The following is a 70,537-nucleotide window of genomic DNA, read 5'->3' on the forward strand; positions in this document are numbered from 1 at the left end:
TAATCTGTTTGAAGTCTTTCAGTCAGGGTTTAGAATGCATCATAGCACAGAGACAGCACTGGTTCGAGTCACGAATGACCTTCTTATGGCCTCAGATAAGGGATTAGTGTCCATACTGGTTCTACTGGACCTCAGTGCTGCTTTTGACACTGTAGATCATGGCATTTTACTGCACAGGTTAGAGCATGTTGTTGGGATTAAAGGGACAGCTCTACGTTGGTTTAAATCGTATTTATCCGTCAGGTTCCAGTTTGTTCATGTACATAACTCACGTATAAAGCCCAAAACGGCTTAGCTCTGAATTATTTGCAAGACCTGATAGTGCCTTATGTTCCTGGCAGAGCTATCCATTCTCAGAGTGCAGGTTTACTCGTAGTTCCTAGAGCAGTGATTCTTAACCATAGGGCCGCGGCCCACACTTGGGCCGCGAGCGCCATCTAGTGGGCCGCAAAAAAAAATCAGTTTTGTACGTTTGGGCCGCGGGGGCCGCGGGACTGCATAGCAACTCCCGACCAAATGAGGAGAAGACACTCAGCTAGCTGTACGTGTAATAGTAAGAGAAATGGTGTGTATTTACAGAGTAAATCCTTCATTTTGCACAGAGTACGTTTAGATCCGCCAGGATCAGGGATCGATTAATTGGGTCTGCGCCCAGAGCGAGCGAACTCAGCGTGATCATTTATCCTGACGCGTCCCCGCGGCCGGGGAGGTCGGTGCCGCTCGGGCAGCGGGCTCCGTCGTTACTGGTGAAGGATTGTACATGTAGATGCGTGGGCTGTCATGTCTGCTGGACTGGACTGTTCGGGCTTTCCCAAAAGCATCGGAAATTGACTCGGCTGCAGCGCGACCTGAGAGCTGCGGGCTCGTGCCGTCGCAGCGCTTATCAGTTCCCCCGGTCTCAAAACCAGTGTCTCATACGTTCAGAGACCGTGGCGTTCAAAGTGCGAAAGTGAAACGCCACTGAAACAAAACACAAAGTTTTTCATACAACATATCCACTCAAGTCTGAACTGAAGTCACAGAAAATAAACTGAGTTGACCATCTTAAAACAGCCCATGTTTGGGTCCACATACAGCTGTGAGGCAGCTTTCTCCACAATGAACATAATTAAAACTAAATATCGTTCCAGGCTCAACAATGAACACTTTCTCATGTGTATGAGAACCTGACACCATTCAGCCCAGATTTAAAGTCCTGACAGGATAAATTAGAGCTCAGTTCTCTCACTGAACAACAGAAAGTGGGGGCATAAGATTATAAGAGGGGAAGAAAGAAAAACTGCAAAACTGTTCAATTGTTAAGATGTGTTTATATTCATTTATTATAACAATGTGTTGAGACAATTAACAAAGAAAAGAGGAAATTCAAACTGCTGGTAGAGAAATAAAATAAGATAGCATTTGAAAAATAAAATAAAATCTATTTTATTTTTAAGAGAAAAAAATATGTGTAATTCAAGTTACACATGTTAATGGGCAAATATGTACTTTTTTTTTAATATAACAGTCAGATGCAGATGTTGATACAACTATGAGGCTACTTGAATATATATATACACACACACACACACACACACACACACACACATATATATATATATATACACATACATACACACACACACACACACACACACACACACACACACACACACACACACACACACACACACACATATTATATATATATATATATATATATATATATATATATATATATATATATATATATATATGATGTTCTGGACCTTCACTTGAGTAAATTTTCTCTAAATGGACCTCTCAAAGTTTTAGTTGAATACCCCTGCTATACAGTGTTAATATTTAATGGGCCCCGGGCCACTCTGTACTGAAAAAATTGGGCCCCAAGGTCAGAAAGGTTAAGAACCCCTGTCCTAGAGTATCCAAAGTCTGCCTTCGGCAGGAGGGTCCCCCCCTTATGATCCAGGTCCTGCTCAAGGTTTCTTTCCTCCTAAAGGGGAGTTTTTCTTGCCACTGTTTGGCTTAAGGCTTTTCTCCCACTATGGGAGTTTTTACCTGCCATTGTTTATGTAATAATTGCTCGGGGGTCATGTTCTGGTCTCTGTAAAGCGCCTAAAGACAACTTTGTTGTATTAGACGCTATACAAATAAAATTGAATTGAATTGAATGTGAGCCACCGCTAATGTTATATATTTTCTAACACACACGCAGGTGGAGGTTTTTCTTGAGGTTAAATCTTTATATACTGTCTTGACTGTGTGGGAAAGGTAAATCAAATAACACTCACCCTAGAGAGACAGTGGTGTTGTTAACAGGGACCCAGTGGCGGCTTGTCAATAGCGGGCGCTAGGACGACGCCCCCATTAAAATTACAGGGGGGGGGGGGGGTAAAAAATATATAGACACAGTACACATAAATTACATAATAAAAAGTAATTATCACATCTGTGCACTCATAAAATGTGGCTGACTTTTAATTTTTCAAGCCTTCCCATCCCATACTGGGTTTATTCAGAGTTGTTTTTTGTGCAGACTGAAATACATAGGTTTCAATGGCGAGGGGCGCCGGCCAAATGAGTGTGTATTGTATGTTCTTAAACTTTTCTTCCATGTGACTTCATGCTGGTCTCTAATTGGTGACTCAAAGACTCTCCTCCGGGCGCAGCTCTCTGCGCCCGTGGCCAATCAGCGTGTTTTCTGTCATTCTTAATCCAATCTGATTGATTCATGAGCTGTCAATCAAAGTCACACGCCCCTGACAGTGACCGCTGACTCGCATACAAACGGAGTCACAACGACAAAACAGCAGACAATGGCAGCAGAAAAAGTAAACTTGGTTGTTTCGTTAAAACATAATAATTTCACGAGGCGTTCGCCGGAGGAAAAGAAGCAAATTAAGGAGCCTGGACCGGACCAACCAGACCTAAAAATCCAGCAGCAGGCAAGTGAAAATCTTAATAAACAAAGTTTGAAAAAAGACAGGTAGAGTTTATAGTTGTGTTGTAATCCCCACTCGCCAGTGCCCCCCTCCCAAAATTTTTTATCACCAGCCGCCACTGCAGGGACCAGAACCAAGGTGGTCTGGTCCAGGACAACCCTGCTGTCCTCCAGCAGCCGTCTGATGTGGCTGTACACGCTCACAATGGACTGAGGGATGGGCACGGTTCTCCCCTTGGTGTCCTTTGGCCTGTTGCGTGCAGCTTGCTCAAACTCTTTTGCGAGTCTGAGGCAAATGCACTCACTGAGCCTGTTTACTTCAGGGTCCAGGGCTGCTTGGCCGTGAGTCATGTAGTCTGTGGCAGAGAAAGATGATATGATCTGGACTGTGAACAAGGCTGTAAGGTCATGAAGAACCAGGTGACAATGTCAACAGGGATTGCAATAAAATAACTTGCACTTGAATGCTTTTCACAATGACTGTGTGCTGTATTTCTTATTCATTGATTTGTATTGAATCAGAATGATAGCAGATGGTGGTCCAGCACCTCTCTGCCACCACCTGCTGTCCAGGAGCAGAACCACTGGACATCCTCCTGACGCACTGCCCTTCTTCTTTGCCTTCTGGGTTGTTGTCCCACAGATGAGATGCTGTTTCAGTTATCAAGAGAGTTAATAATAATTAATAAAGTAGATTATCAAATTGAATTATCAAAATGACTAAATCAAAACGGGGCACCACGTGATGTAATCAGGAAAATGATTGTTACAGCAAAATCAAAATGAGCATCAAAATAATTTTGTGGCTGTTCCTTTTCTTAGTTGTGTATGCGAGTCATGTTTTCTTCTTGCAGGGTTTGCTGTTCCTAAAGCGATGCCTTCTCCACCTCCAGGAATGGGAACAAAGTGACCATGCTTTGCTGAGTCAATTTTTGATTTAAAGTGTCTTGTAAGTATTTGACCCCCTTGAACTTTGGGTCCCACTTGTTGTTCTTTCTTCACAAAGAAAATGCAGTTTTATATCTTTATGTTTGAAGCCTGAAATTTGGCAAAAGGTCACAAAGTTGAAGCCGCTGTCTGCGTTGCCATCCGGTCTAATTGCACGTGGCATGGTTAGGGCGCCACCATCTTTAAAGGAGCTTGAGGCTGGATTTATGACAAAAATTCGTATACTTCGTATACGTTTTAAGTTTTCTAGTAATAATGTCAGATGAAGCGTTCCAAACCAAAAAGAATGATTCCTCTAGTGTATCTCTCCGTTGCCTTGAACAGGCTGTTGCTGCAAAATGTGCTGCAATTCGGGCCCAAATTTCCCGCGCTGTCCTGTGGATGTGACGTCACATGACGCTGCATGCTCGTTCTCCCCGTTCTCCCGTGCCGGCTTCCCTGTTGGCTGCAGTACCCCCAACGGCCGTCGTGGTGAAGGGTGGCGCTAGAGTCTCATTTCTTAAAAGGAGCCTCATGCTCCTTTAAGATACCAAAGAGCCCCGCCATCTTTAAAAGTTTGAAAATGTTTGGGGAAAAAAAAAATAAATAAAAAAATAAAAAAAATGTTTGAACCGTACATGACCGTTGGATTGTGTTTATTATTGTTTTGATTTATTTTACATTCCATGTATTTAACTTTCATTTCTATTTTTCTTGTTGTTGTTTTTCTTGTTAGTTAATGGTTTTATGTTTATCGTAGTGTGTCATCAGGATTTATTGTGGGTATTGCTTTACATCTGCTTTGGTACCCGTATGTAAATAAATTCTGATTGATTTTAAGAAGTTGTTTGTGTTGCTTTACACATATTCTTGTCACAATGACTGTTTGACGGAGCCAGTGCCGAACTCTTTAAGAGCCTTCAACATTATTCACCAGGAATAATAGAACCTTCTTGTTATTCTGGTGGATTATCCCTAATTTCTGAGACTAATTCCTGCTGTGAAAGTTATAATATTTTCCTGGAAACAGGTGGTGCCCCACGAGGATTATTATCATTTTGATAATTCAATTTGATAAATAGTGGACTTTATTAATTATTAATAATTGTAAATAAAATTATTAGTAACCCCCTGATAACTGATCAGCTAAGCTACCTGTGTTGCACAACAGTGCACACACACACACACACACACACACACACACACACACACACACACACACACACACACACACACACACACACACACACACACACACACACACACACACACACACACACACACACACACACACACACACACACACACACACACACACACACACACACACACACACACACACACACACACACACACACACACACACACACACACACACACACACACACACACACACACACACACACCCTTTAATTCAACATGAAACTGTTTAGTTTTTTAAACTTATGAAGTTTTATTTTGGGGTAATTTCTAAAGTCACAGTTTGAGTTTTTGGCCCCAGATTTTTTTAACTTCATAAAAAACAAATTGTCTTTTTCTCAGAATTCCTTAATAACATCTAAAAAACAGACTTTCAGCTGAAATCACAATACAATAAAATATTCAACAAAACAGTTCATAAAAAATAAAGTAACATTATTTCTGCACATAGACGATTTCAAATGTTCAAAAACAAAAAAATCTGAAACTTGAACAAAACATTGAAATCCGTCGCTGTGACAGAAGAACCTGCCAGCTTTCTTCCCGTTTCATGTCCAGAGTCAGGATTTCCGGTGCCGGCGCTTAAAAATAATGAAGCTAAAGCTCTTTTCTATGGAGGATATTTTTGTGCCAAAATTAAATAAATAAATACATAATTAATTAATTAATTAAATGTATCATTAATCAATTAAAATGAGAATGAAATATGTCAATAGAATACATTTTAAGTAAAAACATATTTAATTATTTCAGTATTTAATTAATTAATGACACATTTAATTAATTAATGACATATTTCATTCTCATTTTAATTAATTAATTAATTAATTACACATTTAATTAATGATATATTTCATTCCTATTTTAATTAATTAATGATGTATTTATTTATTTAATTTCGGCACAAAAAATCCTCCATACCTTTCATTGTTCAGTCCGTCGCTCCTTTCTTCCCGTTAACCGTTAAGCCAAAAAGTTGGGATTCCCGGTCCTGGTACCGGTCCTTAGCTAGTGTCCCATCTCAGCTAGTGTTTCATTTATAACCATTAAGTCCAGAGTTGGGATTCCCGGTCCCGGTTCTTAAAAATAATGACGTTAAAGGAGCTAAAGCTCTTTTTATCGTCCAGTCCGCGGCTCTACCGCTCCGCCGCTGCGGCGTCGGAAGCTTTCTTCCCGTTTCATTTTTAACCAGTGTTTAAAGTCCAGAGTCTATGGAGGATTTTTTGTGCCAAAATTAAATAAATACATAATTAATTAATTCAATGTGTCATTAATTAATCAAAATGTGAATGAAATATGTAATTAATTAATCAAAATTGGAATTAAATATGTAATTAATTAATTAAATGTCATTAATTAATTAAATGTGTCATCAATTATTTAAAATACAATTGATTTTATTAAAAACATGTTTAATTATTTCAGTATTGAATTAATTACATTTAATTAATGAATGATATATTTATTTCCATTTTAATTAATTAATGACACATTTAATTAATGAATGATATATTTCATTCCCATTGTAATTAATTAACGACGTATTTATTTATTTAATTTTGCCACAAAAAAATCCTCCATACTTTTCATCTTTCAGTCCACTCAGCTAGCGTCCCAGCTCAGCTAGCGTCCCAGCTCAGCTAGCGTCCCAGCTCAGCTAGCGTCCATGCTCAGCTAGCGTCCCTGCTCAGCTAGCGTCCCTGCTCAGCTAGCACCAGCGTGCACCAGCATGTGCGCCGCCAGGCAGGACTTGAACAGGAACATCTTGCTGCAGAAGCTGCAGCTCAGGGGCTTGTGGCAGGTGGAGGGGGGCCTGCCGGGGCCCTTGGGCCCCCCCTGGTCCCCCCCGGGCCCCTCCGGGTGGCCTAGCAGGTGCAGCCGCAGCTGCGTCCGGGACCCAAAGGCCCGCCGGCAGACCCGGCAGCGGTGGGCCCGGTCCCGGTCCCGGGCGTGGACCCGCTGGTGGTTCTTCAGCACCGACTTTTCAGGGAACGACTTGCCGCAGATGTTGCACTCGTGCGGCCGCTGGCCCGAGTGCCGCGCCATGTGGCCGCGGAAGCCCGCCGCCGTCAGGAAGGCCTTGCCGCAGACGCCGCAGGTGAGGGTCTGCCGGCGCGCCTGCAGGTGCGACTGCAGGTGCAGGCGCAGCTGCTCCGCCGACGGTGCCCGCAGGCCACAGACGCCACAGAGGAGCCCCGCCCCCTCTCCACGGGGCCCCACCCCCTCGTCTAGGTGGCTCCAGGCGTGTTTGATTAGCATGTTCATGGAGCCGCGCAGGCACCGGCAGACCCTGCAGGCCAGCAGGTCCCGGTTCTGGTCCTGGTTCTGGTCCTGGTTCTGGTCCTGGGGGGGGCCCGCGGCCGGGCGCTGCACCGCCACCTCCCTCCTCCTCTTCCTCTTCCTTTTCTCCGGCTTCTTCGGGACTTCTTCGCTGCGCCGGGACTCCGGGTCCACCCAGTCCGAGTCGCTGCCCTGGTCCTGGACCCCGTCTATGTCCTGGTCCTGGTCCTGGTCCTGGACCCCGTTCTGGTCCTGGACCCCGTCCTGGTCTGGGTCCTGGTCCCGGGTCTGTGGGGTTCTGCTGCCGTGGCAACCAGAGAAGAGACAAGCGAACCTGTTAGAGACGTTAAACAAACAATAGGGTTGAACAATTTTTGAAAATAATCTAATTGCGATTTTTTTCCTCAATATTGCGATTTAATATGCGATTATTTTTTCAAGGTTCTGTTCTCATGTATTTTTCAAGTACACAAGCAATAAATCTGTGGCTTTAACACGTCTACACACGTCTGTACACAAGTGTTATGGGTCGTTCTCTCTGAACCCAATCGCACGACACCAAACCTGGTTAAACTTTAGCCAAAACGAGGCGTAGTTTAATAGACACAGAAAAACTCCCACAGGGAACAAAAAAACCTTCCTCACAGGAAACTCAGAACTTCTTCACAAATAACTCAAAAATCACAGAGAAAAAAACACCAGCAAACTAACAAACAAACCAACAAAGCTCAGAGTTAACAAAACGAACCCGCAATGAACAACTCGCAGCCCCGCTCTTTAACCTCTCCTTTGATGAGCTGACGGACTGCAGGTGGTTTAAGGCTGATTTATGGTTCCGCGTTACACCAACGCAGAGACTACGCCGTAGGGTACGCGGTACGCGCACCGTATGGCGCGAATCGACGCAAGCCTACGCCGTAACCTACACCGTAACCTACGCCGTAGGCTTGCGTCGATTTAACGCGGAACCATAAATCAGGCTTCACAGCGCGACTCCACTGCCCGCCGGCGCACCCAGCTCCTCGCCATGCAGACTCCGCGCTCATATATTTAATACATTTATAAAGCCCATATATTTATAAAGCCCTGCCTGGCCGAGCCCTAACACTGAGGCCATGGTAGATTTAGGTTACACGCGGACACGCGGCACTGTTGACTTTTTTTCCTTGCCGGCAACGTGACCAGATCACGTGACTGGACAAATCGCAGCCTTTGCGGTTAGAAAATCTTGTTTTATCACATCGCCATATTATCGCAAATGCAATTAATTGTTCAGCCCTAATAAACAAACACGTTAACGTTGGTCAAAGAAACAAACACGTTAACGTGGGTCAAAGAAACATAAACAAACACGTTAACGTAGGTCAAAGAAACATAAACAAACACGCTAACGTTAGTCAAAGAAACAAACACCTTAACATGGATCAAAGAAACAAACACGTTAACGTTAGTCAAAGAAACAAACACGTTAACGTTAGTCAAAGAAACAAACACGTTAACGTTAGTCAAAGAAACAAACATGTTAACGTTAGTCAAAGAAACAAACACATTAACGTTAGTCAAAGAAACAAACACGTTAACGTGGATCAAAGAAACAAACACGTTAACGTGGGTCAAAGAAACAAACACGCTAACGTTAGTCAAAGAAACAAACACGTTAACGTTAGTCAAAGAAACAAACACGTTAACGTTAGTCAAAGAAACAAACACGCTAACGTTAGTCAAAGAAACAAACACGCTAACGTGGGTCAAAGAAACAAACACATTAACGTGGGTCAAAGAAACAAACATGTTAACATTAGTCAAAGAAACAAACACGCTGACGTTAGTCAAAGAAACAAACACATTAACGTGGGTCAAAGAAACAAACATGTTAACATTAGTCAAAGAAACAAACACGTTAACGTGGGTCAAAGAAACAAACACGCTAACGTTAGTCAAAGAAACAAACACGTTAACGTTAGTCATAGAAACAAACACGTTAACGTTAGTCAAAGAAACAAACACGTTAACGTTAGTCAAAGAAACAAACATGTTAACATTAGTCAAAGAAACAAACACGTTAACGTAGGTCAAAGAAACAAACACGCTAACGTTAGTCAAAGAAACAAACACATTAACGTGGGTCAAAGAAACAAACATGTTAACATTAGTCAAAGAAACAAACATGTTAACATTAGTCAAAGAAACAAACATGTTAACATTAGTCAAAGAAACAAACATGTTAACATTAGTCAAAGAAACAAACACGCTGACGTTAGTCAAAGAAACAAACACATTAACGTGGGTCAAAGAAACAAACATGTTAACATTAGTCAAAGAAACAAACACGCTGACGTTAGTCAAAGAAACAAACACGTTAACGTTAGTCAAAGAAACAAACACGTTAACGTTAGTCAAAGAAACAAACACGTTAACGTTAGTCAAAGAAACAAACACGTTAACATTAGTCAAAGAAACAAACACGTTAACGTTAGTCAAAGAAACAAACACGTCAACGTTAGTCAAAGAAACAAACACGTTAACGTGGGTCAAAGAAACAAACACGTTAACGTGGGTCAAAGAAACAAACACGTTAACGTGGGTCAAAGAAACAAACACATTAACGTGGATCAAAGAAACAAACATGTTAACGTGGGTCAAAGAAACAAACATGTTAACGTGGGTCAAAGAAACAAAAGCGTTAACGTAGGTCAAAGAAACATGAACAAACAAGCTAACGTTATTCAAAGAAACGAACGCGTTAACATGGGTCAAAGAAACAAACATGTTAACGTAAGTCAAAGAAACAAACACGCTAACGTGGGTAAAACCAACGCTGGGAGATAAACACCCCCCCCCCCCCTCGTCTACTTACGGCGTAGAGACCCGGCTCTCGTCGCTGGAGTGGTGCTTCATGGTGTCGGTCTGGACTCCGCCCTCTTTGGTGTGGGCTCCGCCCTCTTTGGTCTGGGCTCCGCCTTCTTTGGTCTGGACTCCGCCCTCTTCCTGCAGGTGGAAACCAACGTTAGAATGATGGTTATTTTAGGAGCAATTTTTTAGCAGCAAAATAAATAAATAAATAAATGCTGGCAAGTCCAGTCTGGGAGGCGGGTTTATGACCCGGTTCAGGACTGATGCTGCAGGAGTTGCTTCTCTAATATCATGGCTGATGTTGTAGCCTCTTCCCTTTGTGTTAATACCAACAGGAACCTCTCCCCCCCAGGTCAGGGCGTCTACAGGTTTGACCGAGGTGAATTCAAGACTTTCTAACACCATTTACAAACTAAATTTAAGACCAAAAAGACACTAAGAAATCCAGCGCTGAGGTTGAGGTTGCCAGATCTGACAAGTTCCAGCCCAAACGTGGCGTAAAACCCAGCCCAGATCATACACATCTATGTTAAATTTGTAAATTATTCAATGTGTAATAGATTCCAAGTCATACGCAGATAAGCTTCACATCACCACTAAATATCTAAAAAAAAGTTCAGGCTCCAAACAAAGACTATAAGGCCGCGTTCAGACTGCAGGCAAATATCCGATTTTTAGCCCATCCAGATTGAAACTGGATGACTCTTTTGAAGTCTGAACAGTCCCAAACCGCATGATATCCGATTTTTGCAAACCAGATCAAAACCACCTCCAGGAGGTAGTTTCATATCCGATCCATATCTCATTTGGGCAGATGCGTCTCAGTCTGAACAGTCCAAACACTCAGATCGGATATGACTGTCCCAGACGCTCCAAACCACCCGCCCATTTCCAGTTGTGGAGCTCCTCATCCTTTCACAGAGAGCATGTACAATCTCTGATGTCACGTCAAAAACTATTATTTGTAGTTTGAGTGTTGCAAATTCACATTACAAATCATGTTGATTTGATGTTGATCATGACCGCATTTCCACGTAGGTGCGGGTCGCCGCGTACCCTACGCCGTAGGCTCTGCGTCGGTGTAACGCGGAACCATAAATCAGCCTTCAGTCGCGCTGTGAGCCTGAACCTGCAGCCCGTCAGCCCCTCTCCTCCTAGGAGGAGAGGTTATGGAGCGGGGCTGCCAGTTATTAATTGCTGGTTCGTTTTGTTAACTCTGAGCTTTGTTGGTTGGTTTGTGAGTTTGCTGGTGGTTTTGTTCTGAACACTTTTCTCTGTTTCTCATTTTGCTGGGACGCCGGGTCCCTCCGCCGAGACACAACTTTTGCTGTATGCGTTCATTTTTATGTCTAAAAATGATGCGCAGTGCCGACCCAATCAGAAACGGTAGGCTACAGATATTTTGGGATTTTTTATATATATAAAAGAAATACATGACTTCACACAATACACGCGCTGGGTGACGCCTCCGCTCCGACGTCGTTGCTACGGCAACCCGTCAGATCAGTCAATGATGTGGCGCAGTCTGAACAGAGCCATATCCGATATGGACACTTGCTAAAAACAGTGTGGACAGTCAGCCCTGAAAATCGGATATGAGAAGGAATCAGATATATATCAGCCTGCAGTCTGAACGCGGCCATAAATTGAGCAGAAATTAAATTGAGCAGATTAAAGCAAAGAAAATATCAGAGTTTATTGTGTACGTTTCTACTTTTCTCTGCCGTAATGGAAACTTTTTTGTTAATAATTTCTCCTAAATATTTAGTAAAAACCAGGAAAAGCGGCCCAGATTTTATCAACCCATCCAGTCCTTTATGTTTCAGTCCAATTAGGCTGAAACCTGCCCAACCTGGCAACCCTGACGGAGGCATCTAACAACTGGAAACAGGTTTATTTCTCCTCAAAACGAAAACTTTTTAATTACAACTGGATAGATTCCCTCTAAAATTAAGATCTAAAAAATTAAGACCCTTGGAATTAAGACATTTAAAAGCCTTATTTTAGGAAAAGGTCCCACCTTGAGCCGGATGTAGAACACGGCGTCCAGCTGGGGGGGGTCTTCAGGCTGGGGGGGGTCCTCCACCTTGGGCTTTCTCTGCAGCACAAGAGAGTCGAAATGTCGAGAAAAAAGTTGAAATGTTGAGAAAAAAGTTGAAATGTCGAGAAAAAAGTCGAAACGTTGCGATTAATGTTGAAGTACAATTTCGAGAAAAAAGTCGAAATGTTGAGAAAAAAGGCAAAATTTTGACTTTATTCTTGAAATTTTATTTCAACATTAACCTCCACTTTTTTCTCAACATTTCGACTTTTTTTCTCGACACCTTTTTTTTATTGAACACAATTAATAAACAAGAAAACACATTTATACAAGCTGCGAGTAGAGGAAATACAATATAAGAAAATAGAACCTTTTTTTGGCCCTCCTTGAAGCGCCACCTTACTGTGGTGGAGGGGTTTGTGTTGCCCGAGTGATCCTAGAAACTATGTTGTCGGGGGCATTACGCCCCTGGTAGGGTCTCCCATGGCAAACAGGTCCTAGGTGACGGGCCAGACTAAGAGCGGTTCATAAGCTAATCATGGTAAACAGAAAATCAAGGACCGTAATGTCGCCCGGATCGGCGTCACCGGGGCCCCTCCCTGGAGCCAGGCCTGGGGTTGGGGGCGCCTGGTGGTCTTTGCCCATGGGACCCGGCCGGGCTCAGCCCGAAACAGCGACGTGGGCCCGCCTTCCCGTAGGCCCACCACCCGCAGGAAGGACCATGAGAAGCCGGTGCAATGTGGACTGGGTAGCAGTCGTGGCGGGGCCTCGCCGACCCAATCCCTGGACCAAAACCCTCACAGTGGGGACATGGAATGTCACCTCGCTGGGGGGGAAGGAGCCGGAGCTTGTGCGTGAGGTTGAGAGGTACCGGCTAGAGATAGTCGGGCTCACCTCCACACATAGCTTGGGCTCTGGAACCAAGCTCCTTGAAAGGGGCTGGACCCTCCACTACTCTGGAGTTGTCCAGGGTGAGAGGCGGCGGGCTGGTGTGGGCTTGGTTATAGCCCCCCAGCTCAGTCGCCATGTGTTGGAGTTCACCACGGTGAACGAGAGGGTCGCTTCCCTGCGCCTTCGGGTCGGGAAAAGGTCTCTCACTGTTGTTTGTGCCTACGGGCCGAACAGCAGTGCGGAGTACCCGGCCTTCTTGGGGTCCCTGGGAGGGGTACTTGGTAGTGCTCCAACTGGGGACTCCATTGTTCTACTGGGGGACTTCAACGCTCACGTGGGCAATGACAGTGATACCTGGAGAGGCGTGATTGGGAGGAACGGCCTCCCCGATCTGAACCCGAGCGGTGTTTTGTTGTTGGACTTCTGTGCTAGTCACAGTTTGTCCATAACGAACACCATGTTCAAACATAAGGGTGTCCATCAGTGCACGTGGCACCAGGACACCCTAGGCCGGAGGTCAATGATCAACTTTGTTGTCGTTTCATCTGGCCTTCGGCCGCATGTCTTGGACACTCGGGTGAAGAGAGGGGCTGAGCTGTCAACTGATCACCACCTGGTGGTGAGTTGGATGCGCTGGCGGAGGAGGGAGCTGGACAGACCGGGTAGACTCAAACGGATTGTGAGGGTCTGTTGGGAGTGTCTGGCTGAGCCCTCTGTCAGGGACATCTTCAACTCCCACCTCCGAGAGAGCTTCTCTCAGATCCCGGGGGAGCCGGGGGACATCGAGTCCGAGTGGTCCATGTTCTCTGCCTCCATTGTCGACGCGGCGGCTCGAAGTTGTGGACGCAAGGTCTCCGGTGCCTGTCGTGGCGGCAATCCTAGAACCCGGTGGTGGACACCGGAAGTACAGGATGCCGTCAGACTGAAAAAGGAGTCCTACAGGGCTATGTTGGCCTGTGGGACTCCTGACGCAGTAGATAGGTACCGGCAGGCCAAGCGAGCCGCGGCTCGGGCAGTCCTGGAGGCAAAAACTCGGGTCTGGGAGGAGTTCGGGGAGGCCATGGAGGAAGACTTTCGGTCGGCCTCGAGGAAATTCTGGAGGACTGTTCGGCGCCTCAGAAGGGGGAAGCAGTACTCTGCTGGCACCGTTTATGGTGCGGGTGGGGAGCTGTTGACCTTGACTCGGGACATCGTCGGACGGTGGAAGGAATACTTCGAGGATCTCCTCAACCCGACTGACATGCCTTCGACTGAGGAAGCAGAGAGTGGGGACTCTGGGGCGTGCTCATCCATCACCCAAGCTGAGGTCACTGAGGTGGTTCGTAAGCTCCTCAGTGGCACCGGGGGTGGATGAGATTCGCCCTTAGTACCTCAAGTCTCTGGATGTCGTAGGGCTGTCTTGGTTGACACGTCCCTGCGACATTGCATGGAGGAAGGGGACAGAACCGTTGGAGTGGCAAACCGGGGTGGTGGTCCCTCTGTTTAAAAAGGGGGACCGGAGAATGTGCTCCAACTATAGGGGGATCACACTTCTCAGCCTCCCCGGGAAAGTCTACTCCAGGGTACTGGAGAGGAGAATACGGCCGATAGTTGAACCTCGGATTCAGGAGGAACAATGCGGTTTTCGTCCCGGTCGTGGAACACTGGACCAGCTCTATACCCTCCGCAGGGTGCTCGAGGGTTCATGGGAATTTGCCCAACCAGTCTACATGTGTTTTGTGGATCTGGAGAAGGCATTTGACCGTGTCCCTCGTGCCGTTCTGTGGGGGGTGCTCGGTGAGTATGGAGTCCGGGGCCCTCTATTAAGGGCTGTCCGGTCTCTGTACGATCGGAGCAGGAGTTTGGTTCGCATTGCCGGCAGTAAGTCGGACTTGTTCCCGGTGCATGTTGGACTCCGGCAGGGCTGCCTTTTGTCACCGGTCCTGTTCATAATTTTTATGGACAGGATTTCTAGGCATAGCCAGGGGCCGGAGGGGATCCGGTTTGGGAACCACAGGATTTCGTCTCTGCTTTTTGCAGATGACGTCCTGTTGGCTTCATCGGACCGGGACCTTCAGCATGTGCTGGGACGGTTTGAGGCCGAGTGCGACGCGGCAGGGATGAGAATCAGCACCTCCAAGACCGAGGCCATGGTTCTCCATCGGGAAAGGGTGGCGTGCCTTCTCCGGGGGGGTGGAGAAATCCTGCCTCAGGTGGAGGAGTTTAAGTATCTCGGGGTCTTGTTCACGAGTGAGGGAACGATGGAGCGGGAGATTGACAGACGGATCGGTGCAGCGTCCGCAGTTATGCGGTCGATGTACCAGACCGTCGTGGTGAATAAGGAGCTTAGTGGAAAGGCGAAGCTCTCGATTTACCGGTCAATCTACGCACCTACCCTCACCTATGGTCATGAACTTTGGGTAGTGACCGAAAGGACAAGATCGCGGATACAAGCGGCCGAGATGAGTTTCCTCCGCAGGGTGGCTAGACGCTCCCTTAGAGATAGGGTGAGGAGTTCGGTCACCCGGGAGGAGCTCGGAGTCGAGCCGCTGCTCCTTCACATTGAGAGGAGTCAGCTGAGGTGGCTTGGGCATCTGTACCGGATCCCCCTGGACGCCTCCCTAGGGAGGAGTTCCAGGCATGTCCCTCCTCCCTAGGGAGGTGTTCCAGGCATGTCCCTCCTCCCTAGGGAGGTGTTCCAGGCATGTCCCTCCGGGAGGAGACCCCGGGGAAGACCCCGGGGAAGACCCAGAACACGCTGGAGAGACTATGTATCTCGGCTGGCCTGGGAACGCCTCGGACTCCCCCCGGAAGAGCTGGAGGAAGTGTCTGGGGTGAAGGAAGTCTGGGCATCCCTGTTGAGGCTGCTGCCCCCGCGACGGAATGGATAAGCGGAAGAAGATGGATGGATGGAGAACATTTTGGGAGGTATCATGAACAAGAGACATATATTAAAAAAAATAAGGTAGACAAGTAAAATTAATAACAAAAAAAAAGGCATTTTAAAGCAAATAGGGTCAGGCCTACCTGCAGCTGCAGGTACAGCACCTGGCTCCGGATGCTCCGGCGGATCTCCTCCGGGGTTAGGGCCCCCCCCGGGAGCCTCAGGGGCCTCATCTGCCGGCCGTGTGTCACCAGGAAGGAGAAGGGCCGGCCCTTGTCCAGCTGGGGGAACCGGGACCGCAGCAGGGCCACGAAGTCCGGTTCCTGCAGGCCCCCGGGAACCTCCAGCTGGTGCAGCGGGAACCTCCGGAACACTGGGGAGAACCGGAGAACCGGATAAACACTGGGGAGAACCGGAGAACTGGATAAACACTGGGGAGAACCGGAGAACTGGATAAACACTGGGGAGAACTGGATAAACACTGGGGAGAACCGGAGAAACACTGGGGAGAACCAGAGAAACACTGGGGAGAACCGGAGAAACACTGGGGAGAACCGGAGAAACACTGGGGAGAACCGGAGAAACACTGGGGAGAAACGGATAAACACTGGGGAGAAACGGATAAACACTGGGGAAAACCTGGAGCTCCTGTTTTATGACTAGGCTGTTTTCTCTAGTTGCAGGGTCAACTCCCGTTTCATGACTTGGCTGTTTTCTCTAGTTGGAGGGTCAACTTCTGTTTCATGACTTGGCTGTTTTCTCTAGTTGGAGGGTCAACTCCTGTTTTATGACTGGGCTTTTTTCTCTAGTTGCAGGGTCAACTCCTGTTTTATGACTGGGCTTTTTTCTCTAGTTGCAGGGTCAACTCCTGTTTTATGACTGGGCTGTTTTCTCTAGTTCCATGGTCAACTCCTGTTTTATGACTAGGCTGTTTTCTCTAGTTGCGGGGTCAACTCCTGTTTTATGACTAGGCTGTTTTCTCTAGTTGCAGGGTCAACTCCTGTTTCATGACTAGGCTGTTTCCTCTAGTCGCAGGGTCAACTCCTGTTTTATGAATAGGCTGTTTTCTCTAGTTGCAGGGTCAACTCCCGTTTCATGACTTGGCTGTTTTCTCTAGTTGGAGGGTCAACTCCTGTTTCATGACTTGGCTGTTTTCTCTAGTTGGAGGGTCAACTCCTGTTTTATGACTGGGCTTTTTTCTCTAGTTGCAGGGTCAACTCCTGTTTTATGACTGGGCTTTTTTCTCTAGTTGCAGGGTCAACTCCTGTTTTATGACTGGGCTGTTTTCTCTAGTTCCATGGTCAACTCCTGTTTTATGACTAGGCTGTTTTCTCTAGTTGCGGGGTCAACTCCTGTTTTATGACTAGGCTGTTTTCTCTAGTTGCAGGGTCAACTCCTGTTTCATGACTAGGCTGTTTCCTCTAGTCGCAGGATCAACTCCTGTTTTATGACTAGGCTGTTTTCTCTAGTTGCAGGGTCAATCCTGTTTTATGACTAGGGAGCCAGGAGTTTGTTTTAAAACAACATTTTCCGAGGAGGCGTCTTCCCCACGTCCCTCTCTGCTGTGCTGCAGCTCCGCTGCCCCGTATCCACGGTAACGGTGGTAGGTAGACCTTACCTGCCGGGGAGATTGTGGTCACGCGGTCCTCCAGGATCCGGAGCCGCAGGACCACGGTGGGGGGGGCCGGCGGGTCCGTCGGCCCGGGTTGGACCGGGTTCTGCGTGGGAGACCCGGGTCTGGGACTGGGGAGAGGTCAGACATAGGCCAGTCAGAGGTCAGAGGGGGAACCGGGACATTCAGCGACGGTCGGGTCTCGGTTCTGACTCACTCTGAGTCCGGTATGAGGGCTGGACCGGTTCTGAGGGGACTAGGTCTGGGGGGATCAGGACCAGGGCTGGGAGGACCAGGGCTGGGAGGGCCAGGGCTGGGGGGATCAGGACCAGGGCTGGGGGGACCAGGACCGGCGCTGGGGGGGCACAGAGGCCTGGCAGCATCTTCTTCTTTAATCTGGGTCGTCACGGACAACGGGACATCCTCCACCTGCTAGAGCCAACAGATCTTAAGTTCCCACCAGGACCCGACAGGACCTTTAGGACCCATCAGGAACCAGTGGTTGAAAAAAAAGTCGAAATGTCAAGAATGTTGAAATGCAATTGAGAAAAACGTCTAAATGTCGAGAAAAAAGTCGAAATGGCGAGAAAAATGTTGAAATACAATTGAAAAAAAGTCGAAATGTCGGGAAAAAAGTCGAAATGTCGGTCGAGAAAACAGTCGAAATGTCGGTCGAGAAAAAAGTCGAAATGTCGTGAAGAAAGTCGAAATGACGGGAAAAAAGTCGAGATGTCGAGATAAAAGTCGAAATGTCGAAATAAAAGTAGAAATGTTGAAATACAATTGAGAAAAAAGTTGAAATGTCAATAATGTTGAAATACAATAGAGAAAAACGTCGAAAATGTCGGGAAAAAAGTCGATATGTCAAAATGTCGAGAAAAAAGTCGAAATGTCGAAGAATGTTGAAATACAATTGAGAAAAAAGTCGAAAATGTCGGGAAAAAAGTCGAGATGTCGAGAAAAAAGTCGAAATGTCGGGAAAAAAGTCGAAATGTCGGGAAAAAAGTCGAAATGTCGGGAAAAAAGTCGAATATGTCGGGGAATAAAGTCGAAATGTCGGGGAAAAAGTCGAAATGTCAGGGAAAAAGTCGAAATGTTGGTAAAAAAGTCAAAATGTTGGGAAAAAAGTCAAAATGTTGAAGTACAATTTTGAGAAGGTCCCATAAGGTCCTGGCAGGAGCCGGTCCCCCCCCCCCCCCCCCCCCCCCCCGGTACCTTGAGGCGGAGGTAGAGGGCCGAGGTCCCGGCGTTCCGCCGGATCTCCTCGGGGATCAGATTCCGGACCTGCAGCGGCTGCAGCTTCTTGTTCCGGTCCATGACGAAGGCCCCGAAGGCCCGGTTCTGGTCCAGCTGGGGGAACCGGGATCGCAGCAGGGTCAGGAACCCGGACTCCTGCAAGCCCGCGGGGCAGGCCAGCTCGTGGAGGGGGCACCGCTCGAACACTGGAACCAGAACCAGAACCAGAACCAGAGATCCAGGATCAGGAAACACGGACCAAACCAAACATCGGTATTGGCCAAAAAAGTATCGGTTCATACCTAGTAGGGCTGGGTATCGATTCAAATGTCAAGAATCGATTCGATTCCGATTCTTAAGATTCAGAATCGATTATCACGATTTGATCCGATCCGATATTGATTTGGCTTAGTGTTATTTAAAATGTTTTTTGAGCTGTTGCCTGAATTATATGACTGTAAAATAACTAGTGAAATAATAATTTCACAATAATTATTGTGAAATAACTAAGAAATAAATAACTCAAACAGGCCTTTCAATATCCATTTAAAGTGCAAAAAAGACTACGCTCAGATTAAACGGAGACGATGTCTGAACGTTTTAAAAGATAGAAAAGCTGTGGAGAAAAGTGACTGTAGTGTAAATGATTATCCGTCACTCGTTAATCATCTCTTTGGTGACTTTATTGACTCAACAACACAACACAGGGATGACTGGTGTTACGGTCTAAAGGGTCCCTCTCCGAACAACCACACTTGGTTCCTACGCTGTGCGTAACATCATTACAACACAGTGACAGAAAACTATAACAGTCGCCATGAAAAGCTGCTGCTGTTCATTTCATGCTGTTGAGAATTCTGCACTAAAGTTAAGCCAAAATGTATTTTAATTTTCTTATTGATTGTGAGTTTGGCTGGATGTCATTCAACTTTTGAACCTAGTAGGTAAACAACCTCTTTTGAAGTGAAATGTATTTATTTTTGTTTTGTTTTAGTTTACAGTTTCATGTGCAGTCCAATGATGCAGTCAGTGAAAATACATGTTGGAGAGAATGGACAAGAAAAGAAACTTGGGACAATTTGAGTTTTAGTCCTCTTTTTTTTTCTTTTTACTTAATTCATTGCCAAAATGTATCTGATTGAGAAAAAGTACCGGAATTGTATTGGGAGTCCAAAAAAAAGTGATCGGATCGGAAAAAATCGAGATACTTAAACTCAAGTGATCGGGATCTGAAAAAATCCTGATGGGGATCTAATGAATCCTGATCGGGAGCTGAAAAATCCTAATTGGGAGCTAAAAAAATCCTGATCGGGAGCTAAAAAAATCCTGATCGGGACGACGCTACCAGGAACCCGACCAGTTCCGGCGCCGCTCTGACCAGATCCGGGTTCCGGCTCAGACAACAAACCTCCATGTTTGGTTGACCCACCTTTCCGTGAGAGAACCTGGATCTGAGGGTCGTCCAGGATCCGGATCCTGAGGTCTACGAGGTCCTGGTCTTGGTGGAGACCTGGAGTCCCGGTGGACTGGACCTGTGGAGACCTGCAGACACGAGACCAGCAGACTGTCAGAGACTGGAACTACCTCCAGAATGCACCAGGGCTGCTGAAACTCGTACCTGGAGGGTGTTTGGTGGTACTGGTGGTCCTGATGGTCCCAGTGGTCTAGGCCGCCCCCCTCCGGGGGGTCCTGGGGGTCCCAGAGTCCTGCCAGGCTGCGGCTGTCCTCCACCCCTGAACACAGACCAGCTTTAACCTGGAGACGTGACCTTTAACCCCTTTAACCTGTAGATGTGACCTTTGACCCCTTTAACCTGGAGACGTGACCTTTAACCACCAAGTTAAAGAATGCTGTTTACAGAACATGTGGTGTCCCTCATGGATCTAGGCTGGAACCCCTGCAGGTTTTTATTCAAATCAATCATTTTCACTAGCTGGTAACAAATAATTATTGGTGAAATCTAAATGATTGAATCTTTTTAAAAGGGTATACAACTTGAAAGGTCAACTGAAATGTTTAAGGGTTTGATTCCGATAATAAAAGTTCTGCCCCCCTGCAGAGGAAGGCAGCACCTGGATCTTACTTGTATTTAGTATTGTTTATTTCTCTGTTTGAGTTCTTTTTTTTATACACATTATTCATCCGAGATACTAGGTTTCACTATGATCAGGTGTAAAGTGTAAAGTTGCTTTCATCAACGAAAATGATGACTAAATATCAATGAACCATTATCACGTGAGGAAAACGAGACGCAACGAAAATGCTGGTCATGTGACGATAACTAAATATATAATGCAATATCTTAGAGGAATAAAAACCAGACTAAAATGTAGATTACAGAATAAAAAAAGGATCCTAATCATGAGAGTTCAATGTAGATCTGGGAATCATCTGCAAGAGCTGTGACAAGAGACCTCAAGATGGTGGAGAGTCTGGAACAGGAGGAGCCCCAGAACTGGTCCCTGTGGGACTACGGTTGTCCTGGAGCCCCAGAACTGGTCCCTGTGGGACTACGGTTGTCCTGGAGCCCCAGAACTGGTCCCTGTGGGACTACGGTTGTCCTGGAGCCCCAGAACTGGTCCCTGTGGGACTACGGTTGTCCTGGAGCCCCAGAACTGGTCCCAGTGGGACTACGGTTGTCCTGGAGCCCCAGAACTGGTCCCTGTGGGACTACGGTTGTCCTGCAGCCCCAGAACTGGTCCCTGTGGGACTACGGTTGTCCTGCAGCCCCAGAACTGGTCCCTGTGGGACTACGGTTGTCCTGCAGCCCCAGAACTGGTCCCTGTGGGACTACGGTTGTCCTGGAGCCCCAGAACTGGTCCCTGTGGGACTACGGTTGTTTCGGAGCCCCAGAACTGGTCCCTGTGGGACTACGGTTGTCTCGGAGCCCCAGAACTGGTCCCTGTGGGACTACGGTTGTCCTGGAGCCCCAGAACTGGTCCCTGTGGGACTACGGTTGTCCTGCAGCCCCAGAACTGGTCCCTGTGGGACTACGGTTGTCCTGGAGCCCCAGAACTGGTCCCTGTGGGACTACGGTTTGTCCTGGAGCCCCAGAACTGGTCCCTGTGGGACTACGGTTGTCTCGGAGCCCCAGAACTGGTCCCTGTGGGACTACGGTTGTCCAGGAGCACCAGAACTGGTCCCTGTGGGACTACCGTTGTCTCGCATCCCCAGAACTGGTCCCTGTGGGACTACGGTTGTCTCGGAGCCCCAGAACTGGTCCCTGTGGGACTACGGTTGTCTCGGAGCCCCAGAACTGGTCCTAGAAATTAAATTAATTTTGATTATAATGAAACGTAGTATTGGGGGTAGGATTTAATACGTTTTTACTTCTTCCTACTCCTTTTCGAGCATGTTAATTATGATGGTTGCATGTTTTTATTTACATATTTTTTTGTTTTCTTATTTACATTTATTTATTTCTGATTATTATTGTTTGGTTTTGTTTTCACTACTGTTTCATGTTCGAAATAAAAATTTCAATGTGTGTCCATTTTCAGTGACCAAAACGAGACGAAATGTTCAACCAAAGATCCTTAATATACTTTTTTTAAGTAGTTTCCTTTGGTTTAGTCTTTAAACCAGTTTAGTCTTTAGATCTTTGGATCCACTTTCCTACATAGACGTGGAAAAGAAAACCCAATGTGTCGTGGAAAAAGAAAAAGATAAAAATAAATATGTTGTAAACTCAAATGAGAGTCTTCTGTATCTGGAATGAATTAATTCTTGAGTCTATAAGGTAAAAATAATAGAATAATAAGATAACATTGTTTGAATTGTAAAAAGGGTTTGGATAAATACAATCTTTGACTAAAACTAGAATAAAATGGACAATTCTGACTAAAATAAGACTAAAATGACTTTTAGTCGACTGAAACTTGACACGACTAAAAGGATAATGAACGAGACTAAAACTGATAAAAACTAAAATCATAGCTGGACCCAAAGACTAGACTGAAACTGAAACAGGCTGATAACAGAAAAAACACTAATCAGGTGAGATTTTAAATTAAATAGATTAAATTAAATTTGCAGGATTTAGAGGAGACACCAACGTTTGCACAGAGATCTCTGGGGCACCAGGGAGGATCCCTGTGGGACACCACATGTCATGGGTTTTACATTTAAAAAGGAGCCGTCTGTAAGAAATGGCCAAAACTGGTACTGCAGTCACTTTCAAAATATTGTTGAGCGGCGTGTACCCTCCCCCTCCTCCCCCCGACCAGAGGTTGCCAGGTAGGCTGCAGAATGCAGCAGGAACGTAGGCTGCCATGGCTGCCAAAATTTGAGCCGAGCTGGCAACCCGGATGCCGAAACAATACTGACTTGGTGATTGGGAGATAGGTGGAGGGTGGAGCTTCAGAAACAATACTGACTTGGTGATTGGGAGATAGGTGGAGGGTGGAGCTTCAGGCCAAAACAAAAAATGACAACATCAACATCAGTTGAGGGCTGCAACTCCTCTTTTTAAACTGGAATATCCTGGCTTGAGTGCTGTTGTCAGTGACATAAGTATTTGAAATGAACATGATTTTTAAATGTCTGTTGACATATCGGGATCGTTTTATGATTCGTTTTATTATTGCTCTTACATACAGCTCCTTTAAGTGGGAAACATTTGCGGTCACTCAAGGTTTTCTGGCTGAATAACGAAGCTACAAATCCCGGAAATGATCGATAGATTAGGGGGAAACAACAACTTCGTAGTTTATCTCAGGTGACTGGATGAACCAACACGAGTCGGGCTTTTTTAGCCGAGTCTGAATGAAATGTCGGCACCGAACCTCCCTGAATTGATTTCACTGCCCTCGTTTACTGTAAATAAGTAATAAAAAGTTGGAGACGCACTTATTTCGCATTTGATCCGCTCCAACTCCACGGGAACTTCAGGTCCTCCAGCTCCGCAGAGAAGAAACAGTTGCTGGTCGTCTGGATCAGGAGACGGTTGGTGTTTCAGGAGATAAAGAGATGAGAACACTGGAGTCAGACACTTCAGCACCAACGAAGAAGACAAGGAAACTTTGGAACACTTCAACTCCAACGAAGAAGACAAGAACATCCACAACACTGGAGTCAGACACTTCAACACCAACGAAGAAGACAAGTTATACTGTTGAACACTTCAACACCAACGAAGAAGACAAGTTAAACTGTTGAACACTTTAACTTGTCTTCTTCGTTGGTGTTATACTGTTGAACACTTTAACTTGTCTTCTTCGTTGGTGTTATACTGTTGAACACTTTAACACCAACGAAGAAGAAGTTATACTGTTGAACATTGTTGATTGATGCCACTGATGTTTCTGAAGAGCAGTTTCATGACGTTTGTTCAGGTTTAATCTTTTAAATGAGGTAAACTGGTGTCCAGTTATGTGTTTACTATGGTACTATGACGTGTTTACTATGGTACTATCCATCCATCCATCCATCCATCCATCCATCGTCCGCCGCTTATCCGTTACCGGGTCGCGGGGGCAGCAGTCTCAGCAGAGATGTTGATGTTACTGTGGTACTATATCACGTTTACTATAATATTAGGCTACGTTCACACTGCAGTTCCCAAGTGACCCAAATCCGATTTTTTGCTCATATGTGACTCAGATCCGATTTGTTTATGACAGTGTGAACAGCACAAGTCACATGGAATCTGATCTTTTCAAATCAGATTCAGGTCGCTTCCATATGGCTACGTTCACACTGCAGTCCTTAATGCTCAATTCCGATTTTGTCCCAATTCCGATTTTTTTGTGTGGCTGTTCACATTATCTTTTAAAATGTGTCCTATATCCGACTCGAGTGTGAACGCATCGGATTTGGGTCACTTGGGAACTGCAGTGTGAACGTAGCCTAAGTGGTTCTAAATCGGATACAGGTCTGATGTTTTGCAATGCGACCTCAGTGTGAACAGCCAGGTCGGAATTAATGCGACTTTGACGTCACACGCAGAGCCCCGAGCCGCGGGGGAGACACGGGAGACGGCGGGGGACGCTCCGGGCCGCCCCCGCCTCTCCTCCTCCCCTCCCCCGCGCTCACCTCTTTATACGACCTCAGATCAGACGAGACAACCTGCTGAATTAAAGCATATTACTAAATAAATAAGGATTCAAATCAGCGAAGCGGTCGTGGTCGCATAACCTGCCCGTTTTACAACGAGCTGGACCGTGTGTTAGGTGATAAACCCAGCTGAACGCCGGAGAGCAGAGCTGACACTCCGGGGAGCGGAGCTAGAGCCCTGCTATAGCGGGACTGTTTTCTTCATCCCGCTCCCGCTGCATTTCTGACCACTCTCGCCTGCACCCGCAACGTGTGTGTTCCACTCCCGCTCCCGCAGCAGTGTTTACATCCGCTCCCGCCCACTCCCGCAAAACTCTGAGAATTCATGCCCGCATAATGATAGAGATGCAAGAGAAACGTCCTTGACAAATCTATCTGATTTAATGTTAACATGATAATTGTGGAGCTTGATGGATAATTGACAGTTCACAGGCACCTGTTGGATGAAAATCCATCATTGTCATCATCACACGCCTCTGCGCATGCGGGTCAGTTCTGGGCCGCGATGCGTTCACACTCGAGTCGGATATAGGACACATTTTAAAAGATAATGTGAACAGCCACACAAAAAAAATCGGAATTGGGACAAAATCGGAATTGAGCATTAAGGACTGCAGTGTGAACGTAGCCTTATACTGTTTTCACTACAGTATTATACCATGTTTACTATGGTACTATACTGTGTTTACTACAGTACTATACCGTGTTTACTATGGTACTATACCGTGTTTACTACAGTATTATACTGCGTTTACTATCTTACTATACCGTGGCTGCGTCTGAAATTCCACACTTCCACCCTAATGAGTAGCAAAAACAGTACGTGAGATTTTTTAGTGCATCCGAAACATTAGTACGTACTCAATAGTATGTACTATCCATACTCATTCTGGAGAAATGCATTAGTGTGGATTGATGGACACTAGCTAAGCAGGAACGTCCCACAATGCAATGCAGCGGTGTTTGGTTGCTAAGTGCTGCACAGATACGTATATGTCATAAGTATAATAATAATATTATTTAATATTAATATTATAATATTCGTATATAATATAGGGATGCAAATTATCGATTATTTCATTAATTGATAGTTGATAACCTTATCGATCGATCATCGATTAGTTGATAAGCGGCGTTTTTCCCCCATCTGAGATACAAACATAATTTTTTTTGCTTATTTAAAATACAAAGGACATTTTAATGTATTCCTTAATCAAATATTTATTTGATACAAAAGTAACAAAAAGACATTTTTGTACCACAAGGAATATAATATAAAGTGCACTTCAAGGCTATTAGTAGTAGCAGCAGCCATAATAGTGTCATTTGTGTCAAGCAAATTTTAAGTTCTAGTTACGTTTTAAGTTAGAGTTTTGGCAGTGTTCAAAATAAAATTATGAGACCTGCTGTATTGGAGCACATTTTCTTTTAGTTAAAACTGTAGCGGGGACAGATGTTTAGAGAAACCTATGTATGTACCGGGTGAAGATGATTTATGGTTCCGCGTTACAACGACGCAGAGCCTACGCCGTACCCTACGGCGGCGGCTCTGCGTCGATTTAAGGCGGAACCATAATTCAGGCTTTAGGGGACATATCGGAGAACAACCAGAAGAATTTGGGGTGGATTAAAAATAAAAGTTAAGCACTGAGCTACATGTGTCTCTGTCTGGGCCATTGCAGACTCATTGCCTGAGCATGATGTTACTAAAACCAAACATATCCGCCGTCTCTTTCTTCTGTGCGCGCCGCGGCGGCAGCGTGTTGTGTCGCATTAAATGTGGTCCGGGCGTAATACCAGCTGGTGAAATTAAACGAAAAAAATCAATAAATAAATAAATAGATTAATTGTAATCGTTAATTTTAATCGGGTAATTTCATAACGGCAATTAATCGAAAATCGATTCATTATTAATATCCCTAATATAATATTATATACGGTGCGTCCGAAATGCCATACTAAAAAGTATATACTAAAAAATATACTTAAGTTCAGCACACTTTTAAGTAAATATCAGTAGTGTGCATTAATTCGGACGTACTACTAAGAGTGCACACGTGACTTCCTGCCATTGGGAGGGGGAGTTGTTACCATGGTAACAACTCCTGTCACAGCAGCAGTAGCAGCAACGCTCCGCTCTTTCCCGTTTACCCTGGCCCAAACAAGATGACATTATATAATATTATTATATACAAATATTATAATATTATTATATAATAATATTACTATACTTACTATAGCTAATGTGTGGATGGAAGTGATACGTATGTCAAAGGTATAATAATATTATTATATAATATTAATATTATAATATTCGTATATAATAATAATATTATATAATGGAAACTTGTTTGGGCCAGGATAAACGGCAGGAAGTGATGTGTGACATCCGAATTAATGGATACTACTGATATTTACTCAAAAGTGTGCCGACCTTAAGTATAATTTTTAGTATATACTGTTTAGTATGGCATTTCGGGTGCACCGCGTGTCCTGCTAGTGAGCGGCCACTACAGTCGCTTTATGCCGCGTTCCATTTGTCCTCGGAAGTGGGGATTTCCCAGTTCCCAGTTGGATTTTTCAACTGGAACGCCCCTCGCAGTGGGATTTCCCACTGGGAAAGTGGGAGAGTCTTCACCACCCCCGAGTTCACATTCCAAGATGGCTGCCCCGGTTGTAAACAGTAGAAGAGAGCTCTGTAAAAATTCGTAGCACTTCATTCTAGTTTTGGTCACACTAAATCAGTCGTATACAAGTATTGTTCGGCATATATATGCTGCTATAGTGTAATTTACATGTTTCATGTGGTATATGCGAACTACAAACTTGATTTCCTACTTTGTAACTGGAACGCTGATAACTCGGCTGTGATGTCATTCCCAGTTCCCAGTTCCGACTTCGGAGGTAAATGGAACGCAGCAATAATCGCATCCGGTAACCATGGTAACCATGGTAACCAGGGTAACTCACCGGGCTCCTCCTCCTCCTCCTTGACCCGCAGCTCCAGCTCCTCCAGCTGCGGCTCCTCCCGGGGCTCCGTCCTCCCCCTCCGGGTCTTCTGCAGCTCCAGCTCCTCCAGCTGGCTCTTCTGCCCCTCGATCGTCTCCCTGAACCCCGCCGCCTCCCTCTCGTAGTCGGCCACGGTTCTCTCCAGCGCCGCCAGGATCTCCCGGGCGGCGGCGGAGAGCTGCTCCGCCACGACGGCCCGCAGGACCGAGCTGCGGGACATCACGGTGGTCCCGGGGGGGTCCGGCTCCGGGATCGGGACCGCGGAGCTCCAGCTCAGCATTGTTGTTGTTGTCTCCACACGAGGATGCTTGCCGCCTTTTTAAGGAAGACGTGCCGCCACGAATGCGGTCCGGGTGGAAACAGGAAGCTGTCTGCGGAACCAATTCTTTATACCTGATGTGCTGCCCCCTGCAGGACTGCAGCGGGGTTTACACTGACATTAAAGTAATAATAATAATAATAATAATAATAATAATAATAATAATAATAATAATAATAATACATTTTATTTATAATGCACTTTACATTAAAAGGAAACAGAAATAATAAAATCAAGACAAGAGATAAAAGAACCCTGCAGCAGGGTTTATACCAACATTAAAGTAATAATAATAATAATTAAAGCTGCAAGCAATGATGAACGGGCCCTCGCACCCTTGTGCACGTTCAGGCTGCAGTGGAAGCTTGTATGACTTGCATGTAGATTCTTTAGGCCTGGACATTTAGCGGATGACACCAGCCACGACTCTCTAAATCAAACCATTCAAAAGATATGGCAGAAAGTAGGAACTATCAAATATGGACCAATCAGATGAAGGGGCAGGGGTAATTTCCACCAATTATGTTCAAGGACTCATCGAGTCCGATGACACCACCCACGAGTCTTTATGTCAAGCCATTCAAAAGTTATGGCAGAAAATAGGAACTATCACATATCGACCAATCAGAAGAAGGGGCGGGGCTACTTTGCACCAATTAAGGTGAAGGAGTCAAAACCGAGTCCGATGACACCACACATGACTCTTTATATCAAACCATTCAAAAGTTATGGCAGAAAGTAGGAACGATCAAATATGGACCAATCAGATGAAGGGGGTGCACTTTTTGGCATATATCGTTGCCACAGTAATGCTTTTGACTGAGAAAAGTAATGCGTGTCGTTGCAGGATGGAGACAAGGGGGACATGTCCCCTGCACTTTTTCAAAAGGCAGTTTTGGTCCCCTGCAGTTTTTACCGTCCAAAAACAATGTTACGCTCTATTAAATGGAGACAGGTCAAGCATTAGGACCAAGCAGAAAATGGCCGCTCAAGCTGAAGCCTGTTTCCCTTTAGACCGCCCACAAGCTCATCGGTTGGCTCTGCCGTTTCCTGCTAACGTGTGATTGGCCGTCCCCGCTGTCGCTCCATCTGGTTGTGAACACCGCGTGAACACCGCGTGCACACTGCGTGCACACCGGTGTTTTGCTAGTCGGCCAGGAGTCGGTGTTCAGACAGCCTGTGTTTGGAAGCTTTGGATGAGTTGATTATGTTGAAATGTTAATAGTTAACCCTTCTGTGGTCTTTTGGTCAAATTGACCCGTGTTCAATTTTCTTTTATATCACAAATATGATTTTCTTCATGTTCAAATGTTAATAGTTTTGGTCAAATTGACTCATGATCACTTTTTTTTTATATCGAAAATATGATTTTCTTCCATATAACTGCCTCTGTTACACTCATTTCAAATAAAATTGATGATCACTACTTGCATTGAATTATTATTATTCAATTTCTCCCCTCCTGTGATATTCAATTTGACCCACCAACCACTGGCTCAAGCACATTAACCCCAAAGTAGGACTTTATTACCCCAACATCGTATCTCGCAATTCTCAGAGAAATACAACAAACCTCAGCACTCTTCAGGCATCATTGTGCTTGTTAAATATTCAAAGCGCATGACGGGTCACAATGACATTTCATACCACATAAATATATGCTTCACATATTTGCTCTTGTCTGGACTTTAGTCTGGTTCTCTATATACAGTTGTACTTACAAACACTCAATATTAAATAATTAACTTTTTTTGTATGTAACCAAAAGATCAAGTACCTTTCTCACAGCTAAAGCAGAACTGTTATTAACACGAGTATGTCTAAAAACATTCAGCTAAGATAGGAATTATGAACTATTAAAAAAGATTCAATTTGCATATGGTAATATTGTAAAATAAAAACTCGACTTGACTTTTATTGATATGAACATTTAAACTTGAATGTATCATAAACTTGTCATTGTCATTGACGAGGGTCCTTAGTTCCCCGAAGCCGGCTCCTCAGGTTCTGTGTGCCCCGCCTGCTACGCCCCGAGACCTCCTGACCCGCCTGCTACGCCCCGAGACCCCCTGACCCGCCTGCTACGCCCCGAGACCTCCTGACCCGCCTGCTACGCCCCGAGATCAACCCCCTGACCCGCCTGCTACGCCCCGAGACCGACCCCCTGACCCGCCTGCTACGCCCCGAGACCTCCTGACCCGCCTGCTACGCCCCGAGACCTCCTGACCCGCCTGCTACGCCCCGAGACCGACCCCCTGACCTGCCTGCTATGTCCCGAGACCGAACCCCTGACCCGCCTGCTACGTACCGAGGACGACCCCCGGAACTGTCCCGCCGGTCGGCCCGGCCCCGAGGACGGCCTCCGGAATGTTGGGCCCTCCTCCGACCACACTGGGGTGTTTTTTTTTTTGTTTTGCTTCGTTGGGACATCTGGGATCTGTCCCTTGAGGGGGGGGGGGGGGGGGGGGGGTAATGTCAGGATTGGACATTTCCCCCAGTTTCAGTTCTGTCTTGACCCTCCTGTTTCCCATCTGCCCTGATTGTCTGCACCTGTGTCTCATTATCCTCTGTATATATCTAGTCTTGTCTTTCCCCTGCTCCTCGCTGGGCTGTACTCTTTCCTCCCTCCATGTTCTCCTCGTCCAGTTTTCAAATTCATGTTTTTGGTGTGCCTTTTGATCCTGCTCAGCAGCGTTTTTGGTTTTGCTTTTGCAAAAAAATTTAAGTTTTTCCCAACTCCTGCCTCGTGCTCTCCTGCGTTTGGGTCCTCAACAAACCACCCCGTGACAAAAGATAAGTCATTTTGATTGTTTTATTTACGTCTCTTTTTCACATTACTGTTTATGTTTTAAAAAATGTAGTAAGAATATTGCTTCTTCTTTAACATGAAAAAGTAAGTGCACTTTTATTCTGAGTTTAATTGTCTTTCAACGTTTTCTGTTTTTCTCTCATAAATGCTCATAATATCTTAAAGGGGAAGAAAAACACCCAAAATATCTTAAAAAAAGTCTAAATCAACTGTGAATCTAAACACCACTCTAAAACAAGATGGATTACAGGCTGCATTAAAAGATAAAAAGTTGAAATCATAACAAACTGAAACAAACATTTATCTCAAAAGTGTAAGGGCGTTGAACTTGAAGTGTTACAATGTTGACCTCCTGTGTTCTGTCTTCAGTGCAGCTGTTGGGCAGACAGAATTAAATACATTATTAACATTAGTCAGAATTAACAGTCAAGGACTTTAAAAATAGTTAGTCCTTCACCTATTTCATGAGGTTCCGTATCCGAGCTGCTTTTCAGTTCATTGTAGAGTTTTTGTACCACCGCAAGCTCTTCTGAAACATCTAAAAAACAAAACAAAACAAAAAAAACACTTTCACCAGGCCAATATCAAATCTTTAAAACCTCCAAGTTATAAAACAATAATCTTCCTCTCTAAGGAAAATGTATGACTTCAATTCAGCTTTATTTATATATCACCAAATCATAAAATAGTAATCTCAAGGGGTATGAGTGATTCAGTCTGGTATATGTGAGAAAGATTATTTTTCAGTATCTATCTATCTATCTATCTATCTATCTATCTATCTATCTATCTATCTATCTATCTATCTATCTATCTATCTATCTATCTATCTATCTATCTATCTATCTATCTATCTATCTATCTATCTATCTATCTATCTATTGTAATGGAAAATTTTGGTATAACACTGTCTGTTGCCTGTTTTCATTCCTATGCCAAGGTCATGTTCCTTTGACACAGATCATGGCACGGTTGCCAGGGTGATGGGTGATGTTTTGTCTTTTCCTGCTCTCAACTATAAAATAACCTGTCGCTAATCTTCTTCAGCTCACTCAGGACTGACGGTTTGTGTGACCGGTTGGACTGTGTGGCTCCGTTCAATTGAATGTTTGTCCTCTTTTCATTAAATCTTCGAAAGACAGCTGAGGTGTCCTGACATTCTTTTTGAACAACAATTTTTGCCACCACAATTTGGCGACCACGAAGGGACCTCATCTGTGCCGGATTTTTTCCTTCTCTCCTCCGGAATCGAAGGTGTTTTAAGCATGCAACAACCTCGTACTCCCCCATCAAGTGAAGGTCGAGTGAGGGCCTCTCGTCCGGAGGGGGGTTGGGAAGGTCCCCGCACCGACTGGGGTCGAACGAACCCGGTGGCTTCAGAAACGCCTCGCTGTTCTTTTGGGTGAGTTTTGGAAAGAAAACGGCCGAAATAAGGTGCGCGCTAACGTCTCCTCTCTGCCTATTCTGCTGATGTTGCCGGTGGTCCAAGTATTTGGAACCGGGGAGGGCTGGTCCAGCCAGGGTTTGAGGACCTTGGGCTGTTTGTTACTGACCTAGGAGTTAGTGATCGAAGGGCCAGATTTTGTCTGGGGGCGTCGTAGAATGCCTATCAATTCTAGTGGAAGAAGGAATTTTGTTTGTTACTGACCTAGGAGTTAGTGATCGAAGGGCCAGATTTTGTCTGGGGGCGTCGTAGAATGCCTATCAATTCTAGTGGAAGAAGGAATTTTGTTTGTTACTGACCTAGGAGTTAGTGATCGAAGGGCCAGATTTTGTCTGGGGGCGTCGTAGAATGCCTATCAATTCTAGTGGATGAGGGAATTTTGTTTAAGAGAAAAAGACTCGCCTTTCGGTACGACATCAGCAGTGGGTCGCCAGACGTGACGGATCACGAGTGCTCCTGTAGCCGTGGTTTGAGAGGGAGACTACTTCAAGTCGGGAACTTGAGGGCTCTGGATTCGGGGAATCCGAGTGTGCCAGACGGGGTCTGGGGGCGGCTAGGATGCCTCATTCAATCCTAGAAGGAGTCGGAGGTTTTGTGTTTGTGCTCTGAGCTGTCTGTTAATGTCTGGCTTACAATCTTGACTGTCTGGAGGATAACAAATAATTTTGAGAAATAATTGGAGTTGGAATGTTTTCCTGTTGATTATGTCGTGGGCTTCTGCGTCTAGAATCCGGTTTGAGTTAAGTGGGTAATCCGAAGTATACCTGGTAGGATTTAAAAGATGCAGCATTTGGAAGCAAACGGGTAATCCGAAGTACTACCTGCTTCTGTAGAATTTAAAAGATGCAGGACTCCAGTCAAATCTGAACCGTGACTTTTTCTAATATATTTTTAATCCAACTTTCTCTGTGAAAGAGCTGCGCGAGTGTTTCCGGCTGTTGTGACGTCACAAACCCTGATAAGCGGAAGACCTTGGTTAGCCATGGTGTTGTTTTTTTTGTGTTTTTTTTTTTTTTTTTCTCTCCTTCTGAAAATTTAGACTCGCAACACGTCTGAGAGGATCAAATAATCAGTTGTGGAGGCCAGTTTTTCAATAAGCCTTCTGGGAGTAATTTTTCCGAAGGACCAGATTTTTCAGCACTAAATGTGAGATATATGATAGTTTATTATGGAAAAGAATAGAACCCACAACCTTTGTCGGAGCTGTGGGTCAGACGACTTAAATTCCCAAAATAAAGAAAACACGAGAAACAGGAAGCCTGAGCGTTAAACAGCTGGAGGCTTTGCAGGTTAGACCAGTTATCATTCGCTAAAAAGAAAAATGAAAAACAAATTTAGATAGATTGGAATGTTGCTGAGTGAGGCAGACACCCAAACAGACTGTGCCCCAGTGTGTGAAGCTGGACCCGGTCTGGACTCTGCGCCCCCCGCCCCACCCGCCCCCCCAACTAGCGCCGGGACCTCAGGCAGAGCTCACCAGCGCCTGGACTTCACCCAGCTGCGTCCGTTTGCCCCCCACTGCCCCCAACTCCACCCGTGGGAGCACCCCTCCCCCATCTTCACCCGTTTCACCCATCGGAGAGATGAGGAAAAGTGCTGGGAAGACTGGCTGTCTCAAGGACATTTTTGACTGGCAGAAAGCCTGCGTTTCGCCAGGAAAATTGTGAGACTATTGCTGCAAAAGGCTGAAAGAGTGCAACGGGGGGGCAGAACACATTGAGGGCCCACGCGAAAAGGGGGGCCGGACTGTCTAGGGGTGGCGAGGAGAGCCGGTGAGGTGTCCGGTGGACACGCAGAGGCCGGCTGTGAAGTCTGCAGAACACGTGAGCACCTGAATACTAAATACACATACACACAAGAACCTTGTTTTTCATTTAATAGGTCTGGATTTTATGTTTAATGTCCGAAGGGAAGGGAAATCAGCACTTGTCTGTTTAAGATTAGATTATGATTTAAGATTACAACGTAATTTATTAATAGACGTTGGAATTGAGTATTGTGTCAGGTGAGGTTATTCATGACGTGTGGGTACGCACCCCAATGCTGTTGTAGCTGCTTGCCGGTGATTAGTATCTTCTCAGACGTGGTTATTAATGAATAAAGAACTTCAAGTTACGTAAAAACAATTGTAAAATTAAATAAGTATCGGTAATTTTACTCATGCCGAACTGTTAGTGAGTTAAAGGCTTCATTATAATACTTTCGGCTGTTAGAACATTGTTGCAGGGGGCTTTTTGTTTATTCTGCAGCAGGAAAACTCTTGCATCACATGCCAGACTGGTACGCCTCATTCCCGGTTAATTAAAAATGAGGTACAAATAAGATGAGGTGATATAAATGGACTAGAAGTGAAATGGATTCGACCTGAATTCACACACTATTTTCTGTCAGGTTCCGGTACAACGTTTTAGTTTTATTTATTTTTTGCTCGGCATTCCAGTCCATCCTAACAGTCAATTTTGTTTGCTGTTGTTTTGATGGTAAAATTTTGTTTGCTGTTGTTTTGATGGTAAAATTTTGTTTGCTGTTGTTTTGATGGTAAAATTTTGTTTGCTGTTGTTTTGATGGTAAAATTTTGTTTGCTGTTGTTTTGATGGTAAAATTTTGTTTGCTGTTGTTTTGATGGTAAAATGTTACACGTTTGTTTTGATGGTAAACTGTTACACGTTTGTTTTGATGGTAATATGTTATACGTTCACTCGTGTGGGGTCGGCTCGACCGGGGGTCAAGAGACCTGGTGACCAGCAGGAGTCTGGGAGACCCGGTGACCAGCAAGGAGGAGGGGTAGCTGATGTAAGAGACACTCCTCTCGATGGATCTAGTGGAATGGGAATTTTTGTTTGCCTGTTTTGGCTAATGGTTCTCCTGTCCAATGTTTTTGTCTAGCGTTCATGACTGGAACTGTTTATTGAATTGGGATTCCTGTAAATGCATTAAAGTGGGTTTGAGTCCCGCTGAGGGGTTGAGTTGAAGGTCAGGGACCTTCGGGGGTCTGGGACCCCCCCCTTTTTTAGCTAGGGATTTAAATTGCCAGATAAACTTGGATGTTGATGGCGTGGCTTCGTGAAGATACTATGTTGACATGAGCCTGAAAAACATAAACAGAGATGTTGAGATTGTGAACCCCCTCATGTATGTGAAATTCAGCATTAACTGCTGATGCGCCTGCGCTCTGTGTGTGCGTGTGTAAACGCGTGGGTGTGTGTGGGTGTGTAAGCTCCGTGTCGCTTGTCTGACTGCGCGTTCACGCAGGGAGCGTTCACGTGAGGCTGCGTGGATGGGAGAGAGATGTTGTCTCGTTTTCCTTTCTGTTGACATTTTTTTTTTTTTTTTGTTAAATGGATACAAGTAAAATAGTTTTTTACTCGTTCTTTTCCCTGTGTGGGGAATTGATGATGTGGAATTGTCAGAATTGGGTTGATTTACTGTTCGAATGGTTGCAGGTTACTTTTGTGATACTGTATTTGAACCGGATTGTGGGTCAAGGACGTATAAGGCCTTTGAGTAGCCCATTTTTTAAAATACTTAAAATAAAGATATTTTTGGCCATTTTCCAAACATTTGAAATGTAGTGTACACGTACATGTATGTGAAAGCTTCAAACAAAGGTATTTTAGTGTTTTTAAACCTACATCTATAGGGCAACGACCCTGGTTTTTGTTGTATGGAAATGGGATTCTTGCCGTTGAGCTGTGTATGATTGTGTATGATTGTGAAAAGCATGTTACATATCAATCATTTTCCTTTATTTTGTCTGTCGTGAAGTCACATACTGTTGATTGACGGTTTCGTCAGGAGTGGGTTTCGTCCCGTAAAATGAGTGCCTTGTGTTTTTTTTGGATATGGGTCAATGACAAATAAGGCTTCCGCAGAAGGTATTTTTAAAAGAACTCTGTTGTATCTACAATATTTTAAGATTATTGCATTCCAGTGGCCAGGTATTTAGTATCTTTAGCGTCCAATTTTACATTTAAAGACGGAATAATAATTATACAAATATACATATGAATGCGTTTAATACAATATCTATTCACTTCATAGTTGTCAACCATTTGTTCACTTTAACCTATTATTTATTGGTTTAAATGAATGTTTTATGTGGTCGCACCACCTGACATCAGTTGTGCCACCTGACTTTTACAGCTAATTTTAAATTAGACGGGCTTCTACTTGGACACCTGTATTGGCTACCTTGGCTGTCAAGTTCATACATATCATTTTTAAATAGAATAGAGAGTTTTATGATAAAATCACATTTTCCTGGTTTTACATTGGTTGTACCATTTGACATTTTGGGGGTTTGAGATGCCAAAATGTAAAGTAACATATATTATCTGAATGTACCTGGAAGGTATTCAAACTAAATAGGTTTTATAGAATAAAGTGATATATGTCATAAATTGATTAACATTATTTTAAAGGGAAATAATGCACCCGGACACCAAAATATGCATGCCATGTCGTTGACCCATATAGTGTTCATGAGCCTACTGTCATTGGCTCTGAGAGGCAGTTTGGAAGTGCTTATTGCAGTATGTTGTTGTTATCTTGGTTGCGAGTGAGTCCTGAGACGAATGCGTTAAAGCTTCTCTGGACCTGTTGACCCATTTTGGCTGAACAGGGGCATCAAGCCGGCCTGTCCGAACTGCAGTTTGTTGCCACCAGGGTTGCGTTTCTGGGTCATGTCATTTCGGGGGAGGGCAGATCCCTCTCACCTGGCAGAATTACGGCCATTCAGAAGGAGAGACGCCAGAACTGATCATTAAGAAACAAATGATGTAAATTCTGGGCTCCACCAGGTATTGTCGACAGTGGGTCTCGCATTATGCGGAAATTGAGGCACCATTGGCAGCAATTGCCCATGGAGAAGGCCTACAAGCATCAGACCCTGGTACCTGGACTGACGAGGCTGACGACGCCTTCACTGACCTGAAACTGACGTTACAGACGCCTCCACTACCTGGACTGCCTGACTGTTCACGACTTTTCGTCCAGACTGTGGACGGAAAGGGGGGTTACATGACTTCAAGTGCTACAGCAAGTTCTTAACCCTTACCCTTTTGCCAACAGCGGATGATGGAGAACCACTCGCAACGCTAACATCCATTTGTTCCCCAAGACCTGAATTTGAGTGATGTTGCAATTGACAATGCTGACTTTGATCTTTTTTGTTGTTGGTTCTGCTTCCAGGGCTCCTGCTACGTGAGTTAACATTGCAGGTTTTGCTTTTGGGGCTTTTGTCCCCGATACGTTTTTTTTATTTTTCCACAGGTAGACCCATAGCGCATCACGTGGATACAATGTTCCTGCCTACACAAATTGCTGTGTGTAAATGTGATGATCACACTAACAATCTGATTTTGTCTCTCAATGAAATGTTCAAGCTGACGCAGCTGCAAAAGAAACTGCGTCCAAACAACCCTTGTCTCTCAAAGTACGATCTGTCTCCCTGCTACTTCCGTCCTCGGCTGTGACCTCGGTTGAGATTGGTGAATTGTAACTAAGGGCTTTGCACACTGAAATATGGTCCTGGGAGGATGCGGACTGCAGGGTAATTAACAGGGTGTGAATGGGGCCCGACGGCCGGCCATGTCTCCCCAAGAATTTTTTCCCTCACTTTGCTTAATTGACACACGGTTTCATGTGTCAAGGGGTGGGGGATGGTGAGTGAAATACGCAATAGGAGTGAATATGAAGACACAACTCGCCCCCACCAGACAGACGTTTCAACATTTGCAGATGGATTTCATTGAACTTACACCCAGTGAAGGCAAAAAGTTTGTTTTTGGTTATCATTTGCATGTTTTCTAAATGGATTGAAGCTTTTCCCACAACAAGACAGGACTCCGCCGCAGTGACCAAGGCTTTGATGCACCTGATAATTCCCAGGGATTCCCGGGGGATTCTGGCGAAAAAATCAGTTCAGACAATGGCGCTCCGTTTGTGAGCGCGGCACTGAAACAGGTCGGTGAGTACATGGGCGTAGATATACGACAACATTGCGCCTACCACCCAGCCTAATGTGGTGCTAATATGGCGCGCCAGAGAAGCAAAAATGGCCTGAGCCCCTTTGAAATCCTGTTTCAAGAGACCTTTAAACAGGGATTGGGCCCGTTTAAGAGGCAGCAGCAAGAAACTGGCCTTTGTGAAGACGAAATGTTACGATATTGTGCAACCTTGTCGTCTGTTTTGTCTGATATCAACAAGCAGGTTAAGACAGCCCTCCCCAAACCGGCAGAGACGAAACTCCATGACCTCGGAGTGGAGACTACATCGTGGTCAAAGACTTCAGACGTAAACACTGGAAAGCTCGGAGGTGGAACAGACCGTTCCAAGTGCTTCTGGTGACGGAGACAGCAGTCGAGGTTGCAGAGAGACGTACCACGTGGATCCACGCCAGCCACTGCCGACGGGTTCCTGATCCACGCGCACGCCATGCACCTGATCGAGAGGCCACGGCCGTACCATCCCCTTAGGCGGCTCGGATGCGGCCTAAGGGTGGCGACCAGCGTCCTGCTGGTCGTCTCCATAGGGGTGAGGTTGCTTCTGCTGCTGTTGAAGAGCCTGCACGATCACACGTCACAGACCAACTGCACGACAATCTCACCTCCCCCAGACCACGATTCTGAGGCGGCACTTGCCCCTCATTGGCTGGTGAGAAGGGCTGCTGTTAACACGACCAACATGACCAACACGGCGTTGCAGCTACAGGACAACATATGGTTCCGTACCATGACCACTGTGACGAGGCAGCTGACCAACGAGATCGATGTGACACATGTTGTCGGACACCTGAATGAATTGTTGCATTTGCAGAGGAGGTCCTTGTTTTCCATTTCAGGGTGGGAAACTGGACTGTTCAACCTCTCTGCCCCTGAACTGACTATTCTTTTGGGTTTGTGTGTTTTTCTGTGTTTTATTGTGCCATGGGTGAAGAAACTAGTAGCTTCTGCCATTCCCACCGCACCTGGACGGTTTGCCCAGGAGATGGACCACAATGATGAGTGGGTTCCTCCTTCCATGGAGGATCCAGAGCTACTTTAATTTATATTCTGCATTAATCCTTCCTCAGGTTGATGATGTTTTTTTTTTCATTTATGCTGTTTTGAACTGATTATGAGCTGTTATGTCCTGTTGACAGGTTGTGAGGGAATCAAGCATTAGCCCCGTGGTACGGTGGGTTAAAACATGGAGGGTTTTGCCAGGACATGTGGAGAATTTTGTCATTTTTTGATTATTATTATTATTATTATTATTATTATTTTACATGTTATCTCATTTTATCCTTGAACTGCATAGTCACACAGTGCCTTTGATTTTTTCTCTTCTCCTTTTCCCTTCATGGACTATTGTGCTGAATGTGATTTGTTTTGGTATTGTTTGAAGTAGATTAGTTTATATTCCATGATGGGCTTTTCCCCTACGGGGGTTTTTTCCTTCCTTATCTATGATAGGGTAGCTAGACAGATTGAGTCTTTTGACTCTCCCCCTTTTTCTAGTGGAGGGAGAGGTTTTGGCTCTTCTGTACCCGTGACCTAAGATCCTCTGTCGGGGTTTCTGTAACTCCCGCGTTGGAGAAGGGGTGTGCTAGCGTTTGGCTGGTGCGCGACAGAGCTGATTGGTCGCGGGATAGGTCAGTGCAAAATTTCCTATTTTATTATGGTTTAGCATACAATGCTAAAAGGGGTGGAATGTAATGGAAAATTTTGGTATAACACTGTCTGTTGCCTGTTTTCATTCCTATGCCAAGGTCATGTTCCTTTGACACAGATCATGGCACGGTTGCCAGGGTGATGGGTGATGTTTTGTCTTTTCCTGCTCTCAACTATAAAATAACCTGTCGCTAATCTTCTTCAGCTCACTCAGGACTGACGGTTTGTGTGACCGGTTGGACTGTGTGGCTCCGTTCAATTGAATGTTTGTCCTCTTTTCATTAAATCTTCGAAAGACAGCTGAGGTGTCCTGACATTCTTTTTGAACAACAATTTTTGCCACCACAAAAGATCTATATCTCTATCTATCTATCTATCTATCTATCTATCTATCTATCTATCTATCTATGATGTTGTCTCATATTACTTTTATATTTATTCTGATCAGTTGTGTTCAAACATCCTCTTTGCAAGTGTCTCTACTAAAACAACAGCTGAAAGAAATGGCAATTTGAAAATAGTTACATTAAAAAAATGTTTGACTGTAATATGTGAAAACAAGTTCACGTTACATGGACGGGGAGTGTGGCAGTAAAGTTACACCCATCCTGTTTATCTGATCCAGATGTTTTAAATCTTTATTAGCTGGTGACTTTAGCAACTACTTGCTTAGATATAAATACTTTTTAAAAACATAAATGTTTGCCTTAATCCTCTTTTTCTACATGGGTTACAACTTGGATCTATCAACAGAATTTAAAAAAAGGACATTTTCAGCTTTTCCAACAAATCATTATCTTTTTAACTTTAATGCTGTGATTTATGTTCAGAGACGGTTTCTTTACCTGGAATTGATCGCTCCTCTGTCTTGAGTAAGAGATGGATTGATTCCTTCATGGTTGTGTGCAGTGTTTGCAGAATGTCCTCCTAATTCAACATTCAAATCTTTGATCACTTATCGTAGAGTTAAAATTGTATAAATTATTCACATGTAACACAAGAGAATGCCATTTGTTTGCGTGTTTTTTGTTTAAGATAAATAATGATACCAGTAGATGGTAATTTAATTGTTAAAGCTCTTTTTCACAATTTTCTCTTCACATATCAACATACGGTGAATTTATTTTGAACTTACCTAAAGCCTATTGAGAAATTCAGGATTTATCATAATCTAATTTCAATTGTATAAATGTGACAAACCTTCAAGTATTTCAGCTGGTTCATCATTTCATCCTTGGCCTGGTCAAACATGCTGTTCTTTGATTCATGCATGTGTCTCTCAATCGTTTCCCTCATGTTATCCACTGAACCCTTTCCTCTGAATTCTGCTGCTCCTTCAAAAAAGAAGATCATAAGATCAGTATTATCTGTGATTTCAAAGAATATAAATTAAACATTATTGTAGCAACAAGCTTTATTTACTGCTGTAGCACTCCTGCATGCTTCCTTTAATGTTCTCTGTCAGACTGCTGTAGACGGTCTTCTTGCGTTTACGGATGACTTTGTTCAGCCTTGACTTGAGATTTTCTTCCTAATAAAGATCCAAAATTACATTACAATGAGTTACCGTTTCAGTATAGAATATCTTAATTTTAACCAACAAAAAAAATGATTTGTAAGTATCAAATAAGATTTTTTCGATCTCTACCTCCGTCTTGACAAATATCAGCGGCAGTTTGACATCTTTGTACTTGTGAATCAGTGTCTCAGTGTCAAGTGAAAACTTGTTGATGGCATTGTTGAATGGTCCACGTTTGTCTTCGTTGCTGAAACATGTTTAAAAGTTGAAACATGTATCTTTATTTTCATCTACTTACTTAATCAGCTAGTTCTATTTATACTGTACAGTTCCAAAGAGGGTCAACCAAGGAACAGATTGGATAGACAATTTTTCACCCAGAAGATTTTATTTGCTCTTTAAGTTCTTACGGGAAGGTTTTCCTGAATTCCTCATCAATGCTGTCAGTCAGAAATGACGCTAACTTCCTGTTGAGGTCCACTAGTTTTTTCTTTTTGGGTTTGTAGACGCCACCATTGCTGACAACTCTCTTCAAGACTATCTGAAAGGCAGAGCCACCCTTCTTCTGTGAAAGAGTGAAAAAAACATTTGTTCACACAATCACAGGAAGTCAGAATTGGAAGAATATTTCCAATCAAAATACGTACAGGATACAAGAAGGACTTCAAGACTTTATCACATGAACTTTTTGAGTTTGTAACTCCTCTTTGAAGGCATTGTTCAAAGGATGTGCAAGATTCCTCCATTTCTTTTCGAACCGAGTCTAGTTGAGAGCGAAAACTTTTCATGATGTTTTCATGCACTTCTGCCTTGCTGCTGGTCTAAAAGAAAATAATAAGGGTAAAAACAAGTTATTTTAAGCTAAATTGACCAACACCAGCATAATTTACTAAAAGTAATTTATTCACTCTGCACATTCTGTTCATTGTTATTATCTTTATAAATCCACCCGACACATCTCACCTTTTCTCCATGATACCCTTGAATCAGAGAGAGAATCCCACGAGCTCCAGACACATAGTTCAATGTTTCTGAGTCATTCAGCTTGCTCAGGAACTCCTGAAGACTGGGTATTTCTGTAAAGAATGTTAGTCAATTTAAACGTAATGCTAGAATAATTTAAAGAACACAAATTAGGACACATCTGTTACACATTTCATGTCTCCAGACCTTTTTCCCACTGACTACTAAACAACGGCTTCACCTACCAGTCTCCTCCTTATTTAGAAGTTTCCCTTTAAAAAACTCACTGGAGCTCACTGTGAACACTTTCAAACAGTCTTCACTGAAGTGTTTCTGAGGAATATAGAATTTTATCAAATTTGTTGTCAAAGACAAAAAATGTACACATTCTGTCAGCTTTTCAAATTCACCTTTAATGTGCTTAGCTTGTTGAACTCCTTGTGCAGTTCTCTCCTGGTGTCTGTGTTTCTTTTAGAAATGGCAGTGCGGATGGCATCAGCTGAGCTAAAAGAAATAACGTATCACTTCTTATTACACAACCACAACCTCTCCTTCCAACACCATGTCAACCACATCACAAGGACTGCTTTCTTCCACCTCAAAAACATTGCCCGTCTCCGTCCATCACTCTCCTTCTCTACCGCTGAAACCTTGATCCACGCCTTCATCACCTCAAGACTCGACTACTGCAACAGCATCCTCTATGGTTCAACTTCCAAGGTCCTCAATAAACTCCAATACATTCAAAACTCTGCCGCCCGCCTGCTCACCCACACCCGCTCCAGAGATCACATCACCCCAGTCCTCCAGAAGCTCCACTGGCTCCCCATCCCTCAACGGATCCACTTCAAAATCCTTCTCCTCACCCACAAAGCCCTCCACAACCAGGCCCCCTGCTACCTCACCGACCTGCTCCACCGCTACACTCCCTCCCGCAGCCTCCGCTCCTCTGACGCCAACCTCCTGTCCCTTCCAGTCAGAACCAAGCACCGGACCTGGGGCGACAGGGCCTTCTCCATCGCTGCTCCCACCCTCTGGAACTCCCTCCCCAAACACATCCGTGACTGTACAGACCTCCCAGCATTCAAATCCCACCTCAAAACTCACCTTTACAGAACTGCTTTTAATGTGTGATTAATGTCCTGTCTCATGTTGTGTCCTTATGTTCTGTCCTGTGTAATTGTAATTTGTATTTGTGTTTTGTTGTAATGTAAAGCGTCTTTGAGTGCCCTGAAAAGCGCTATATAAATAAAATGTATTATTATTATTATTATTATTATTAATTATTCAGACACAACACGTTTGACACAACGGTTTGGATTGTGAATGTTTAGATGGTAAGTGGTGTTAGTGACCAAGTATGAGTAGGAGGAATTCAGAAAAGCCTCTTCCAGCACATGTTTTACATGTTGAGACGCTTTGAACCAGCTCATTGTTGCATTTCTGGGAAGGGTCATGTTGGGCTGCAGTCATGCCAAATGCCCGATAATGACATTTGGCCACAGATCACATCCGACTGTAAATTGCTTTTTGTCTCTCACTTGGCTTGTTTATTCCTGCCTTTTGTACTTTGAACTTACTGTATAAAAAGTCTTGATTCCAACCACTCTGGGTCAGCACACCAACCCAGACACGCTCTGCGTAGGTCTGCTCACCGCCGGCTTACTGAATAAAACTCACTACACCACAGCGGACTTCTCAACTGGATTTTATATTATTCTTCTACTTTAGAGGCAGCATCGTGCATGGGACTGACGAAGGTTTAAAAAAAACTTTGAAGGGTAAGACGGATGCGTGTTTGGTTTAAATAACTCATGATGACTTAGGCTCTGATTTGAGAAAAGTCTGATTTCTGACAAAGTGTCCTGGGTCTGATGGTAAGCATCTTTATTGTACTTTTGTTCGATTGCACTTTTTCAAAAGGCCTATTTCTGTTACAGTGTACTCTCGAGATGGACCACCACACGTTCCAGATTAGAAATAGCTTAGAATTTCTCACCCCAGATTTAATGAAAAGTTAATTTAATGAGATATATAATGTGTTATTGTTCATGTGTAGTTACACTGTAGTAACAACTTAAACGGTTCTTTCCTTTTCATGTGACTGTTCACAATGTCAAAATACACTTTATTTCTATTTGAACTTAGGCCTGCTGACATTTTTCATAAGTGGCGTACCTGGTAATTGAAATCATCTATGCATATTTAGAATTTATTTCACTTACTTATCATCCAAAACCCCAGTAAGATCAGATTTGGTGCAGATGAAGTGAATGCGTTTACACTCGCCACCATTTTCAAGGAGATCACCAGCATTTTTCAGGATCTCCCACGATTCTTGCTCGTCTGCTGCTCGATTGATTTCAGATACAATCCACACTGTAGAACAATTCTTAACCATCTGCAAGGATGTGAAATGCATTGTAATATTAATTTTACAAAGAGAGTAAGAAAGAAAACAGTTAAAACTGCAGTTCAATAATCACCCCTTTCCACATTTGATCTCTGCTCTTGTTACGGTCCCCGTTCCCAGGAAGGTCCACCAGTGTGACGTGCTGGAGAAGATCATTGTTTGGCACCTTTACGGTCACACATTTGACCAGCGGCCAGTACCATCTTCTTACATCTTCACCTTCTCCCTGTTTTGTGTCACTTCTTATGTATTTGGCAAATTGTGCAGATAGCTCTTTAGCCTGGAGATGAAAAGAATAAAAGGAATAATGCAATGTATTTAATTTACAGCCACTGTGTACAAATTCATTGAAGTTAAATTAATGTATTAGTAAGAATGAAAGACTTTATTTACAGATTCAGATGTAAAAATCTTTTTCCTGCCCTGCAGGAATTCAGGAATTTCTCTGAAGTATTTACTGGCCATGCGTTTTTCACCAATTATTTTCTTCCATTCATCTCCATACAGAGCTGACAGCTTCGCACTGATTTCGTTGTGTTCATCATCCTCCTGTTCCTGATCTTCATTGTCATGAAACTGATCCATTGACCACAGCTCATCTTTCCACTCCTAAAAACAAAACAAAATGATGTAAACTTAAGATTGACTATGAGACTGTAAACAAATCTTTTTTTTAGAAACTACTGTAATGTGTAAATCCATATAGAAAGCCTCTTTTTGTTGTTGTTGTTTTTACCTCTTTTGTGATGAACTCAATCTCTGCCTCATACATTGTGTTGTGCATGTTTCCCTCCACTTTGATCATGACTGAGGTGCATGCATTCACGCATCCAGAAGGCAAAAGATTCTTCTGTCCAATCACAGCATTTATTAAAGAGCTCTTTCCAGCCCCCGTTTTACCAAAAACACCAACCATCTCCTTCTTGTCTACCTCCAGATCACGTATTTTAGACCTGCAAAAGATTTAGACATGATTCATCAATAAGTGGTTGATTTCATACAAACTTTGAAATCCCAATGATATCGATTTGGGAATGACCTATATGGACAGTTGAAAGTTTTAAAGGGAACCCTGGCTATTAAGACATGTAGTCCCTAATTAGCCACAATTGTTCTCTTATACTAAAATATGTTGTTAGAAACACATAAAATAATCTAATTGCTTTAAAAATCTACAATGTTTATCACATATTTTGACCTGCGGGAGGCGCCATGTTCTACCTGCGCAATGCATTCTGGGGGCGATGACGTACAACGGTGGCTCTGGGAAGATAAGCCCCGTTAGTTTAACTGGGACAGGTATCTAAAACATAGTTGAGCAGCATCTCCCGGCCGTGGAGGCTGACGAGGGAGCCCATAAGACGTCTCAGTTCAGGCAAACTGGATCAAAGTTCTGTGATGCACGGGAGATCTGCAAAAATGATCAATGTCGTGAGCATCTTACCAGTGCATCAGGCTCCTGCGTAGACGGCGTAGCCTACGCAGGAGCCTACGGCGCAGACGGCGTAGGCTACGCCGTAGCCTGCGCAGCCGGGGCTTAGAGCCTGCAGCGCTCCGCCACCCGCTCTCCGCTCTCCGCTCTCCGCTCTGCGCTTTGCGCTCTCCGCTCTGGCTGGGATGGAGACGCTGGTGAGCATAGCCCACCCCTGCCCCCCCCCTAAAACCGGCTTCGGGTGCTGGGTCCACCGTTTGATGACAGACCAGAGGCTGAGGGGACTGGCCCCGGACTTTGACGAAACGGGAGGCGCAGACTTCGCTTCAAATAGGCAAGAACATCTTTATTTAATTTAATGACGCCAGATCTGGCTGGGGTTTTTATTGTAGCATCGGTTATCTGCTGGTTCAAACGTGTGGTCTGTTAGTCTCTGAGTTTTATGGTGTTTTTGTAGTTCATGCTGTATGGTGCTGTACTTTTTTTTTTTTTTTTTTTTTTTTTTTTTTTTACTTTTTTGTAGGTGCGCCGTCACCTTAATGTTCAGCTGTGTTTTGATCTGTGTTTCTGGTGCGCCGTCACCTGTTTAGCTGTGTTTTGATCTGTTTCTGGGTGTCAGAACAGTGGACGGGGGCCAGCAGGAGCCACCGTGTGACGTTACTACCCAGAATCACTACAACAATGGCGACCTACATGTTAAATTATATTTTCAAATTTTATAAAAACGAAGACATCAAAAAGGTTTTTTATATCACATTGTTATAATTGATACCAACATTTATCTTTTAAGACCTACATGTCTTAATAGCCAGGGTTCCTTTTAAAGACCAAATTTGAAATATAAAGGCATTGGTTTGGCATTTGGCATTTAGTTAGTTAATATTTATTTTGGTCAATCACAAGCATAATTAAAGCTGCAAGCAGCGATGAACGGGCCCTCGCACTCATGGCCACCGTCCCCCATAAGCATATCAGAAATGACACCACCCACGACTTCCTATGTCAAACCATTAAAAAGTTATAGCAGAAAAAAGGGACAACCAATCAGAAGAAGGGGCAGGAATAATTCAGGCCAATGAAGGTCAAGGACTCAATACAGAGTCTGATGACACCACCCACGACTTCCTATGTCAAACCATTCAAAAGTTATAACAGACAATAGGGAGAACCAATCAGAAGAAGGGGCAGGGCTAATTCAGCCCAATGATGCTCAAGGACTCAATACTGAGTTCGATGACACCACCCACATGGTTTTATCACAACCCGTTCAAAAGTTATGGCAGAGAAAAGTTTTCTAGAGGGCGCTGTTGAGCCATTTTGCCACGCCCATTAATGCAAACCATGAAATATCAAATTTATCGCCAGGCCTGGCTTGCGTGCAAAATTTGGTGACTTTTGGAGAACTATCAAATATGGACCAATCAGATGAAGGGGGCACGCACTTTTTGGCGTCTAGCGTCGCCGCTGTAACGCTTTTGACTAAGAAAAGTCATGCGCGTTGTCGCAAGATGGAGACGCACATTTTGATGTATAACACACCTGGGTGCACGTTACGCTTCGGGCCGTATCAACTGCCGAAGGAATGGCATAAATTGCGCCAAAATTACACGATTAATTCAAAATGGCTGACTTCCTGTTCGGTTTCGGCCATGGCGCCAAGAGACTTTTCTTTAAGTTGCGACATGATACAGGTGTGTAGCGCAAAGCACAAAGTTTTTCTAGGGGGCGCTGTTGAGCCATTTTGCCATGTCCATTAATGCAAACAGTGAAATATCAAATTATCACCAGGCCAGGCTTGCGTGCAAAATTTGGTGACTTTTGGGGCACCTTTAGGGGGGCAACATGGCCCTCCTTTCGTCGGAAGAAAGGATAACGACGAGAATTAAAGCTGCAAGCAGCGATGAACGGGCCCTCGCACTTTTGTGCACGTTCAGGCTGCAGTGGAAGTGATTGTGTAGCATGTACGTCAAACCGTATTGTGGGGCTTGAGGCACAAAGTTTTTTCTGTCTGGAGCAATCAGATGAAGGGTGGGTGCGCTTTTTGGCATCTATCGTTGCCACGGTAATGCTTTTGAATGAGAAAAGTAATGCGCGTCGTCGCAGGATGGAGACGCACTTTTTGATGTATAACACACCTGGATGCACGTTACGGTTTGGGCCGCATTAACTGCCGAAGGAATGGCATCAATTTCGCCAAATTTACACGATTAATTCAACTTGGCCAACTTCCTGTTCGGTTTCAGCCATGGCGCCAAAAGACTTCTTTAAGTTGCGACATGATACAGGTCTGTAACGATTTTCGTGCATGTACGTCAAATCCTATTGTGGAGCTTGAGGCACAAAGTTTTCTAGAGGGCGCTGTTGAGCCATTAGTTATACATCAAAATGTGAGTCTGCATCCTGCGACAACGCGCATTACTTTTCTCAGTCAAAGCGTTACCGGGGCGACGCTAGACGCCAAAAAGCGCACCCACCCTTCATCTGATTGGTCCAGAAAGAAAAAACTTTGTGACTCAAGCCCCATAATACGGTTTGACGTACATGCACGAAAATCGCTGATTGGTCCATATTTGATAGTTCCCCAAAAGTCACCAAATTTTGCACGCAAGCCAGGCCTGGTGATACATTTTATATTTCATGGTTTGCATTAATGGGCGTGGCCTAACGGCTCAACAGTCTGGGGGACGAGCTCAACAAATCTTCCTGTGTGAATTAGTGTGAAGACGAGGTGACTAAATGCTGATTTATGGTTCCGCGTTGCACCAACGCAGAGCCTACGGCGTAGGTACGCGTCGATTTAACGCAGAACCGTGGACACGCTTTGCTACGCGGCCGCAGCCGCCGCTCCCCGGAGGGACGCTTTGTCTCCTCCCCTGCTACACGTCATTCAAGCAGCCAATCAGCACAGAGCCTCATTATCATACCCCCCCCCTTCCCTTAGAATGGAGCACAGAAAAAGGGGTTAGAAGCGGTAAAACTATAGACACGGCCCACAGGCTGAATTTCTGATTTATGTAGAAAAAACAAGCTTTAGATTGTTTTTAAGACATTCAAGGCCTGTTTAAAATATACATTAAATGCCATAATATGTCCCCTTTAAAGAAAAGTCTCTTGGCGCCATGGCCGAAACCGAACAGGAAGTCAGCCATTTTGAATTAATCGTGTCATTTTGTTGAAATTTATGCCATTCCTTCGGCAGTTAATACCGCCCGAACCGTAACGTGCACCCAGGTGTGTTATACATCAAAATGTGCGTCTCTATCCTCCGACACCACGCATTACTTTTCTCTTTCAAAAGCGTTACCGTGGCGACGCTAGATGCCAAAAAGCGCGCCCACCCTTCATCCGATTGGTTCAGACAGAAAAAACTTTGTACCTCAAGCCCCATAATACTGTTTGACGTACATTAACGAAAATCGGTACACACCTGTATCATGTCGCACCTTAAAGAAAAGTCTGTTGGCGCCATGGCCGAAACCGAACAGGAAGTCGGCCATTTTGAACATTCTGAATTAATCACGTAATTTTGGAGCAATATATGCCATTCCTTCGAGAATTAATACGGCCCGAACCAAATCGTGAACCCAGATGTGTTATACATCAAAATGTGCGTCTCCATCCTCCGACACCACCCATTACTTTTCTCTTTCAAAAGTGTTACCGTGGCGACGCTAGATGCCAAAAAGCGCGCCCCCCCTTCATCTGATTGGTCCATATTTGATAGTTCTCCAAAAGTCACCAATTTTTGCATGCAAGCCAGGCCTGGCGATAAATTTGATATTTCATGGTTTGCATTAATGGGCGTGGCAAAATGTCTCAATAGCGCCCCCCGGAAAACTTACCTCAAGCCCCACAATACGGTTTGACGTACATGCACGAAAATCGGTACACACGTGTATCATGGTGCAACTTAAAGAAAAGTCTCTTGGCGCACTGGCCGAAACCGAACAGGAAGTCGGCCATTTTGAATTAATTGTGTAATTTTGGCACAATTTATGCCATTCCTTCGGCAATTAATACAGCCCAAACCGTAACGTGCACCCAGGTGTGTTATACATCAAAATGTGCGTCTCCACCCTGCGATTAGGCGCATTACTTTTCTCTCTCTTTTTTTTTTTTTTTTTTTTTTTACCTTGTAAAAAAAAAAATCATATTATTGATTGATACCATGACGGTAGAAACCAAAAGTGTATATATGTGCATTATTACTATATTTAATATATATACATATATATACGCACACAAATGCGTACACATACATAAATATACACATACAAACCCAGTGTTTTTTTTTTTTTTTTTTTTTGGGGGGTGGGGGGGGGGGGGGGGGGGGGGTGACGACATCCACTGCCAATCCAGGAAGCAGGAACACACGGAGACACACGTCAAGCACTGGAAATCTGTAACAAAAAAAAAAAAAAACACAAACAAAGCACGAAACCGGCACGGAGCCAACCAAAACAATAACAGCAATCTACCTAAATCTTGAGATCTGATCGCAGTCTGAGCTAAGCTATCGCTACCGCTACCTAAACCCAAAAACTAGAGAGCCAGCATGCAGGTGAACAAGCCAGTGTGTATGTCTATGTGTGTGTGTGTGTGTGTGTGTGTGTGTATGTATATGATCATGCGTGTGTGTGTGTGTGTGTATATGCATGTGACTAAGTGACTGTGTGTGTGTGTGTGTGTGTGTGTGTGTGTGTGTGTGTTGTGTGTGTGTGTGTGTGTGTGTGTGTGTGTGTGTGTGTGTGTGTGTGTGTGTGTGTGTGTGTGTGTGTGTGTGTGTGTGTGTGTGTGTAATAAACCAAACAAAGCTCCACCTGAAGTGTATCTATAGTGGGGGAGGGGGGGGAGCAACCCCGCCACCCGCGAGACCAGAGGCCGACACGGAAGAGCCCGGAACCCAGGCCACCGGCAACCCCACAGAGGGGAGAAGTAGGAGGGAGGCAACCCACCGCCTGCGAGGCCCCCCCCCCCCCCCCGGCGGCGGCCGAGGGGGCCCGCGGGCGGGGCCCCCACGGCGCGGGAAGAAGCAGCCAGGGACCCCGCGGCGGCGGACCGCGACCCAGGCGATCCCCGGCCACCCGGTCCGGGCCGGACACGCGGCAAGGAGGCCCTCACCCTTCAGGCCAACGACCCCCACCCGGCAGGGGGCCAGCCTGCCCGGAGAGACAGAGCCGCCCCGGCCGCCGACGCGGGCAGGCGCACCCGTCCCCCACGAAAGTGGCCCCCCAAGACCAGAGGGGCGCCCCGCCGCAGAGGCAGCGGGGGGGACCGGAGACGGGCCCGGAGAGAGGGAACCCCCCAACAAGGCGACACCCGTGCAGGCCCGACAACGGAGGGCCCCAGACCCAGGCATCCCATTCATTCATCCATTCACCTATCAGATACCTATACTAATAATAATATAATATACTATACATAATAATAATACTAATAATAATAATACTAATAATAATAATAATAATAATAATACTAATAATAATAATAACCATCTTTGTATAATATAATATTAATAAATTATTAAGTTTTGATGTCCTGCCAATGGAGGCTCAAATCCTCCATGGCAGGACCCTTCCATACCGCATTCTCACCGACACAGACATACAATCACGCACCGTTTCCCCCTCCCCGGGGGGGTCCAGCACCGCCAGAAGGCACCCCAGGCTGCACGGCGGGCCCCGCCAGGCCCGGGTAACCCGACCCACCTGTCCCAGGCCAGTGAGGGAACGCGGGTGATGTGGGACCCCCTCCCGCCCCTGGTGTTGAGTGCGTGTGATTAATGCCATAAAAACAGGGAGGGGGGAGGGCCAAGTATCGATTGACACCGACCCCCCCCCCTCCCGAACTACGTGTCCTTGTCAAATGTATTTATTAAGTGTTGAATGTGCAGTGTCTATTTTGCTGTTAAAACCGTGAGGCGGGGAGTGCCAGGCCCCGCGGGACAGTGCCCCCCACGACCCGGACCCCCCGCCCTTCGCCTATGTACGTATGAATCGTGTAGGGGAGGAAAGAGGGGGAGCGGAGGCCGAAGCCAGGAAGCAGGACCAGCAAAGCCGGCCCTGATAAGACACCCACGTCCCCCCACCGGCCGTCCAGTAGACGGGGGCCGGCCCTCCGAGCCGGGCAAGGGCCCCACCGTACCTCCAAGGGCGCCCCCGGCGCCGCCAGAGCCCCCAGACGGAGGGGGAAACGGTCCAACATCCTCCCATTCATACTGACAACATAAGACATAGATACCTGGGAATGGTGCCACCCCGCCGTCGCGCCCGCCCGTGCACCCCCCGGTCAGGGGAGGCCCGCTCCCCGGACCCGGCCCCACTCCCCCCCGAGGCCACCCCGGCGGACACCCCAAGGGTCCCGGAGTCCCCACATCCGCAGGGGCACTTGGCCCCCGCCCAGCGACGGAGGACCAAGGCAGCAATGCCCCCCCAGCGCAGACAGCCACCCCCCACCCAGGCAGGGCCGGGCCCTCCGGGTGGGACCCCCACGTCCACGGCCCCGCCCCCCCCGGGAGCCCCGGAGACGCCCCAGCCACAGCCCCCCGCCCGAGCCCTCCCCAGCCACCCCCCCCCCCCCACCGCCATGAGGTAACCCCCCCCCACAGGCCCCCAAGGCCCCCACCGGCTAGGGACAGGGCCCCGCGGCCCCCCCCACCGCCCCCCAGGGGCCACCAGAGGCCCGCGCCCCAGACCCCCCAAGCCGACCCCCAACCCCAAGGGCTACGAGATCACCACCCCCCCGCCCCCACTAGGTAACGAAGCCAATAAACGGGGACCACAGAGAGTGCAATTCAGCCGAATGTTGTTCAGTGGAGGCAGACATTATCTCACTACTAATATGATCTGATAAAAGATTCCTAAAATGGTTGATACATAAACTGGATTTTTGTTTCCAATTTACTAGAATGGTTTTCTTTGCGATACATACTTTTCTCTCAAAAGTGTTACCGTGGCGACACTAGACGCCAAAAAGCGCGCCCCCCCTTCATCTGATTGGTCCATATTTGATAGTTCTCCAAAAGTCACCAAATTTTGCACCAAGCCAGGCCTGGCGATAAATTTGATATTTCAAGGCTTGCATTAATGGGCGTGGCCTAACGGCTCAACAGCGCCCCCTAGAATACTTTTCTCTGCCATAACTTTCGAATGGTTTGACATAAAGAGTCGTGGGTGGTGTCATCGGACTCGGTATTGAGTCCTTGACCATAATTGGTGCAAATTAGCCCCGCCTCTTCTTTTGATTGGTTGTCCCTATTTCCTGCTATAACTTTTCAATGGTTTGACATAGAGAGTCGTGGGTGGTGTCATCAAATTCTGTATGGAGTCCTTGACCTTCATTGGCCTGAATTAGCCCCGCCTGTTCTTCTGATTGGTTGTCCCCTTTTTCTGCTATAACTTTTGAATGGTTTGACATAGAAAGTCGTGGGTGGTGTCATTTCTGATATGCTTATGGGGGGCGGTGGCCGTGAGTGCGAGGGCCCGTTCATCGCTGCTTGCAGCTTTAATTTAAGGTTGTTGTCTAATGAGTTCCACAGTTTTACTCCTAAAATGGATATATATCTGCCCTTTGTATTTGTTCTTTTTGCTGTTGATGATCTTTTATTTATAATACCTTTCATTTTATATAAATAGCTATTGTTTTAGATAATGTTCTTTTTAAGGTATTAATGTATGGCTTCCATGTGAGTTTTTCATCAATAATTATTCCTAAGAATTTAATAATGTTTGTTTGTTCTAATTTTATGTTATTGATGATTAGGTTTATTGGAGTATTTATCATTTTGTTGCCAAAAACAATGAATTTGGTTTTACTGATACTGATAACTAGTTTATTTTAAATTTATTTTAAATTTATTTTTACATTTATTCAATGTGTTGAGGTCCTTCTGTACTACATGCAGGAGCTGCTCTAGATCTGTACCAGATGAGTACAGGCTTGTGTCGTCTGCAAATAGCACACTGCATGTTTTGTAGGGCTTTACATATATAATTTATTTATAAGATAAATCATTTTGGCCCTAGTACAGAGCCTTGAGGAACTCCAAAAGTTATTTCTAAGGGTTCCGACTCGACTCCATATAAGCTAACAAATTGCATTCTTTTATCTAGATAGCTTTCCAGCCAAGAGAGGGCAATACCCCTAATTCCATATCGATATATGTTTTTCAATAGTATTTTATGATCAATTGTGTCAAATGCTTTTCTAAGGTCAATGAAGACACCCATTGGTTGCTTTTAAACTTAAAAAAAGAAAAAAGATGAAGAGGAAGCAATTACTTTTTTGGTCCCTTTGAAGGACGTTTTGAATACACGAAAAGTTAAATTATTTGTGATAAAAAAAACTTTTGTAAAAACTGCATAACACACTTAGGGCCCGATTTACTAAGATCCTAAATAAAGAGTACTAAATTGCGTGTGCACTGAAAAAGTTTGCGCGTGCTGTTGTGTGTTTTGCGGGTGATCTACTAAGATTGCGTGTGCAATTGATAACAGGTGCAAACAGCAGTATTTAAATGAGGTGTTGCGCGTCTTACGGTTTGCGGCGCAAACTTTGCGCCATGGAGAGTCTGGATGCAAAGCAGGATAGTCGCAAGCGCAAAATGAAATTTGACGAGTTGGAGTTAGAGATATTAGTGGAAGAGGCAAATTGTTGTGCTGTATTCAGCACCCCTGCCGTGAAAAGCACCCCCTCGTATATTCAATGATAAGTAGACCAATAGATGGTGACATCTTATAAGCACCTGGGTGTTCACCTCAACAATAAACTGGACTGGACTACTAATTCCTCTGCACTCCACAAAAAAGGCCAGAGCAGACTCTATCTGCTCAGAAGACTGAGGGCTTTTGGTGTGCAGGAGAAACTCCTGAAAACATTTTACGACACTGTGGTGGCATCAGCCATTTTTTACGGAGTGGTCTGCTGGGGCAGCAACATCACAGTTGCAGACAGAAGGAGGCTGGACAAAACCATCAAAAGGGCCGGCTCTGTCGTGGGCTGCTCTCTGGACACAGTGCAGGTGGTGGGAGAGAGGAGGATGATGGCTAAGCTGTCATCCATGATGGAGAAGGACTCCCACCCCATGAAGGACACCTTCAGAGCGCTGGAGAGCTCCTTCAGCGACAGGCTCCTTCACCCTAGGTGTGTGAAGGAGCGCTACAGAAGGTCCTTCCTCCCTGCAGCTGTGAGACTACACAACCAGCACTGCTCACAGTAGACCACAAACATAACAACCTGACAATAAATGTACATAAAGGAAATAATATGCAATATCTTTCACTCACTGCAACGTGCAATTATGTAAATATCCATATGTAAATATCCGTCTGTTATCTTTTTATATACTAGTATTTCTTATTATTTATCTTTCTTATTATTATTATTATTATTGTATACCAGTTTACTGTTTATAGTGTGTTATTATCATTACTGTGTTATTATTTTTCTATTGATGCCTCTTTTCTTTGCACTATCCCCTTTGCTGCTGTAAACTGCAAATTTCCCCTCTGTGGGACTATTAAAGGTTTATCTTATCTTATCTCTTACCAAGAAAAAAAACAACACACTGACACTTCAATATATTTATATATACACCCTCACACAAACACATACTTAGGAGTTTATATTATATATATTGACAAATATTATGGAAGACAACACAGTAAGCAGGCTATTAATTAATGACATCAATAACCATTTACCCGATTTTTGTTATCTGTGACTGTGATTGTGGGAAAGTATGACTATTGTGGAATCCATGAGCGCATTTAAACATGAATCATTAACACAAAACTGGACGCTAAACAGAACTTGACACGGAATGAGAATATCATTTTTGTCAGACGAGGGGGTGCTTTTCACGGCAGGGGTGCTGAATACGGCACAACACCGGGGTATGACAACTGCAGAACAGGTATAGGCGCACAATAAGAAACACTTTTTTCTCCATGAAAACACGTGATTTATTTATTATCACAAATAAAAAAATGAATGTGCCTCCTGTGGCAACCTTTTGCTGAATAATACTCGATTTAACATTCAAATAACCGGGGGGTGCACGGGCGGGCGCGACGGCGGGGTGGCACCATTCCCAGGTATCTATGTCTTATGTTGTCAGTATGAATGGGAGGATGTTGGACCGTTTCCCCCTCCGTCTGGGGGCTCCGGCGGCGCAGGGGGCGCCCGTGGAGGTACGGTGGGGCCCTGGCCCGGCTCGGAGGGCCGGCCCCCGTCTACTGGATGGCCGGTGGGGGGACGCGGGTGTCTTATCAGGGCCGGCTTTGCTGGTCCTGCTTCCTGGCTTCGGCCTCCGTTCCCCCTCTTGCCCCCCCTACACGATTCATACGCACATAGGCGAAAGGCGGGGGGTCCGGGTCGTGGGGGGCACCGTCCCGCGTGGCCCGGCACTCCCCGCCTCACGGTTTTAACAGCAAAATAGACACTGCACATTCAACACTTTATAAATACACTTGACAAGGACACGTAGTTCGGGAGGGGGGGGGGGGGTCGGTGTCAATCGATACTTGGCCCTCCCTCCTCCCTGTTTTTATGGCATTAATCACATGCACTCAACACCAGGGGCGGGAGGGGGTCCCACATCACCCGCGTTCCCTCACCGGCCTGGGACAGGTGGGTCGGGTTACCCGGGCCTGGCGGGGCCCGCCGTGCAGCCTGGGGTGCCTTCTGGCGGTGCTGGACCCCCCCGGGGAGGGGGAAACGGTGCGTGATTGTATGTCTGTGTCGGTGAGAATGCGGTATGGAAGGGTCCTGCCATGGAGGATTTGAGCCTCCATTGGCAGGACATCAAAAACTTAATAATTTATCAATATTATATTATACAAAGATGGTTATTATTATTATTATTATTAGTATTATTATTATGTATAGTATATTATATTATTATTAGTATAGGTATCGGATAGGTGAATGGATGAATGAATGGGATGCCTGGGTCTGGGGCCCTCCGTTGTTGGGCCTGCGCGGGTGTCGCCTTGTTGGGGGGTTCCCTCTCTCCGGGCCCGTCTCCGGTCCCCCCCGCTGCCTCTGCGGCGGGGCGCCCCTCTGGTCTTGGAGGGCCACTTTCGTGGGGGACGGGTGCGCCTGCCCGCGTCGGCGGCCGGGGCTGCTCTGTCTCTCCGGGCAGGCTGGCCCCCTGCCGGGTGGGGGTCGTTGGCCTGAAGGGTGAGGGCCTCCTGGCCACGTGTCCGGCCCGGGCCGGGTGGCCGGGGATTGCCTGGGTCACGGTCCGCCGCCTCGGGATCCCTGGCTGCTTCTTTCCGCGCCGTGGGGGCGGGCCCCCTCGGCCGCCGCCGGGGGGGGGGGGGGGGGGCCTCGCAGGCGGTGGGTTGCCTCCCTCCTACTTCTCCCCTCTGTGGGGTTGCCGGTGGCCTGGGTTTCCGGGCTCTTCCGTGTCGGCCTCTGGTCTCGCGGGTGGCGGGGTTGCTCCCCCCCCTCCCCCACTATAGATACACTTCAGGTGGAGCTTTGTTTGGTTTATTACACACACACACACACACACACACACACACACATACACACATATAGTCATTTAGTCACATGCATATACACACACACACACACACACACACACACACACACACACACACACACACACGCATGATCATATACATGCACACACACACACATAGACATACACACTGGCTTGTTCACCTGCATGCTGGCTCTCTAGTTTTTGGGTTTAGGTAGCGGTATGCGGTAGCGGTAGCTTAGCTCAGACTGCAATCAGATCTCAAGATTTAGGTCGATTGCTGTTACTGTTTTGGTTGGCTCCGTGCCGGTTTCGTGCTTTGTTTGTGGTTTTTTGTTGCAGATTTCCAGTCCTTGACGTGTGTCTCCGTGTGTTCCTGCTTCCTGGATTGGCAGTGGATGTCGTCACCCCCCAACCCCCCCCCCCTCCCCTCCAAAAAAAAAAACAAAAAACAAAAAAAAAAAACACTGGGTTTGTATGTGTATATTTATGTATGTGTCCGCATGTGTGTGCGTATATATATGTATATATTAAATATAGTAATAATGCACATATATACACTTTTGGTTTCTACCGTCATGGTATCAATCAATAATATGTGTGCAGACAAGGTGAAAAAAAAAAAAAAAAACATTCAAATAAAATATTTCTCCTTTTGCATGTGGAGATTAGCACCTTCCTTTCGAACGTATTAAATACAGACGCAATCACAATCCCCGCAATAACTTTCAGGCTTGGTAAATCTCATTGCGGGTGGTAAATGGAGATATTTGCATTTTCCCCTCCCAGTATTCAGCGATTTCTGGCGCGTACGCCCCATATTGATTATTCATCAGGGCAAAAGTACTAAATGAATAGCGTGTGCTATTTTGCTCATTTGAGAGGCGCAATCCTCTTTGCACGCTGTTAGTAGATCAGCTGGCACATTGGTTTGCGGGTGCTGTCAAGTTTGCACACGTTTTTACGCACGCAAACCTTTAGTAAATCAGGCCCTTAGTGTAATACTTACTTCAGGAAAGCATTGAGCTCTGTGTTTTCTTGGTTTTGGAGTCTCAAATTGACACGTCCCATTATCTGCCTAACATCAGACAGTATCTTTGCTTCTGTCATCATAAAAGTTACACAAAAAAAATATTAGGGAATCATGAATAATGAAATTGATGAAAATTTGTAATTATTGTACCGGGCTCATCCTGTGACCTTTCAATGACAGAGTTTACTCTACATTTATGCTCTATATCACGTGTGGGGTTGATGTTTGTGATGAAATACCTGATCTAGATTCAGTCTTACGCAGCCGTTTAGATGGCGTTTCCAACTTACTGGACTCTCCCTGAACATCCAGCTTTCTCTTTCCTTGTCATATTTATTTGAAAGAAGAAAGAAATGTTTTGGTTTATTTTTAATTTTTGATAACAGAGAATAAATAGGATCTAATTTAAAATGCTGAGTGTCTCACCGATGTCAGCTGTGGATGTTGCAGCCTGAGGACAAACAAAAATAAAGCTTGTTGAACAGCATTGAGCCATTAACTGGAAATAAACACGATACCAAAGCTTTTTTTTTTTTTTTACATATAAAAAAAAGGCTTTGGGAGCTTGAGTTAGGAAAACAACAGATGACGTTCAACATCTTTGTCTGTCATCAACCATGATCCCATGAGAAGGTTTAGTGTCATAAAATGTAATGTTTAGGCATCCTAAATCATTCAATACCTATAACCTCGGAACAAGATACATTTATAATCACAAATCATATAATATACATTTTATTACTGTAAAAATATGTTTAACTTACTTGAGTAGAAAAGTCAACAGTATCTTCAACTGGGTTTGGTTCTTCCTAGGGGGGGAGAAATATTGGAAATTGACTTGATTATTATTATTAAACCACTGTGTATCACCAAAAAGTTTATTCCCAAATGTTTAGAGTAAAAATGTGCATCATATAGTCCCAGTTCTGGACATTACCTTCAGCTGTTTCAGTCTCTTCATGAACCTTGCTCGAGGTCCAACTTTGTTGATCAGTTCTTTAATGTGACCATCCTCCAGGCAATAAAGACTTTCCCAGTCAATGTTTTCATCTGTAAATAACACATATTTTTAATCTTTGCCATGAAGAAATATTTTTGAAGTTGCTGCCTGAATCCATTTTTATACATTTATGGCAGTTTTTGAAATTGATGAGAAGTTTGGTTGTTCTTTAAATACCAACTAGTGTCGTGCAACTGGGCGCATCATCTGGATGTACTTTTCATATATTTTATATTATTGCACACAAGAACAAGCAGGAATCTGTTGGAACTGATCTGGAAAAACAAGGAAACTACAAACTGTCCATCCTTTCTTCAGTTTGTTTTGTGTGGTTAGCAATTCATATCACTATTGTTCAACATATTTTCCATTATTAATAATGTGCTTTAACAGTTTACCTTTAAATGTTTGAATCCACTCGCTTAGACCCCACTCTCTTAGTTTATCACAAACAAAGTCATCCATGACCAAGAGCATACACTGAAAAATTAATCACAATGTTACTTTTATATTCATGTCTGCTCTAAGGTACAGATTTGTCTGGCACAAGCAATACAGATGAATATTTTTTAAATCTGATTAAAACACATTTTAAAACAGCTTACCTTTTACAGGAGTTATGGAAACAAAAGCAGACTCTTCAGATTCTGTATTGTGGTATCTCCATATAAGTATTATGACTAAATAAGTAATAGTGAGACTGGGCTGCTGAACGAGAACCAAGAGCCCAACCGGTTTTAATAACCTCATAATCAACTGCCACCAACACCCAGATTCCTGCCACCACAGAACATCCCATGATAGCCACCTGACAGGTCAGACCTATTATGAAAGCACAGCAGAGATCCAGAACATATTTGACTGTAATTTTAATGTGGATCAATTTTGGTTGTATTTACTCACTACTTTGCAACTGTTGAACCATATGGAAGTTGGTAATCTGTGCACATGCAATACCGACACGCAGGAAATGCAGCCTCTTTATCCAGAAATAAAGCAGACATGAAAAGACTTGTTGAACAATGGTGGCGTTAAATCACAATATATAGTACAGTATATGCTGTATGGATAAAAAAGCTGGGAATTTTTGTCTCTCTTACAATAAACAGGTCTATACAAAGTGAACAATGTATATGTTTTTCATTGAACAACAGGACACATGCAGTTATCTGCTGCAATTCTGAAATGAGAGAAACACAGGAAAACACACAACGGGCACACCTGCCTGTGCCCTGTGGGGTGAGTATGTAGTGAGTGAGCAGGTGTGTAAGTCTGTGTAACTGTGTGTTTGCACAGTGAAAACAAGGTTTTACCTGAACTGCAACTAAAAAAAAACAAGTTTTGGGTCTTTTAAACCAGGTAGCCAACATTCAAAAACATACAAAGTTTATATACACTTAAACTATCCTCTCAACACCGTTATGTAGATTTTATATTTCCAGCATTATGAGTGACAATTCAGACACTTAGTAAGAGAAATGCAAAGGAGAACTTTAGATTCAAAGACGTGTATTAAAGATTTCTTTGAGAAAGTTGTGAAACAAAGGTACATTTGTAATTGAGATCCCGGCATGGTGCATCCAAGTGAGCGCCGCGGCATTCGTGGCGCTCGAACCTGGAGACTGTGTTGGGGGGGCTGATAAGAGGGGGAGCCGGGGAAGGCGTTGAAACGAGGGAGGTGTGGTTATCAACAATGTGTGTGTGTGAGCGGTAACACTCTTCAATGTCCTGTAAAAATGCAAATGTCAGTCTTCCTCTTGGGAAAAAAATGTTGGATATACATTCATAGGAGGTTAAAATCAACTAGAGGTTTGTGAGCAAAATACAAACAGCAGGGTGTAGGAAGGACTCAAGCTCACAGGAACGTTTTGAGTTGTCGTTTTTAGAAAGCATAAACCTGCTCCAGTGATTTTTCAACCAAGCTAAGCTGAAGGGTTATGTTTCTTTAAGGGTCTTCACACAGTTCTCTTTCTTTGACAGTCTGAGGAAAAAGGGAGAATTAAGGAAAACTCATAAATAATTTGAAGAAATCAGTGTGAATGCTCATGCTCAGCTTGGAGCCGTGCAGGACCACCATCGACCAGGGCACCAAGAAGCGGACACCCCATAACTGCCACCACCAACATCAGGCATCACGAAGTGAGAATCCAACAAGCCAAACGGACCCCACAGCACACCCACCAGGTACGAGGGCATGACGTCTGTGCAACTATTTTTCAACTACGGGAATTCATTTGCGCAACACACCGGTAAAAACACATGGTGCTTTGTACTCAAAGTTACTGGAATATAATCCGTAACCAGTAGGAACTTTAACAGAGAAACCTAATGACTAATGGCAGAAATCCAAGTTAAATAATTTCTTTGGAAAGTCATCCATTGCTTGTTTCAAACGTTTCAAACGTTATCAAGATTAATGTCATTTTAAATGTATATCCCATCATCAGTCATAATAATGAATTTAGTTTCCTCATCAATAAAGATAGTTGTGGTGTTTAACGTTAATGCATTTCGTTAGAACTTGATCCAGGTATTCATTCATTGTTATGTTCACTTATGCAGGAACATAACAATATTTCTGCTTCTTAACCATAAGAATGAAACAAAACCAGACACACTTGTATTAGTTTTTTTGTTGCAGCTGCACCCATCCACTCTGCAGTAGCTTCCTTTTCCTTTTGCTCTCTCTCACCTGGTTCCACCTGTCCAACCACCAGATTGTGCAGCAGTGGATAATCTGTGGTGCCTGTTATACAAAGGAAATCATAACTAGGTGTTACGTCCCAATTTTTGCCCGTCTGCTCATATTGGAACCATTGTTTTTGCTTGCGTCTTCATTTTTCTTTTCTAGTAACTGCTGCTGTCCTCCCTGCTGATTTCTCCCCTCCCTCACCACCTGTCCATCTTTGTACTAGGGAGGTTCTTGCGAAACAGGGGGTGTTTCCTTTATCTGTCCAGTGAAAGACTGAATTTCAAAATCGCCCTTTGGGTCATTTTGCACAATTGCAATATGGGCCACTACTAGCATGCCCATAAGGATTTCAGTAACAATAGTGGCCACCCCGCTCCCAGCCCCCCGGTCAGGAAACAGCTCCGCAGGGTCGTCTGTGCAACTATTTTTTAAATAAGGGTATTAATTTGCGCACTGCTTGTATAAAAACACATGGTGTAACTGTAAAATTGCTCATTGATTTAATGAGAGACTCAAACTGTTGAAGGTTTGTACAGCACTGTGAATAGGCCCGGACTGGGATACGAAGTCTATCCGGGGGGGCATACACTCACTCAGGCCACCCTACTCAAATACTGCACACATATGCTCACAGTTGTGTGCAGGTGCTGCACAAAACCACAAATCCATGCACACACATAAGTGCAAGTAATCACCAAAAGCTCATTATTCTGTACCCAATTTAAATTTAAACGCCACTAGAAAAAACTATAAGCCACCAGTCCAGTGCTTCTCTCCCCCACTCATCAAAAGTTTCAATGCAACAGTCACAGCAGGATTCAACAACTGTATTATTTTGTCTGTAACTCATTTCAATGCCAGATTACTATAGTAAATTGCAGCTGATATTTAGCTGCTTCTGATACAAAAAGTAAATAAAAATAAACAATTTGTTTGGCTTTTGGTCTATAAAATGGTGAAAAACTTTGAAGAGGTTGACCACTCTTCCCCAAAGCTCAAGAAGACATCATTTAATTTCTTTTTCAGTTCAAACCAACAGTCCAATCCCAAGATATTCAATTTACTGTCATAGACTACAGAAACCAGAAAATATTTATATTTAGGAAGCAGCAATCTGAGAATTCTTAAAAATAAAAGACTCAAAAAGATGAATCGACCAACTTGTTTTTCTACTATAGACTCCCTTTTACCTGTACGCTCTTCTGAGCAGGCTGAGATGACCCTGATATAAGGAGAAAGAGTGTAATCATTACATCAAGAAAAACTAACAGTAGGACTGTTGCCAAATATATGTATTATTTTTATGTTGAACTGTTTAAGTGTCATAGGCTCCTGTAGCCAACATGTTACACATTCTTTAATCATTCTTGAAACAATTACTTACTCTGTAATTGCTGCCAGTTCATAAATATAATTACTGGACTGTCGTCCAGTTTATCTTTGGAATTACATATGGATTTGTGAACGTAAACCTCAAATGTCAAACGCATTTGCAAAACCAGACAAGCACACTGATAAACTGATCAAACCTTTGAACACCTTTGAGCTGACAATGGGCCGACAATCCTATATATATATATATATATATATATATATATATATATATATATATATATATATATATATATATATATATATATATATATTATTTTATTTTATTTTTTTTTCACACTGAACTGGACCGTTTTTGCACTTATTTCTTCAAATGATTTAAGAGTTTTCCTTAATTCTCCCTTTTTCCTCAGACTGTCAAAGAAAGAGAAGACCCTTAACATAAAACATAACCCTTCAGCTTAACTTGGTTGAAAAATCACTGGAGCACGTTTATGCTTTCTAAAAACGAAAGCTCAAAACGCTCTGATCTGTCAGGACGACGTGGGATCAAGCAGCCGCCTGAAACTGTCGACAAACCGTCCCGATTTCAGGGAAAAGACCAATAGGAAATTGGTCCTGCGCCGATCGGAGGTCCGGTGACGGGTCCACGTCGAGCCAGGAGGGGCACCTGAGACTGGTAAGAGAAACTCCTCTCGATAAATACCTGGGGTATTAAATGTGTTAAAATATTTTATGGTGAAATACGAGGGTCTGGGACCCACTGTAAAGTCAGGGACTTTAATAGATGCTAGCCTGGGGTTAGGGGTCTGGGACCCACTGTAAAGTCAGGGACTCTAAAGTAATGTTATGTGAAAAACGAGAGGATGTTTCTATTGGAATGGTTTTATGTCTAATGTTTGTTTTAGTCTAATGTTTTTGTCTAATGTTCATGATTGAAACTGTTTATTGACAATGTTGCGGCTTCCAAAATTATGAAGTAAAGTTTCGATTGTTCACTAAATTAATCAGCGCTAAAACCAAACTGTCAAAACGAAACTTATGAGCTGAAAGAAACTTAAGAAAGTTAAAAAGATCGCTAAAATAACAAATACGTGGTTAAACTAAAACTTATTGCGAACCTAAAATAATTTCCAAAAGACTCTTAGTCGACGTGACGTCCCTAAAAATAGGTAAAAAAAGATTGTGGAAAAATATTGTGCAAAATAATATACGGAACTTAAAAGATCCAAAATAAAGTAATTTAAAGGAGCTTGAGGCAGGATTGAGGCAGGATTTATGAAGAAAATCCGTATACATTTTAAGTTTTTAAGTTTTCTAGTAATGATTGGGTAACGTATTGCGTCACGCATCGCGTCACTTCCTGGTGTTTGCGGTCTGTGCTGCTGCCGTCTCACGGCGTTTGCAGGCTCAGATCTCTCCCGACTTTTTATCTAAAACTTAGACTGTTTTCTGGTAAAATAGCACTATATCTGGTACATTACTGTCTTTATTTCAACACTCGCTCATTTTCTCTTCCGTAACTTTCACTGTCACCAATCACCGATACATTTTCTGTCCGTTAGCCTCCGTTAGCATTTTAGCATGGCCGCTCCGGCTCCCACCGCTTCACCTCTTTCCTGCTCAGTGTGTGAAATGTTTAGTTATTCCTCTGCCTCCTTTAGTGAAGACGGTAAGTGCTTAAAGTGTAGCTTATTTGCAGGGCTGGAGGCGAGGCTCAGTCAGTTAGAGGTCCGGTTTGGCCAACTAGACCATAGTCCGATAGAATCCTCTGCGGACCGGCCCGTAGCAGCTGAGCGTAACCGCTCCCCTGCAGCTCCCCGGCAGCCGGCCAGGCAGGGCAGCTGGGTGACGGTTCGGAGGAAGGGTAGTCTTAAAGGGCTCACAGAACACCACCACCCGCTTCATGTGTCTAACCGTTTTTCCCCACTCAGCGACACATCTGTTGAGAAACCGACCCTGGTGATTGGAGACTCTATTGTGAGACATGTGAAGCCGACTCCAGAGACCTTAGTTAGGTGTATCCCGGGGGCCAGAGCGGGCGACATAGAAGCAAATTTGAAGCTACTGGCAAAGGGTAATCGTAAATATGGTAAAGTTATCATCAATGTCGGAGCTAATGACTCCCGTCTTCGCCAGTCAGAAGTAACCAGAATGAATATTGTCTCGGTGTGTAACTACGCCAAAACCATGTCGGACTCCGTAGGTTTTTCTGGCCCCCTCCCCAATCTGACCAGCGATGACATGTTTAGTCGCATGCTCTCGCTCCGCCGCTGGTTGTCTCAGTGGTGTTCAGAAAACGATGTGGACTTTATTGACAACTGGGAGACATTCTGGGGAAAGCCCGGTCTGATTAGAAGGGACGGCATTCATCCCACCCGGGATGGTGCAGCTCTTATGTCTAGAAATCTGGCCAATGTTATTAGACACTCCCCCTGACAATGCAGGGTCCAGGCCAGGATGCAGAGCTGTAGTTTAACACACTTCTCTGCTGCTTCTCAAGGACCAACGCCTGCCAACAAAACTGTAGGATTGCATTATGTAATTAGCGACTCTAAAACTGTAGGATTACATGATATTGGCGACTCTGGCCAGGTGCCTAGCAAAATAGAAGTGGTTGCAGTTCCCCGCCCTCCAAAAGTTCACCAGGTGCAGCGTTATAGAGGCGTTAACCAAGATAACCTTGTAAAAATTAAAACCAATGTACATTTGGTACCAATTACAGACCGAAAAATTAGATGCGGACTACTAAATATACGATCATTAAGCTCTAAGTCTCTGTTAGTAAATGATATAATTACAGAGAGCAGGAGTGATATTTTCTGCTTAACAGAAACATGGTTACAGGAGGAAGAGTATGTTAGTTTGAATGAATCAACTCCGCCCGGCTACTTTAATCATCACATTCCTAGAAGCACGGGCCGAGGCGGAGGAGTCGCAGCAATTTATAACTCCGGTCTCCAAACAAAAATTGAACCTAAGTGCAACTATAATACATTTGAAAGCCTCATGCTTGGTCTGAAATTTCCGACCCGGAAATCAGAGAAGCCAGTTGTGTTAGTGGTAGTGTACCGGCCCCCTGCTGGTGCGTATCTGGAGTTTTTGTCTGAATTTTCAGATTTCCTTTCTGGATTATTGATCAGCACAGATAAATTCATCATAGTGGGTGATTTTAACATTCATATGGATGTTGAAAGCGATAATCTTAAATTAGCCTTCGATTCTCTTCTGGAATCAATGGGTATCTCACAAAAAGTGGATAAACCGACGCACTGTTTTAATCATACTCTCGATCTCGTTCTCACCTACGGTGTTGAAACTGATGGTCTGTTGGTGTCACCTGTAAACTCCCTTTTATCCGACCATTACTTAATAACGTTTGAATTTAATTTTGTTGATGTTGAAGTGCAAAATAGGAGGTATTATTTTAGCAGATGTTTGTCTGATGAAGTTATTGTTAAATTTAGGGAGGCCATTGCTTATCTTACGACAGTGCGAAATAGTGATGTAGTCGAGGCCAGTGACCTGGGTTCTACCTCTGCAGATGTTGATTTCCTTGCTAGTAACACTGCTGATTTGTTGCATTCAGCTTTAGATGAAGTTGCTCCTTTGAAAAGGAGGGTTTCTAGCCACAGGAGCTTAACTCCCTGGTATAATTCAGATATCCGCATGTTGAAACAAAACGTGCGTAAAATGGAAAGGAAGTGGTACTCTTGTAGGTCTGTAGACTCTCATCGTGAATGGAAAGATATTCTAATAGTATATAAAAAAGCCATTCGCAAAGCCAGAACAGCTTATTATTCAACGTTGATAGAGGAACTAAAACAGAGGTTATCATTCTTGGTCCAGAGCATTTTAGGAAGGGATTAGATGGTGTTGCGATGGCTTCCAGTGCAACTGTGAGAAATCTTGGTGTTATTTTCGATCAGGATTTGTCGTTTAAACCATATGTCAATCAGGTTTGTAAAATAGCCTTTTTCCATCGTAATATTGCAAAGATTAGGAAAATCCTCTCACAGAGTGATGCAGAAAAACTAGTTCATGCGTTTGTATCTTCTAGATTAGATTACTGTAATGTGTTGTTAGCAGGATGTCCAAGTAATTTGCTGAATAGGCTCCAGCTGATCCAAAATGCAGCAGCACGAGTACTGACAGGAATTAGCAGGAGAGACCACGTCTCTCCAGTGTTAGCGTCGCTCCATTGGTTACCCGTAAAATTCAGAATCCAATTTAAAATTTTATTACTTGCGTATAAAGCCCAAAACGGCTTAGCTCCGCATTATTTGCAAGACCTGATAGTGCCTTATGTTCCTGTCAGAGCTCTCCGTTCTCAGAGTGCAGGTTTACTCGTAGTTCCTAGAGTATCTAAATGTAGATTTGGAGGGCGGGCGTTCTGCTATCAGGCACCACTACTATGGAACCAACTTCCAATCTGGGTTAAGGGGGCTGACACCACCTCCACCTTTAAAACTAAACTTAAAACATTTCTGTTTAGTAAAGCCTATAGTTAGTGTTTAGTAAACCTCTAGCTGGTGTTGGTAAATCTCTAGGTAGTGTAAACTTTAGTGTGTCAGAGTCGCTCCTGTGGTTTCTTGTGCTGGCCCCCCCTTCTCCTCCCTTTTCTCTCTTTTGTCCATGTTGCAGCATCCTTTGCCGGACACCGGAACCTGCAGGTGGTCGTGGGTGGCTTGTAGCTTGCATTACGGAGCACAAGTCTTTCCCCGACCCTGCACCCCAACCTGGGACTTGCTGATTGGGCCGGAGCTTCGGGAGCTGCGTGCTGGCCTGCGGTCCCCACCCCTGGTCATCCCGTTGCTGGCCCCCCCTTCTCCTCCCTTTTCTCTCTTTTGTCCTGCAGGTGGTCGTGGGTGGCTTGTAGCTTGCATTACGGAGCACAAGTCTTTTCCTGACCCTGCACCCCAACCTGGGACTTGCTGATTGGGCCGGAGTTTCGGGAGCTGCGTGCTGGCCTGCGGTCCCCACCCCCGGTCATCCCGTTGCTGCTTCCACCTGCCTGCTGTGCTGTTGCCGTCCCTGACCCACCAGTCTGGCCCTCGGCAGGAGGGTCCCCCCTGATGAGCCTGGTCCTGCTCAAGGTTTCTTCCCTCCTAAAGGGGAGTTTTTCCTTGCCACTGTTTGGCTTAAGGTTTTTCTCCCACTAGGGGAGTTTTTACATGCCATTGTTTATGTAATAACTGCTCGGGGGTCATGTTCTGGGTATGGGTCTCTGTAAAGCGTCTAGAGACAACTCTGTTGTATTAGACGCTATATAAATAAAATTGAATTGAATTGAATTAATGTCAGATGAAGCGTTCCAAACCAAAACGAATGATCCCTCTAGTGTATCTCTCCGTTGCCTTGAACAGGCTGTGTGCTGCAAAATGTGCTGCAGTGCTGGGGCCGCTTTTCCCGCGCTGTGTGTAACCAATCAGATGGTGCTGTGGGCGGGACATTGCTGGACACAGTGCAGTGACTGCAGGCAGAGACGCGGCTGCATCAACCCCAAAATAACGCAGTTATTTAAAAACTTTTTTATATTATTATTGTTTTATATATATATATACGAGAGGTGCCGGATCTGCCCAAATAAGTCCCGGAACACAGGGAGGCCAAAATCGAGAGGTGCCGGATCCTGTTCCGGCAGGATCCGGCACAAATTAACCCCCGGTAAGAACATTCCCACTCAAAGTATGGAATTTATCAACCTGTACTTGTGCGTAGGAACGTGTGTAAATTTTAGCACACTGACCATGCGTACACACAAGATCTAGTGGTAGAACAGTGAAACTACAAATAGAACCCTTTAAAAGAGTCAGTGTTCAGCGATCTCAAACTTCACACGTTCCCCGTTTCCTCTAATTAATAAAAATTCTCCATTAGTAATTTAGCAGACATTTTGAATAATTAGTGTGACAAGCTATAAAAGACAGCTGTGGCAGGACGACCTGAAAAGAAAATACAAGTACCATGGCTTATCTTGCACTGTTGGAGGATTTGGAGAACCGTGCGCTCCGCAGGGAGCACGTTTTCAAAGAGCGTGCTGATCTGTTCAGTGAGAGACAGAGCGGCTTCTCAGCAGGTACCGCTTCCCCAAAAACATTCTGATGGATCTATGCCGTGATTTACAACCTATGTTGCAGCGAGAGACCAAACGCACCAAAGCCATCCCAGTGCACATCCAGCTCCTGTCCACCGGAACATTTCAGAGAGAGATTGGAGACATATGCGGAATTCGCAGCTGACACTAAGCCATGCCGGCAGTGTTGGATGCAATAATTTCTCTGGCCCCAATTTACATCCAGTTCCCATACATACATCACCTACAAGCTGAAATTAAACAAGGATTTCACGCCATTGCCGGATTCCCAAACATAATTGGAGCTATAGATTGCACCCAAATCAAAATAAAAGCACCATCATCGGGGGCACGGTGGCGCAGCTTGTAGTGCAGCCGTCTCACAGCAAGAAGGTCCTGGGTTCGATTCCCGCCGGGCGCTGAAGTGCTGGTTAGTTCCCCCATGACTTCAGTGCCCACACCCTGGTGAAAAGGCCTTT

General features: G+C 44.6%; 2 protein-coding genes across 5 annotated transcripts; both read right to left on the minus strand.

Moving 5' to 3' along the window:
- Positions 1–6,738: 6,738 nt before the first annotated feature.
- LOC133420372 (zinc finger protein 263-like) lies at positions 6,739–28,211 on the minus strand. Of its 4 annotated transcripts, none has more exons than XM_061710061.1 (11): positions 27,848–28,211; positions 23,672–23,752; positions 20,442–20,556; positions 20,253–20,365; positions 18,803–19,029; positions 17,805–18,019; positions 17,594–17,718; positions 16,140–16,348; positions 12,201–12,278; positions 10,185–10,315; positions 6,739–7,661 (listed from the first exon to the last, which is right to left on the minus strand). In XM_061710061.1, the coding sequence occupies exons 1-11, from the start codon at positions 28,164–28,166 to the stop codon at positions 6,752–6,754; spliced, it is 2,523 nt and encodes an 840-aa protein (XP_061566045.1). In that variant the 5' UTR covers positions 28,167–28,211; the 3' UTR covers positions 6,739–6,751. The 4 variants fall into 4 exon arrangements, with proteins under 4 accessions (XP_061566045.1, XP_061566047.1, XP_061566046.1 ...); XM_061710063.1 differs by having other exon boundaries at positions 6,739–7,625; positions 16,119–16,348; XM_061710062.1 differs by having other exon boundaries at positions 6,739–7,628; positions 16,119–16,348.
- Positions 28,212–29,232: 1,021 nt separating this feature from the next.
- Positions 29,233–60,423, minus strand: LOC133420533 (nuclear GTPase SLIP-GC-like). The gene is made up of 20 exons (XM_061710227.1): positions 60,357–60,423; positions 59,896–60,008; positions 59,385–59,409; positions 59,214–59,281; positions 58,935–59,041; positions 45,742–45,958; positions 45,399–45,614; positions 45,079–45,285; positions 44,818–44,993; positions 43,003–43,096; positions 42,838–42,925; positions 42,593–42,705; positions 42,277–42,450; positions 42,040–42,194; positions 41,759–41,876; positions 41,533–41,641; positions 41,311–41,444; positions 40,956–41,037; positions 31,472–31,552; positions 29,233–29,294 (listed from the first exon to the last, which is right to left on the minus strand). Exons 1-20 carry the CDS (start codon positions 60,421–60,423, stop codon positions 29,233–29,235), a joined length of 2,406 nt encoding a protein of 801 aa, XP_061566211.1.
- Positions 60,424–70,537: the final 10,114 nt, after the last annotated feature.

This window comes from Cololabis saira, chromosome 20, assembly GCF_033807715.1.
Source record: "Cololabis saira isolate AMF1-May2022 chromosome 20, fColSai1.1, whole genome shotgun sequence".
NCBI lineage: Eukaryota > Metazoa > Chordata > Actinopteri > Beloniformes > Belonidae > Cololabis > Cololabis saira.

Bases quoted from the DNA above. Each gene is read 5' to 3' on its own strand.
- LOC133420533 (XM_061710227.1), bottom strand. From the start codon at position 60,423: ATGGATGACTTTGTTTGTGATAAACTAAGAGAGTGGGGTCTAAGCGAG. The intron at 43,097-44,817 runs GTAAGTGAAATA...TATTTCTTTTAG, and splicing joins ACTGGGGTTTTGGATGATAA to CTCAGCTGATGCCATCCGCA. The intron at 42,451-42,592 runs GTGAGATGTGTC...ATTTTCTTTTAG, and splicing joins AAGGGTATCATGGAGAAAAG to ACCAGCAGCAAGGCAGAAGT.
- LOC133420372 (XM_061710060.1), bottom strand. From the start codon at position 28,166: ATGCTGAGCTGGAGCTCCGCGGTCCCGATCCCGGAGCCGGACCCCCCC. The intron at 19,030-20,252 runs GTGGGTCAACCA...TTCTGGTTCCAG, and splicing joins CCAGGTTCTCTCACGGAAAG to TGTTCGAGCGGTGCCCCCTC. The intron at 10,316-12,200 runs GTGGGACCTTTT...TTCCACCTGCAG, and splicing joins TGTTCTACATCCGGCTCAAG to GAAGAGGGCGGAGTCCAGAC.